Genomic DNA, 72,089 nt, shown 5'->3' with positions numbered 1-72,089 from the left:
ACTGAGGACAGGGCCAGATTTCGGTTTGATGAGGCCCTAAGCTACTGAAGGTAATGGGGCCTTTTATGTGTCCAGCTGTCCTTTGTCAACAACAAATTGTCACTGTTTTTGTGTGTTGAATATATGCTATCTGGCAATTTATGGGCCTAAATAGGTATCTAAAGTCATTTGCATGTGCAGAATATAGGCACCCTATATATAGAAATGAGCAAACCAGTGATATTTTGGGGAGCAGGCTAACAGGCAGGGCCCATTACTTACATCAGGCTTCCTCAACCTCGCCCCTGCAGGTACAGGGTTATGAAGGTACAGGGTTATAAAGACTAGGACTAGCCGCCTGAGAAACAGTTTCTACCCAAATGCAATTCTGGTTTTAAACACAGTATAAGGGGTCTCCATAGGAATATATTGTATGTTAAAATGGGGTTTCCGAGTTTTTAAGGTTTTTTTTGAATGTCTTATGTTCTATATGGGACAATAAATATATTGTATCGTATCATGGGGGGGGCAGATCTAGGCCTTCTGCCAACTGTATCATAGGATATAATCTCACCATCAGTTATGCAGCACAGATAAATGAGCTTGTTAGGTAACTGGGATCAGGGTTGCAACCAGAAATGGGTGAGTCCCTTTGGGTTCCTTAAATAGGCAGCTAGCAGACAAAATTGGAAGAGACCCTAGAGATAATTTAGCCGATGGAAGAACTAAAGATGTTCCTCTATTCATCTTCTACCAATCACCTCACCATATTCTGAATCTTACAGACAAAAGTGTATCACTGCTGTGAAAATGATACTCCCCCCTCCCCCCGATTTCAAGACTTCAGAAAATGACATATAAATGATAACCCTTGTAATGTCTGCTGTGCTTTCAGGGAGTCCAAGTTCTGTGATAATGGAAAGCTTGACACTCCAGCAATCGCCGTGTTAATGGATTATTACAAACAAACGATCTTTCTAACATCTTATCTTCCTGGTTTTCATCAGATCAGAGACTACAATTGAATTTATGAAAGGGTAAACAATTGTAGCAAGCGGCAAGGAGGGTAATTTTTCATCAGTGATGAAACTAACTAAAGCTGGTACATGAATTGTGTCCCACACAGTCAGTCCTCAGTAATACCAGTGAAGACTAAATGTGTTCAGTTTTAAAAACCAAAATAATCTTGTTGCCTCTTACTAAGAAAAAATAAAAAATAGATTCTGTGGCACCCTGGAGAGTGATGGAAGAGGGCCTCCTCTGCTGATCTTAACTATTGCTGCTACTGCTGCTACTGATAAATATGGACTGAGTCCCCGTCAGTCATTAACTGCAGGTCACTGTATCTAATTCTGGAGTTCATCTGTTATTAAATAAGCATTTCATATATTAATACATAGTTTCCATCGGTACCAAGGATTGGGGAGATGACTTGCAGATGACTTGTGTAACAGGAAAAGAAAACGGATATTGCCTTTGTGTGTTTGTAAGGTAGAGTGTTTTATTATTATTATTTTTGCTTCAAACTGAGTGAGCTCTGGATACAAATCTCTGTTGTTGTTGATGACCTCAGTATTTTTTCGAAGCAGTCTGAATTCAGGTCAGCATCTGTCCATTAACAGATTATAGGCTTGCTTACATCTTTTATCCAAGTTGCAGAGGAAATGTGTTTTCCAGATTTCACAGGCTGGTGAACATTCTCTGATTTAAAAGAGTTTGGTAGGATTTGCTTCTTCTAAGTGGTCAGTTGGATATCATGACGGGTGCTGATAGGGGTGCCAACAAACTTCTCTATTTTACATCCTGCCATTTCATGCGTCTCCACCCCCATCGTTCTACCCGGACACTGAGGTCCAGCACCGAGGGCCTTCTGGCAGTTCCCTCACTGCGAGAAGCCAAGTTACAGGGAACCAGGCAGAGGGCCTTCTCGGTAGTGGCGCCCGCCCTGTGGAACGCCCTCCCACCAGATGTCAAAGAGAACAACAACTACCAGGCTTTTAGAAGACATCTGAAGGCAGCCCTGTTTCGGGAAGCTTTTAATGTTTGATGTATTATAGTATTTTAATATTCTTTTGGAAGCCGCCCAGAGTGGCTGGGGAAGCCCAGCCAGATGGGCAGGGTATAAATAATATATTATTATTATTATTATTATTATTGTTGTTGTTGTTGTTGTTGTTGTTGTTATTATTATCATTTTTATGTGTCCAACTCTTCGTGACCCCATGGACCAGAGCACGCCAGGCACTCCTGTCTTCCACTGCCTCCCACAGTTTGGTCAAACTCATGCTGGTAGCTTCGAGAACACTGTCCAACCATCTCATCCTCTGTCATCCCCTTCTCCTTGGGCCCTCAGTCTTTCCCAACTTCAGGGTCTTTTCCAGGGAGTCTTCTCTTCTCACCTTTTTATCTAGCATCAACTAAAAGTATGATGGGCTTGGGGTGAATGAGGGAGGGGGAAACTTTGCAATTCTAGGCCAGTGTGCTTATTTGTACCACACCAGAGCACAATCAGAAGTGAGAGGCAATGGCATTGCTTTCTTCTTTGTCCCTTGTCAGTTGTCTGTAGTTTGCTTATGGTGACAACAGCAGCTCCTTTCTCCAAGCCTCACAGAATTTGCTCCTCAAGAGGGGTAGAACTGGAGATCTGAACTAGCTCCTGATAGGAACAATCTCAGATCTCCTGAGCTGACTCTGCTCACTTTTCCAGGGTTGCAGTTATCCAATCACAGATCAGCTTGTTTGGAGACTTAGTAAGGGCAGTAGGCCAGAGAGGGTGGTTGCTCATTGACTGCCTGTCTGTATTCACTGCTATTAAATACAGCTGATGAGGAAAAGAGTATCAAAGGATGTGACTGTGGCCAACACCAGTTGACTCCCAAGTTCATAGAATAATGTATGTACCAGAACCCACTCATGCTGGTTCTGATACACTTTTTGACACATGGCTTCTAGGCTAGTCCTGGGTCGACTTGTAGCACATAGCTGCAGGGGAGTATTTGGAGTGCTCTTGGTCACACTTGGACCAGATGGGGTAAATGCACAGCAGTAGGTCTCTTTACTACCCCATTTGAATCCCGTATGCCCTAGAACTGGACCCAGAATCCTCCGCAATGCACTCAGAGTTCTTGAGAAGTGCAGAGGTTTCTTTTTAAACAAATGTTTTTAATTAGTTTAATAACATTAAATAACAGTACAGAATATGACAATGAGATACAGAGTAGCCATGCCATTCATATCAATGCCAATTACACATTTCATTGGTTCAGTCAGGTCAGGTAGAAGCAGTGCTATTTTTTCCTTAAAAAATGTTTAGGGGTACTCTCTTTTTGACTCAAGAAAATCACCATTTTATAGTTCAAATCGAGAAAAAGAAATAAAGTAAATGGGCAAAAGTACAAAGAGTCACAAAATGTTTAGGGGTATGTGTACCCCTGTGACCCCCCAGAAAAAAGCACTGCCAATAATGATATAAAATAAATAAAGTAGGTATAGGCTCATGATATCATAAATATGGTTTACTATTTACCCAAGGAGATTCCTCCATGATGCTCTGTGCATCGAGGGTGAACTGCAATTTTGTTCTTGCTGGGGTAAGTAAGGAATAAAGCTAAGCCAATGTCTCAATGTCTAAACATTTCTGTCCCCTCCCCATCTCTCTAACCTGTTTTGTAATTTTTTTCCATTAGGGCTGTGGACCAAACCTGGCTATACCACTCATTACTCATGTCCAAGCTTGCAGTTTTCCAGCGTTTTGCATTTATGATTCTGGTTGCCATGAAAAATTAAGCCAATAGGTCCCATTCATGTGCACCAGAATCTTCTCTGTCAAATATTGACTGGAATGCTCTCAAAAGGTTAGATGTTATTAGGCTGACTTTGTGAAATATCCATGCACATAAATCCTGGACTACTGGGCAGGGCCACCACATATGATAGAAGGTACCTATCTCCTCACACCCTCTCCAGTGTAGGACTGGTAGTTTTTGTGACTCTGATAAGGATTTGGGGAGTCAGATACCACCTATGGATCAGCTTGAAATAGTCCTCCAGAGATACCTTATATGGAAAAGGTCTGTTGAAAGCGGAAACAAAGACCTTTCCTTAATTCTCCGTCCTTAAACACATGAACCTAATTTGTACACCAACAGATGAGTTAATAAAGTCTCTTGGATACTAATATTCACAATGAAAAGATCAGAGCTCCCAACTAGATATTCAAAGAGAGAAAGACTCAGAGATGTATATGGCATTCTTTTGAATTATGTTCCATATTGGAAGAATAAAGGATTAGAGTCCTGGTTTTGTTTTCCTTAGATTACAAGACAAAATGAGGCATCTCGCTGAAGTCTTTATTTCTTTAGAGCATGATTGATCTGCAATTCATAGAAAGAGACAGCTGTTTGCAGAAATAGTGTTGTATCCTTGGCAGCAGAGAGAGACTTCGCAAACCCAGCAAACAGCTGAACTTCTGAATTAATAGCTTCTTAATGTAATTGAATCCTCATATTCTGGAAAGACAGAAGGCCTTTTCATTAATGTAGGGGAAGCAATCTGCAGTTTGTGAGAAAGTGATAAGGTCAATTCTTGCTTTGAGACGAGAGGAAGTGTTTCTGTGTTATCCGCTCAGTCCCCAAACCTCAAAAGCATCTCCTGAGATTTCTGCACAAAGGGAGGTGGTGACGAAGAGGCTCCCACACTTCCTGAGGACAAAGTGTGTTTAAGCAACTCAGGCTCCCTCCTGTTCTCTGCAAAGAATGACTGCTTGGCTATTCAGGCAAGCTTTTCTTGAGGACATTTTAGCAACTCTGTCCAAGCAGTATTTTGGAACCCACTGTAGAAACACATTTCAGGAAGGTGTAATGTCGCAACAGCAATGGGATGTTCCCTGGTGCAACGCTCACTGAAATGTACGGGAGCTGTGTAAAAGCACTGCAGTCTTAAGGATGTGCTGGGTGTTATGGAAGGCATCTATCTGCTACTACACAATCCACCTATGACCATTTAAACGCAGTGTTTCTCAACCTGTGGGTCCCCAGATGTTGTTGGACTACAACTCCCATCATTCCTAGCCAGCATGACCAATGATCAGGGATGATAGGAGTTGTAGTCCAACAACATCTGGGGACCCACAGGTTGAGAACCACTGATTTTAAGGAATGGGCAGTATGCCAGAGCACTGCTGTGATATCGCCCAGCATCCACTCACCTCGGCTGAGTTTGTGCAAGAGAATTGCTCAATGGATTGTTCACCTTCTAGATGCTTCTTACAAGGACTTTTGGATAAGAAGTAGGGTGGTGGATGACAAACATAGCATCTTCCATATGGTGAAGTGTATCTCAGTGGTAGAGTATTTGCATCCACTGCCTATGACCCTGGAGAGCTGCTGCCACTAAATGTAGATAATACCATGCTACAGGGACCGATGATCTGACTCTGTATTAGGCCACTTCCAATGTTCCTATAGGGACACGGGTGGCGCTGTGGGTTAAACTACAGAGCCTAGGACTTGCCGATCAGAAGGTCAGAGGTTCAAATCCCCATGATGGGGTGAGCTCCCGTTACTCGGTCCCTGCTCCTGCCAACCTAGCAGTTCGAAAGCACGTCAAAGTGCAAGTAGATAAATAGGTACCACTCCGGCGGGAAGGTAAACGGCGTTTCCATGTGCTGCTCTGGTTCGCCAGAAGCGATTTAATCATGCTGGCCACATGACCCGGAAGCTGTACGCTGGCTCCCTCGGCCAGTAAAGCGAGATGAGCGCCGCAACCCCAGAGTCGGCCACGACTGGACCTAATGGTCAAGGGGTCCCTTTATCTTTACCTTAATGTTCCTATAAAGTACATTGATTGGTTTTCAAAGACATCTCTTTGAAGGCTGGTATATCAGGTGCATGAGCAATGTCCCACTAAGTTCGGCCAGCCCCCTGCTGCCTGTCTTCTCACTTACGACCAACCCAGAAGGTGGTATCTGCTGTCAGCTTCCTTCTCCTTAGTCTCAGTGTTGCCCCTTGTAGAACTCAGGAGGGAGAAGGAGGGGGGCAAAACTAGGATGAGTTGGCTCTTCCTGTTCTTGGCTCTGGGTTCACCTACTATTGGTCTCCCAAAGTCCGCCAGCCACCACTGTATCTTTCTGCTTGTGGAGTGCTCTTCCTGCAGAAGCTTGGCTGGTGCCATCATTACATAGCTTTTTTTTTAATAGTAAATTTTATTAGTATTTTCCACACAACAACAACAACAAAACGAAAAATAACAATACACAAAACACAAAAACAAGCACATAAAAAAACAAATCCAAATCTTACAAATTAATAATATAAAAGGAAAACAAACATTGACTTCCACCAATCCCACAGCACCTCCTTTACCTCTCATTGTGTCTTCCTGTTTTCCTGTACTCCTTATCATCTCTATCCTAGCATCTAGATATAAATCCCTCTTTCTTATCCTTTCACTTCACAAGGTTATTCCAGACTCAGCCAGATTGCTGTCCTTGAACCTTGGCTTTTAAGGTATTCATTTAGGCACTCCCATTCCTTTTTCACTTCACTTTTTGGTTTTTGTCTTATTATATCTGTCAATTTGGCTAATTCTAAATATTCTGAAAGCTTACATAACCATTCTCCCCTAGTGGGTAACTGATTCCCTTTCCAATACTTAGCTTTAGGTGCCAGACAAAAACATTTCTTTTGGGCCAGACCTTTGGTTCTCTCTCTTTTTTTTTTAAATATTTATTTGGTTTTTCAGATTAAGATTTTACAGTTTTATATCGAACACAAAACATAAAAACAAGATTCTGAGGAATATCTTGGACTTCCCTCCTCCCCTTTGTGGGTCCTATTATTAATCATTTCCTCCTTCATCTTTTATAATGATCCTAATCTTTTACATCTCCACTGTGTCCAAAATTCACCATTAGACTACAAGTGATATAACAATCCTACTAACGATTTTAGCTGTTTACAATGGTCTTTAAGATAATTTATAAATTTTCCCCATTCCTTATTAAAATTTTGGTCTTCCTGATTTCTGATTCTTCCTGTCATTTTAGCCATTTCGGCATAGTCCGTCAACTTCATCTGCCATTCTTTTCTGGTAGGGACTTTATCTTCTTTCCATCTCTAGGCCAGTTAACACCTGCGCAGCCGTGGTCACATACATAAATAGTCTTTTCTGCTCCCTTGGGATTTTGGTACCTAGAATACCTAAAAGGAAGGCTTCAGGGTTTTTTTAAGCAAAGGTTATTTTAAACATTTTTTCAACTTGTTACACAGGATCACACTTCAAAACGACCTTGACAGATTAGAGAACTGGGCCAAAACAAACAAGATGAACTTTAACAGGGAGAAATGTAAAGTATTGCACTTGGGCAAAAAAAATGAGAGGCACAAATACAAGATGGGTGACACCTGGCTTGAGAGCAGTACATGTGAAAAGGATCTAGGAGTCTTGGTTGACCACAAACTTGACATGAGCCAACAGTGTGACGTGGCAGCTAAAAAAGCCAATGCAATTCTGGGATGCATCAATAGGAGTATAGCATCTAGATCAAGGGAAGTAATAGTGCCACTGTATTCTGCTCTGGTCAGACCTCACCTGGAGTGCTGTGTCCAGTTCTGGACACCACAGTTCAAGAAGGACACTGACAAACTGGAACGTGTCCAGAGGAGGGCAACCAAAATAGTCAAAGGCCTGGAAACAATGCCTTATGAGGAACGGCTAAGGGAGCTGGGCATGTTTAGCCTGGAGAAGAGGAGGTTAAGGGGTGATATGATAGCCATGTTCAAATATATAAAAGGATGGGAGAGGAGGGAGAAAGGTTGTTTTCTGCTGCTCCAGAGAAGCGGACACGGAGCAATGGATCCAAACTACAAGAAAGAAGATTCCACCTAAACATTAGGAAGAACTTCCTGACAGTAAGAGCTGTTCGACAGTGGAATTTGCTGCCAAGGAGTGTGGTGGAGTCTCCTACTTTGGAGGTCTTTAAGCAGAGGCTTGACAACCATATATCAGGAGTGCTCTGATGGTGTTTCCTGCTTGGCAGGGGGTTGGACTCGATGGCCCTTGTGGTCTATTCCAACTCTATGATTCTATGATTCTATATATCATTTCCCAAAATCCTTTTATTACCTTACATTTCCACCTTTGGCTCTTAAGTGCGGACCTACTCACAGTGACCCCTTCACAGGGAACAAGGCCTAACCTTTGAAGGTGAACAAACTGGACAGGACAACATTCTGGAATTTAAAAATAGGCCACAACTTTATTGATTCCAGATTTTGGCTTAGGCATTGGGTGTATATCCCTCTCAGCTCCCCTGGTGCAGGGCCAACACATGACAAGGTCAAGCCTAGGGTTAAGGGTGCTGTTGGCATATATAGGCTGGGGGCAGACCACAGTGAAGCCTGCTCCACTTTGGTCTGCTCCCAAGCTCCACCCACCCAGCCTGGCTGGATTGGCCAGAATTCAAAATATCGGGAGGCGGGAAAGCCTGCCAATCCAAGTGGCTGGCCCGGGAATTTCCCAACTGCTGGCCAACTAGCCCCAATGTCGCTCCTCAAGGGATGGAGTCTGCTGCAACAGGTTGTAACAGCTGCCCACCCCTGGACTGGGTAAGTAGCCATTATCTGTGACCTCTTTGAGTGGGTGGGACATTTTAATCTAAAAGACAATTTTTAATGTTTTTCTTTTATGCCCGTTTTAATGTATGTGTTTGTTTATTTGTTTCCATATTGTAAGTCACTTTGAGTTATAATAAAAAGCGAACAATAAATATATTTACAAACAACAACCTTCCTCCCATGGTTCTTTATAGATCTCTCCAACTTGTACTTTACATTTGTCTTCTAAATTGGAAGCATATGTAGGGAAAAAACACACATTTCTCAGTGTAATTGTAAAAAATTCCCATGATTCTTGAATGTTTGTTTGTGTGTGTGTCTGTGTGTGTGTTTAAGGAGATTTCAGGGGAAAGATGTAGCTGATGAACATCACAGTTCCATCAGCTGCATGCTTATTTCTTACAAATGCTAAGCTAAACCCTTCCTTTGTAATGTACAGCTACCTGGTGCCTTCGCTTATTAAAACAGGCTCCCCGCAGGCCTAATTTGCTGCCTTCATTTATGAAACTGGACTCCTGTTGACCTACTTGATTGACTTCATAACACTATCTTACTAACGTTTCTATTTAAAACTCTTAATACCTTGCAGTTACAACCAACATTATGCTGCGATTGCAAAGAGATTGCCAAGATATATGAAGGAGTTTACCTTGAAGCCATAAAACTGCTTTTCTAAATTCCCTGGGTACTTTTTGGCTTACTAATTTAGGGCAGATATTACATAAAAGTTCCCAGCAGAGGGGTAGTTGGGGGGGGGGCTCCTTTGTTAAGCTGGGTTTTTTAAATTTGTCTCTGATGATTTTTTAAGCATGCAACAAGAAAACATCTGCCAAAGATAGTTCTGTTTGATTGAAATATGCAAATGCAGTATTAGTTTTATATCAGTTTAACTGTCATGCCTTCCTTCAAAGAATTTTGGGAATGGTAGCTGTGGTGAGAACTCTCTGTTAGAGGTTCCTAGAGTCCGTTGCAGAATTGGGTGAACTTGGGTGAACAGTGAATTGGGGAAACTTGGGAGACTATGATTATATGCAAAATCTGCTTCCTCAGCAGATGTGACAAGGAAGGAACACACACACACACACACACACACACACACACACTGGCATCAAAATTTCCATTTCTCTTGTGTGGGAGCCCGTCAAGCTTGCAACTACATTATGATCAAATAGTAAGTTGGCTTTGATACTTACACACCCAAAGTCTTTCAGTAGTTAGTAGCATTTGAGAGCCAGTGTGGTGTAGTGGTTAGGAGCGGTAGTCTCGTAATCTGGTGAACCGGGTTCGCTTCCCCGCTCCTCCACATGCAGCTGCTGGGTGACCTTGGGCCAGTCACACTTCTCTGAAGTCTCTCAGCCCCACTCACCTCACAGAGTGTTTGTTGTGGGGGAGGAAGGGAAAGGAGAATGTTAGCCACTTTGAGACTCCTTAAAGGGAATGAAAGGCGGGATATCAAATCCAAACTCCTCCTCTTCTTCTTCTTCATCTCCTTAGGTTGTTTTAGGGTCCTTCTCTAGATCATCATTATTTTAGTAGGATTCATTCACATGCTGGCATTTAAAGCTGGTTTGGCCTCTTGCAGGAAAGAAAACTGCTTCCCCACCCAGCCCCAAACCGGCCTTTTTTTGCAATAAGGACAGTGACAAGTAAATACACTGGAAAGTGTGGGATAATACTTGTGTCCCACTTGCACTGCACATTTAAAGCAGTATTGTGCCACTTTAAACAGTCATGGATTCCATCAAAGAATCCTATAGCATGATGCTGCTTCAAATATATAATGCAGACAGCAACATTGCCTAACTTTCCCACGAACAATGGAATGCTCAATAAACTACTAATATTGCCTAACCTCCCCTTAAACTTTGTTCAAACAAATCAGGATACGTGCTCAATAAACAGGTCATCTGGAAGCAATCTTCCTCTAGTTGTCCCAGAAACCTACTACTTACGTTACATCAAGGGCTGTAATCAATGTTTCATCTTCCCCTTAATTAGCAAGTACTGTATGTCGTACGTATTGTTATATGTGTTCTTTTTGTTGCCTGTATTTTTAAATGGTGTGTGTGTGTGTGTTTAAAATGAGCCACAGTTCCCAGGGTTGTGAGGGAATGACTCTTAAATGAATTAAGCCTGTAATGTGGATGCTTGAAGAAAATCGTCATTTTAGCCAGAGTACCAAAACTTTCACATTAGTACTCATTACCATACAGAATGAAAAAGAGCATGCCAGTTTAAATATTTAAATATGAGATATAAATATTTAAAATGTAAACACTCTGCTCCTCCACACGTGGTCCTGCCTAATGGCAGATAGGTCGCCAAATTTGTTTTCAAGCTTTCTCAATATGGCTTGAGCAATTCAATTTTGGTTTTCCAGATGGGGTCAGCAATATTGATGGCATGGTACACGTGGCAAAAGAAAACAGCCGAGTGAAACGCTTAGGTGGATATGTGTTTCAGCCAGCATGCGTCACCTTTAAATCAGGGTTAACTACTGCTTCAGTTGATACATTTCATGAGGGATGGGCTCTTGTGTTGTGGAAGATAGGCAGCTGACTTACAGCATGTCAGAGCATAGAGATTTCTAGCTGTTGTGAACTGGCTGCATAGGAGTGGTGGGAGGCACCTAGCTGGGGAACCCCCAAGGGAATCCCCATGGGAAGAAGGCTAAGAGTCCGGGGAGTGGTAGTGAGATGGCGATGAGTGATCAGAGGGAGAAGAGGGAGCAGACTGAGAGGGGTAAGTGTCGGAAGCCGAAGAAGTAACAGGGTTTAGTGAGCAGGAGGAGCCTGTGGCAGAGAGCAGTCCAGAATCAGAGGCAAAAGCAGAGGCTGGAGAGAAGGAGGACCAAGAGGCGGAGATGAGGCAGGCTGCTGAAGAAGCCAGGGAGGCCTCCCTCTCCTGCTATGACTAGCTCCCCTCTCCCAGAACCAGAAGAGGTATGAAGAGAGAGGAGCAAAGGCAGGCACGGCGATCAAGTCTCAGATTGCTTGGAAAGGACCCAGGGGAGGAGGAGACGTAGGGAACTGTGGGGACTTTCCGTCCCCACAGCTGCCTCACAGTGGCAAGTCATGCTGGGACGAGTTGCTGTGCTCACTAGGCCTGGCCTCCCGAGTTGACCTTGTTTCCTTGAATATAGAGTCAACTTCACTGACACAGTGTGATTTATTGCTGACCTGCTCCTGGCTTCTGCTCCTGACACTCACCCAGTATTGTCTACACTCACTGGCACTGTCTCTTTGGGATTTCAGCAGGGCATATTCTCAGCCCTACCTGGAGATGCCACTGAGCTTTCAGTGGTCTGCCTCTGAAAGGACTGCTGCCTACAGATATTTTTGGCTGTGGCATGGAGACAATCTCATGGGTGAGCACAATCTGCGTGGCGAGCTAGTACAAATGAAACTGTTGAGTGCATGGTTGCAATGGGTAGGCACTTTTGAGTTGCCTCGCTGTATTTGCTACACCCAGTGGTGGCTGCTGCCCATTGGGGCTAGTGGGGTGGAAGGCAAGGAGGCCAACAGCAGGTGGCGCCAGAGCCAATGACAGAAGGAGCCAACTCATTCTAAGTTTGTCCCCCTTCCTGGGAATTCTGCAAGGGCAACACTCATTTTGAAAAGGAGAAAGCTGGCAAGTGGTGCCGACCCCTGGACTTGGCATAAGCAAGAAAGCAAGCAGGTGGGGACTGGATGAGGGCAGATGGAGGTTGGCAGAGTGGTGCTCCATTAGCACTAATGGATCACCCCCCTCCCCGTTATAACATGTGAAGTGGCCCTATGCAAGAGAGCAGGAAGATATGGCGACTTCTGCCCTGCTTAATTTGTTCTTGAACATAGCACAAACAGGGCTTATAAATTCTTCATTGAAGACCCATGTATATTTCATCCGTGATCAAAACCGTTAGTGTTTCTCATACCCATTTTTGCATGTAAGTTCTTTACCCCTGTGTCCATGTCAACAAGGACCACAGCAAGGCAGCAGCTTAATTGCCGATGCTGCCAAATCCCCATAGAGAATATGCCTCTTTTGATTCCGGTCTTCCTTTTCCTTGTTAATGCAGAAAGATGATTAAAAAATGAATTTCCATAATGCTGCACTATAAACGGCTATTTATAAGCAGATAACTGGATTAGTTGCTATGGAAACAGAACATATCGTGCCGAAATCGAATCAGCATAATCTAGAAAGGATCACTTCTGTTCAGGCGCGGCACCCTCTTACTCCTCTATTCCTCTTCTTCTCCCAGCCATGGCTGTAGAAATCCCATCACAGCCCCCACATCCCCTTCTGCATTGGTGGTCGAAGTGGGGTGGGTGGGGGGTAGAACGAGAAAACCATACTGTGGAACTAGGAGGAAGTCTGCAAATTTTGCGCTCTCTCTCTCTCTCTCTCTCTCTCTCTCTCTCTCTCTTAGAATTGAGCTTAAGAATTTGGTTTTTTGTTCCGGTCCATGAATCTGTGGGGACTAATTCATTTCAAGCGAACCATACCATAATCACCACTTTGCGATTCTGAATGCCGATGTGCCGTCAATAAAGCTATCAAAAGAAGCTGAGCAATGTTGATATACAAAGATGGTAATGCTTGCCGTGTGCACATCAGGCTTCTGTGATGCTGGTATGTTTCTATGGCAACAGGCCTCTTGCCTCATCACTGTAGCAACAGGTGCCTGATCCCTTTGGCAGCCAGTCTGAAAATCTGCAACAGTATTGTAATTGTATCCTTTTTGCTGGCTCACAATTTTTTGCTCTCCAGTGCTGCTAATCAGGGCCAACGGAAAGAGCCCGATCTTGCAATCCGGCTTGGCCACCATTCGGTATAAGAGGAACTCAATAAGCATTTTCTTATCTGAACCCTCATTGCAAATTTTTATCAATGAATTGCTTAAAGGTGGTCCGAAAGTAATTTCATGTGGACCACCCAGGGCAGACTGATTGCTGGAATACTGGCAAAGAATGCTAAACTAGGTAGGTCTTCATAATAATAATAATGATAATGATAATAATAATAATAATAATAATAATAATAATTTATTTATACCCCGCCCATCTGGCTTTGTTTCCTCAGCCACTCTGGGTGGCTTCTAACAGAATATTTAAATACAATAACCTATTAAACATTAAAAGCTTCCCTAAACAGGGCTGCCATCAGATGTCTTCTAAAAGCCTGGTAGTTGTTTTTCTCTTTGACATCTGGTGGGAGGGAGTTCCACAGGGCGGGTGCCACTACTGAGAAGGCCCTCTGCCTGGTTCCCTGTAACTTGGTTTCTCGCAGTAAGGGAACTGCCAGAAGGCCCTCGGCACTGGACCTCAGCGTCTGGGCAGAACAATGGGGTGGAAACACTCCTTCAGGTATACTGGACCATTTAGGGTTTTAAAGGTCAGCACCAACACTTTGAATTGTGCTCAGAAACGTACTGGGAGCCAGTGTAGGTCTTAAAACAAATCCACCAGGGCACTTGAGCTTTTAAGCAAGAGTGATTACTTAAAATGATTTAACAGACATTAGTTTTGCCTGACCTGCTCAGAAATCCTGAGTATGTCCTTCGGCCGTATAATATGGGGATTCTAGTAAAAGAATTGGGCTACACAAAAGTATAGCCAGGCCATATCTGATGACACACCGTACATTTAAAGCACTATTATACCACTTTAACTGTCATGGCTACACCAAATCCTGGGAACCTGTAGTTTGCTAAGGGCGCTGAGAGCTGTTAGGGAGACCCCAATCCCCTCACAGAGCTCCAGTTCCCAGAGTTCTCTGGGAAGAGGAATTGATTGTTAAACCAGTCTGGAAATTATAGCTCTGTGAGGGGAATAGAGGCCTCCTAACAACGCGGGACGTGAGTGACGCTGTGGGTTAAACCACAGAGCCTAGGACTTGCTGATCAGAAGGTCGGCGGTTCAAATCCCTGCGACGGGGTGAGCTCCTATTGTTCAGTCCCAGCTCCTGCCCACCTAGTAGTTTGAAAGCACGTCAAAGTGCAAGTAGATAAATAGGTACTGCTCTGGCGGGAAGGTAAACGGCGTTTCCGTGCGCTGCTCTGGTTCAGGATGAAATTCTGTTGCTAAATCGTCCACACCAGACTAGTCTTCAAAAACTTCTTACTTTGTTACAACAGACAACCTAGAATTTCATAACTCTTACGTTATTATTGATGGGACGTGGGTGGCGCTGTGGGTTAAACCACTGAGCCTAGGACTTGCTGATCAGAAGGTCTGTGGTTTGAATCCCTGTGACGGGGTGAGCTCCCATTGCCCGGTCCCAGCTCCTGCCAACCTAGCAGTTCAAAAGCACATCAAGTGCAAGTAGATAAATAGGTACCGCTCCGGCAGGAAGGTAAATGGCATTTCCGTGCACTGCTCTGGTTTGTCAGAAGTGGCTTAGTCATGCTGGCCACATGACCTGGAAGCTGTACGCCGGCTCCCTCGGCCAGTAAAGTGAGATGAGTGCCGCAACCCCAGAGCCGGACACAACTGGACCTAATGGTCAGGGGTCTCTTTACGTTTACACGCTTAACTAACTATAGTTCCCAGGACTCTTTGAGGGAAGCCAAAATGTGATATAACAGCTCTTTAACTGTGTAGCACGGATGCAACCTATAACAGCAATTCTATCCATGCCCGCTGTGAACTCAGTATGGCTGAATTTGGTGAGGCCTTTTCCCAGATAAACAAACAAACTAATGCTAAAACTTTGAGAATATCAAATTCTGTCATTATATCCTTTAATCTTCTGGGTTCTTCTGCAGTCAACATTGTTAAGGGCTCTTTGTTTTTATTTAATACAAAGTATTCATTCTACGTTTTGGGAAGTCCTGTGAGAGGTCAGTCATTTTTTAATTTTACAGATGGTGTGGTCCACAGCCTGCCTGATCATGGATATACAATCTGATCTAACTGAATCAGTTGCACCATTTGTATTCCAAGCTATAAAAAGATTCGCAAGCAATTCTTACAGAACTGTTGAAGCAGTACTGGTTTTAATTTTGTTCTAAACTTGTTTAAGTTTTTCCTAATTAAATACTGAGTTTTATTTTTTAAAAAATGGAGCTTCTTTCCCCCTTGTTGCATGAAATGAACACCCCATGGCAACCCAGCAGATGCAGTGAATTGAAATCCATTTTCCCAGGTTATGAGAGGGGTGACAGCAATAGGAACCTCCTTTTTAAAGCACAACAAAACTGCACAACACCTCCTAGGTACATCAGGGATGTTGTAAGGAAGATTCTCCCATGGAAAGCTGGGCCATAGCATAGCTACTTATTTATCCAGTGTGATTTAGGAGAAATATTATAAATGAGTACGTTTAGGCATTTTGGTGAGTACAGTGGTACCTCGGGTTACAGACGCTTCAGGTTACAGACTCCGCTAACCTAGAAATAGTACCTCAAGTTAAGAACTTTGCTTCAGGATGAGAACAGAAATTGCGCGGCTGCGGCGCGGCAGCAGCGGGTGGCCCCATTAGCTAAAGTGGTACCTCAGGTTAAGAACAGTTTCAGGTTAAGAACGGACCTCCAGAACGAACTAAGTTCTTAACCCGAGGTACCACTGTATAGATCTCAATGACAGCAGTGCGACACTAGTAAGAGCTTTATAATATCACTTTCACAGAACGTGAAGTCAAGGCAACCTGCTCATTTGCATAACTCCAGCCTAGGTTTGATGTTTTCATCCCCCAAAAGTTTTTGATTTGAGTTTCTACTGAAATGAGGCTGCATTTTAATGTTGTATTTTAATCTTGTTTTTAAGTTGTATTTTAATCAATTGTTTTATACCTGGTGTTAGCTGCCCTGAGCCCGGTCTGTCTTGGCTGGGGAGGGCGGGGTATAAATAAAATTATTATTATTATTATTATTATTATTATTATTATTATTATTATTATTATTATTATTATTAGGTTCCATCATGCTAGTTTCTGACACAAATATGGACTCCCAAAACTTATTTCTGAACCATGTGTGGGCAATACCCAACTAACACATCCTGTTAACACAAGAATTTCCACTGCCACAATGGGGCTTTACCTCCTCCCCTCTGTGTGCCCCACACCTTTGCCAAATCTCTGTAGGGTTGTGAGAGCCCCTAAGAACAAATTCAGGGGGCAAACGGGGGGGGGGAGGGTCCTGTTTCTCAAGTGCAAATCCTTGCACTGATGGGATGTGTTACTCAGTGCTACTTTGGATACAACCCCTGGTATTTTCTGTGCCTATTTTAGATTTTGTGAGGCCAAGAACAACACATAGCAAAGGAGCATTAGGAAAGGGTCCTCTCTAGATACATGATCCGACACATGGCATTCGAACCCAGGAATGCTTTAAATTGACGGCAATTATTCTCAAATATCCAAGTACACAGAGGTGTTATGTTGAAGACCTTTAAGCACCACTCGTTGTAGAGAGTCTGCAATTCTCCCGTTTATATTTGTTTTTGTATCCAGAAAAATGTGGGGGCTTTGGAAACCGCTCTTTAATATCAATATTTGATTGAAAGAATTTCAATTCTACATTGCATTTTTGTATCTATATTTTTCTTACACACATTTTTGTCCCCCCCCACTTCCCCCTTTCCCTCCTCTGTATCCCATTATTTCTTTATATTTTCATGCTATGGGTTCATTTCTCCATATTGCTTTAAAAAAAATAATTCCCACATGCCAGTGTACCTGATTTAACTCAGGAAACTGATGAAGCAGACTGTGTCCCTTCAAAGCTTGTGCCATAATAAATTTGTGAGTCTTGAAAGACCTACGAGATCTTGGTTGCTTTTGCTGCAACACATGAACAGGGCTGTCCCCCCTGACCTTGTTCAGCACGTGAATCTTTGTTAATGCCTTGAAATGTTCTCAGCTCATGAATTGTGCATGAACAGCTCTGTATAGTTTTGTTGTTTAATCATTATAGCACAATCTGGCTTCTCACCATTGGGACCTTGGTCTACAGCTGGCCTTGAATCCTGAACAAATGGGAGTAGCATACACTTTGTTGATTAATGCCTGCAAATACTTCTTTATGCAGTTAATTTTCCTGTTCTGGGGGGATGACTAAGGAATGAAGCTCAGAGGCCTCCCTCCCAGATCTACAGGCAGAGTTAGCCAATGCTGGCCAAGGGAAGACCTCCACTGTGGATCACCTCCTCCATCCAAAGACAGCATGGTCCATAGCATTCTATAGCCCTTGAGATGCCCTCCCAGAGACCATAGAGTCACACCCTTAATCTTCAGAAATGTGCATGCATATTCTGTTACACAGAACCAACCAGAGGACAAATTGACAATTGTAACTCTTGCGGGACACAGACGAGATACCTCTGCTTCAATGAGGAATTTCTTATTTATTTTAATGATATTAGCACAATAAACTCACACAGTAGCATTGATTCTGTAATTATTTAACAAAATACATTTATAGCAATTTACAAATAGGTTTTTTTTGTTTTCATTTTAAAACAGTGCATAACATTTTATTAGAACACAATACTTTATATAGAATTCTCGTTTAAAAACATATCTTGTATTTTACCCAATTTATTTGTTTTTCTTAGTAAAGCACAGCCTAACAAAGAAATTGGTGCCCGTTTTAGCGAGTAAGAAAAAACTAGAAGATGCCACCTGTCAATTTATCTGATTTGTTTGAAATTAAGGTATCAGTGGAATGTAAACAAAGGTTAATTTTATAAAAGGCTCCATAAATGATATACATGCCGGAGTCAAGAGTTCCAATGTATATCTTATTGTTATTTTGTTCTTTAATGTGATTATGTTTCTGAGAAGCCAGTATTAAAAAGAGTAGCCTTTGGCACTTCCGAGTAAAAAAAGAGTATTTTCAATATTTTAAGTAAAGAATGCAATTACAATGATTCTGCAAGTGCTTTTAAAATTGTCTGCTATTAAGTAGGAAAAGTTTAGGTAGGAAAAATAGCACACTGCACTTGAAAGGATGCAGTGAATTTCAGAGACTTAAAAGCAACTTGTGATGCCTTTATCTATGGTAAACTAACTAAAACAAAGCAAACTATAAACCATTGCTCCCACTAAAGCTCACTCCACTCTACCTACTGTTGACAGAATAAGCTGCTTTCCCAGAAGGGCTATTTTCTAGTCCTTGTATTATTGCAGTTGCTTAAATTGTCATTTTCCCTTCTTAGATTATCAAGTTATTAACAACTCTGTGTTCTCTCACTATATTTCTAGGTCAGCCTTGATTGCATCCTATCTCTTCGTTTCAAGGTCTTCCCTACTTGGTGTATCTAAACTAAACTACAATCCCTCATCAAGCCAAGTGTTTGCAATATTTTTTGTAAAAAAAAGTGGGAGGGAAAGGTCAATACCAAGCAGATCTGCTTGGGTTGTGTTATAGTTTTTTAAAAATGCTTATAAATACTGTATATGGAAAACAGTCACCCCCAACCCAGCTAGGTAGACCTGTATGCAGATTTTCTAAAAACGTTGGGATCTTTGGGTGCAAGAAAGTGCTGGATATGAAAATCTGCTGGCCGGATGCCTGCATCCAGCGATCAGGGCGGCATACTTGGTTCCTGAGCTGGATTGGGAATTTGCATGGATGGCAACTGACACAGGGTCTGTTGAAATGGGATGTGGAGATACAACTGGAAATCCACCCCAGTTCTCAGCGCGGCGCACTCATTGGCGCAAAATGGTATGGTTAATGGTGCCTTTGAATCAAATCCAGATGAGAAATGCTAAACCCAACCTGCTCTCTGAAGTCACTGCATATGGGGCTTTTGTTTCTGCACAAAGTCATTGCCTGCTAAATACTGTTGCATGGGACCGACATGGGGTTTTCAAGCCGTTATCTGAAGATAGCGCAGGAGAGCGCGTTTCGCAGGTATGAAACCTCAGTTCTGTCACTGTCTGGGCAAGTGTGAAAGGCTCTCAGGTAGGAAAACTGGGAATGACCTCTGTTTTAGGACCCCAGAGACTAGCTTTCGATGGGGGCAAGGTGTGAATGCATAGCTCAGCTGTGAAACTGGGTGATCTTGGGCAAATCGATATCTCCGTCTAATTTACTTCACAGCTATGGTGAGGAGAAAACGCCACTGGGCTCCTTGTCAAGGGAAACGGCTGCAATCCTATACAGATACCTGGGAATAAATCCCACTGAACCCAGTGAGGTTTGTACTTCCAAGAACACATGTATGTGATTGAATAATCAGATTAACTTTGTATCTTTATACCCACTGTATTTTTGTCTGTTATTTTATAGTACTGAGTGGGTTTTACTCAGAAAGGTGGCCTACTAATATTTTAAACAAAAAAAAAAAAAAAATAAGGAGGAGGAAAATCATTAGCATCCAAAGGTATCCAGTGCTAGTTTTGCTTGGAATAGACTCACTGAAAATAATGGACACAACTTTTTTAGGTCCATTATTTTCAATCAATCCACTCTGAGTAGGACTTAGTTGGGTATTTTGAGTATTTTGAGGTCATTGGATTCTGGATAGGTCTGCAGGTTTTCCAAATGGTAGATGCTCCTGTGACTTTCAACATTTCTAGCTGACTACTGCAAGAGGCATTCACAGAATTTAATCTTTGTGAGTTTCTGATATGAATTGATCTTATCCATGTCTCCAGATTAATGTGGAGATTGGAATTTTGTTTCACTACAGATTTTACACTTCTTGAATATTCTGATGCAGTTCTTGGCAAAACTGAAAGTATCAAAACACTGTATGTTTAAAAATGTGTTTTAAAATACACTTTAACATTTGTATCTTTTCTTTTAAAAAATCATATTTTGAGAGAAATAGGTTTTAAAAGTCACATTTAAATGTGAATTTTCATATCAGATTTTTATAAAAGAAATAGCAAACTAATGCAGAAACATGGAAGGGACGGAGTGAAAAATAAAATGTCTCAGATAAAAAATAGTGTGATTTGTCTATCCCTAGATATCTCCATTAGCTACATTCTGTATGACTTAGGGCAAAACACTTCAGTTTACAATTGCCATCATCCCTGATCATCAGCCAAGCAGGCTGCGATTGTCATCCCAATTCCAAACCAGTCAATTTTCTCCTTAGAAAATAATCTCGGCAGCATCTCATCTCCTCAGGATGAGTTCACAGCAAGGAAAGGCTTTTCAAACCCCTAACTGAAAAGTATGATTAATGAGAATATCCACTGAATATAATCTGTGGTACAATACAGCACTTGTGTATTAATTTGGCTGTTGCGGGCCATTCCAAATCTCAAAATGACAACAACCCCAATGAACATTCTAGGAGTAGCTTAATGGGCATTATGTGCCAAGCCAAACAAGTGATGGAACAACGTCTTGGAGTGAGCTCAAATACGTGTTTCATCAGCAGTTTCCCACAAATGACAGGGTTAGCCCATCCATTGGACTGGGACTTCTGTCTATGGTATTATGCCCAGAGAGATTACCAGATGTCTCGTTCCCTGACACTACCCTCATCAGGTTTGCCTTATGGGATCTTAAATAACTCAGAGGAAGACTAAACTGCCACAGTGGTGCAGGGATACAGGATAAAATACTGTACCTGCTTAAGGTCGCCTTACTTTGAGTCTTTACGATGGCAAAAACCCATCTGGGATAGGACCTTGCAACTTAAACACCCAGTAATTTCACTGATGCTGTTTCAGGTCAACCCCATGACGGTTTTACTAGCTAAAAGGAGGTTAAGGTAAGCGCATTAGGATTGCTTGGCATTCTTAATTAAGTTCAGATCATCTCTGAAGGCAGAGAATGTGGCTCAGGTTCTGGAGGAGGGTACAAACAGGCCCAAATCTTGTCTAGGAGGCCCCGATACCTATGGCCAATCCAGCTAATTGATTCGGAAGCCTGAATTATAATCCCCCCATCTTTACAACATAGTAGCAATTATCAGAGTGAAACACTAGATAGTCAATAATGAATAAAAATTAGGAAAGATAAGCAATGAGACAAATCGAGAAACTGTTAAAAATGAAGTGTTAATCAGTGCTCTAAGAGATCCCTGTTTGTTTGTTTTTAAAAAATCCCATGCTATTTCAACTAGTCTCAGATTAGCTCACTGAGAAGTGACCTCTTTGTAGCACCTGAAACTAAACAAATTTCGGAAAGAAACAGAAAAATTAACCAGAAGAGAAAATGTTTCCATTTTCATGGAGTATCATTCACATTGTTGTTTTTTTTTTGTTCCAGTAAACATTTCAAAGAACTACACAAAACCTTTGCAATCTTTTAATGTGAAATACCCACTATAACAAAGCTGTCAATATTTTTCTACTCTAAATGAATGCAGCCAGCATCATATTTTCAGCAATATCACTTGGAAAGGAATTACACATCAAAACGTCATGTGTCTGTAGCAATGAACAGGTATGTAAGTTTACTAAAAAAGTAAAAGTAAAAGTAAAGTTAGAATCAGCACCGACTTGTATTAAATTTTGGTGCAAAACCCGCAAAGGTGAAGTACAACACTGATAGTACACCTTTTGCCCATTGTCCTTAGACATATATAAATCAAAAAGTTGGCACATTCAGGAAATAAGGTGTCTGTATTTAAGATTGCTGTTTTTGTTGACATTGTTCCCATTGGAAAAACATTTTGAGTCTGGGGGGAAAGAAAAACCTGTTAGGAAACATCCTGTTTGATAGGTTCTTGCATTTGTGCTTCCCCCTCCCCCTCCACTGCAACATGAAACCCACAAATTCATGCACAATCACTACACATCAGCAACATCCAAAAATGGTCAGGCTGATGGTCGATATTTTGGCACATCAAGAATATTTCGGCATCAGCTCAAAAGTAGAGAGAGCACAAAGCTAGTACCAAACGGTGTCGATTGTCAGTGGCATGGCTGAGCGGAAGCACCAAGCCTCATTCTTTGTAAGCTCTTGTGGGGGATGTTCCCTTGTAGAAGATGTTCCTTGTATTCTCCGGGCTGCTCCCTCTTTCAGGAATCAAAATGATATTACCTTTCCTCCGAAGCGTAGAATCGCGGCTGGAGGAAACAGACAGGGTTTCTGAGCCAATCTCGCTGCCTTCCACTGGCGTGACCCTGATCGTCGTCATCCCGTGATGGTGGTGCTCACTGTTGTCGATGTTACTTCTTTTTCTGTCCCCGGATCCGTAACTGTCTTTCAAAGATTCGCAGCTCTCCGAGTCTCTGTTGAGATCATTGAGCTCATACGTCTGGCGAAGGCTTCCTTTCTCGGGAGCTTTCCATTTCCACGAGCCACTTCCTTCGCCTTCCGACGGCATCTGAATGATGGGCCTGTTGTTTTCGGGGTGGGCTTCAACTCGCACGATGCTGCTCGGCTCGTGGTCCGTCAAGGTTTTGTATCGGATGGAGCCCGTGCAGGTGACCGTGCTGCCGTCGGAGCTCTTTGGGCTGCCCTGAAGTACGCCTTGTTGCTTTGACATGGCGATGACCTGCATGATCCTCGGCTGGCTGTTGCTTCTACACCCGACAGTCTTCTCGGCGGCTTTCAACCACTTAGCTCGGGCGGAGCTCGTTTTGGGAGACGTGTTCACATTCTCCTGCGTCTCTTCGGGGATGTGGACAAGCTGTGAAGAACCCGGCCGGGACTGAATAGAAACTCTTGGCCCACCAGAAAGGCCAACGCTATTGCAGCCTGGCATGCTGCCGGGCTGGATTTTCAGGTACTGACTGGGAGGCCCATGGTGATCGCCATTAACGCCAACCCTGGATGGCTCAGAGCTAGACCTCATCTCAATTGCTCGAGGTGGCGACTGCCCAGAATCCGTCTCTATCACCTGCAGGGACAACTTCCGGCTTTCATTCTTGTTCTTCCACTGGGACAGAAGCTGTTTGGAGCGGGCAGAATCCATAGATGCATGGATGGTTGCGTTCCGACGAGCTGACTCTTCCATCGCAGGCGTGTTGGCTCTCGGCAGTGTGTTGCTGAAAGTCACCATGTTCTCCTTCCCCATTGGACTTCGCGGCGTTATAATTTCTACGTCGGCATTTGCCCTTTTGAGGTTGGTCAGGGAGCCAGTGTCCCTGTGGTTCCTGTTTAACATACTCTCGGCATGGTGAGGGGGGATGACGTCATTGCCGCTTCCGTTTTTCCCTGGTAAAATTCGACTGGGATCTTGGCTCAGGTCAGTCAAAGACCTTAACGGTTCTCTGTGCGGGTTCTGGTTGAACATATTGTCTTCGCTCGGCAGGAAGTTCCCCACAGCATACAGGCCCTGGCGTTGGGAGAAGAAAACACAGGATCCCATTATGAAAAATAAATATTTGGATGTTATTGACATTCAGTGACTGTGTGTGCAGAAGCTAGAATGAGAATCCACTTTAGGAAGTCTTGGTTCTAATATGTCTCGAGAGACCAACACAGACAGGCCAGAAAATTGCAGGACATTTCTTGAAATGTCGCCTTGACATATTTCAATATCTTGGGCATGCCCAGTGGGATTCTGTTCCCCGCCCTGCTCCAAACAACAGGCTTCACCAATTGTTTTGAAACATCCCATAATTTAAATTTCAAAAGTTGCTTGCCAGATGGGCTACTTCTGGGCAAGAAACATCAGCCTTTCAAAGCCCTTGCTGGGTGCTTGGGTTAAGCCAAACCGTCCTCTGGATCTCGACCACTGTGGGAAGCATCCACTGATGTTTCAACAGAGCTTACCTCCAAATCAAAAACCATTTTGAGTGCATCATTTACTAAACAATGTGGCTTAAAATGAAGAAGAATGGAAATAAAAGCAATAACCTACTAGAAATGCTATCATTTACCATTTAAGTTTGTGATAAGGTGATGATTTCTCATCATAATTCACCAGTAAATGAGTTAGGACAAAAATCAATCCGAGGCAAGTTATCAACGTTGCTGAACATAAATTTCAAAGAATTCTCAAAAGATTATTTTTCTTAATGTAAATACTGCTATTTCATATTCATTTTCAGCTTTGGGATAACTCCTGTCCCTCACACTCAATTTTACAGTCACACCAGCCTGATTTACCGATCGTGGCCTCAACCTGATTAGTTTTCTGCTCAAAGGTTATGCCCTTTCTGTTGCTTAATAGCCATGTAATGCAATATCTTGGTGAGAGACAAATTCATCAGTTTCAAATCAATTTGTGCAGAACCTCAGCAGGAGCTGAGCTTCACTCTATTTACACATTCAGTGGTCCATTAAAAAGAAAATGCATTGCACTCTCTAAGGACAAAAACAAGTCTCAAGTTTGAAGAATGCCAAGTTCATCATATGTGTACTCCAAATGGGCTTTATAAATGATATAAGGCTGCTACAGCTGGCCTTATCCATTTTAATGGTATCAGTGTTCAGGTATGCTGTGCTCAATGCGTGCTGGGTGGTGATTTTAGGCTGACTTTCCCCAACTTGGTGCCTTCATACCGCCTCTCCTGGTATGCCTTAAGGTCCACAAATAACAACACTTTGGAGGTCCCGAGCCTCAAGGAGGTTAGATTGGTTTCAACTAAGAAGAAGAAGAAGAAGAAGAAGAAGAAGAGGAGGAGGAGGAGGAGTTTGGATTTGATATCCCACTTTATCACTACCCTAAGGAGTCTCAAAGCAGCTAGCAATCTCCTTTTCCCTTCCTCCCCCACAACAAACACTCTGTGAGGTGAGTGGGGCTGAGAGACTTCAGAGAAGTGTGACTGGCCCAAGGTCACTCAGCAGCTGCATGTGGAGGAGCGGGGAATCGAACCCGGTTCCCCAGATTACGAGTCTACCACTCTTAACCACTACACCACGCTAGCAAGGGTGACATAACTGGGCTTCTAAGGCTTAGAGCACAATGCCCCACAGCTGCAAAAAAGAATGCTGTTGGTCAAGGGAGCCATGGACTCAAAAAGGTTGAAAACCTCCCTTCTACAGTATCGCGCAGAACAGAATCTATTACAAATAAAAGTGAAACAAAATATTTCTTATTTGTAGGGCATTTAGCTACCAAAACGCAGGCATCTCTGCACAATTCCAGTCTACTTACCAAATACAGGGCAATTCCACCTCCAATTAAAAAGCCACAGTAAACATCAACTGGGTGGTTTTTGTACTGGGTGATGCGAGTCAGTCCACATATAATCCCACAGATGATAAATGCAAATACTAGGAGCGGTTTCAGAAGTTTAGAGGAGTCGGTTAATGTGGAATTGAAGTACATCTTTAAAACAAAACAAAACATTAAAAAAAGCAATTTAGTTAAATCTCCCAGGTGGGATGGTTTGATTTCTTGTTTCCTTAATGAGCTAGTAATATGCCTCTCCTTAAGCCTGAAAGGTCCATAGCTTCTCATCCTGAGCTTTCGCTTTGAACTCCATGGGCTTCAGAACATGGAAAGTTTGTAGAAATTAACACAAACTTCTCAACTCTTTTCAGTTTCATTCATTTGATGCCGAGGTTAGAGGCATCTGATCTGCATTAATGTGAATTGGTGGCATTTTAAGAAGTACTTGACTTATTCTGAAATTAAAAAAAAAACAATTTCATAAAATTTTACCCTCTAATTTCAGCCCTGATTTCCGCTTTTTTCTATTTCAGGCCTCCCTAAATAAATAAATGGGGGAGCAGAGAAAAAGTTTTTTTTCTGCTTCTTTTGTGGGGGGACGCTTGGCATCTGCAGTCTCAACCTTCCTGCTTTAAACAAGACATGAAATGACATTCAGACTTTACCCTTTTGTCCACGTTATTGCAAAGAGGCTTAATTACTCACCGAAACGTACACAGCTGCAAATGCTGCCAGGGTGGCGTGTTGCGAAGGGAATGACTTTCTGCAAAGGAAGGACACCCAAATTAAATTTCTCACTTAAAAATACATTCCGCAAGGGCTGATTTAAAAATAACCAAAGCACTGGGTGGTCCAGTATTGTAATCATATTTAACTTACAAGCTGTAATATCATCACACTATAGGGCTTTTTAAAAAAACCCCGTTCAGTGTACTGGAGAGAATGTGGAATTTAGGCACCATTAACAGAGTAAACTTCTGGTCTCAAATAATGTGGGTTTTGATTTACGTATTGCAATGGACAGATTCTACAATTACACAGAAGAATCTGTAATGCACAACAATCTAGGAAAAAAAGGTTGAGTAATTATCGCCATTGGGTTGCATCCAAATAAATTCCGCTCAGAATAGACTTCTTGAATTAATGGACTTAATTCAGGATTAATGGACTTAATTCAGGTAGGCATCTGGGTTGGTCTGACGCAGTCAAAATATATATAAAAATGTCCAGCAGCACCTTAAGAGACCAACTAAATTTGTTCTGGGTATAAGCTTTCATGTGCATGCATCTGAAGTATCTGAAGAAGTGTGCATGCACACAAAAGCTCATACCCAGAACAAACTTATTAGGTCCCTAAGGTGCTACTGGAAATATCTATCTATCTATCTATCTATCTATCTATCTATCTATCTATCTATCTATCTATCTATCTATCTAATGTATATATCTATCATCTATCTATCTAGATATATATAGTTATAGATATATAATGGAATTAAGTTAGGCATCCCCATTACTTCAAATGGACCTACTCTGAGTATGACTAATGTTGGGTGAAATCCATTAATTTCAACAGTGGAGAGATCTCTCTTCCCACTTAAGGCCAGGCTCATACATACATGTGTATCACTTGATTTCTCTATCCTTCATTGCTCCGTATGGGATGATTTGCAGCTAAATTGAGAAGCATGATGTGAATGAAAATGAATGTCTTGTCTGTCGGAGCTGTAATGGCCCTTTCACACATGCAAGGCATCACTTGATCTTTATCATGTGATCGGAATCGCATAATTAAATGTATTGATGCTTATCATTTGAACATAGATATAGGCGGATCTGCCGATTTCAGCTTCTTTCGCTATTTCAGTTTTCCAGTCTTAAGTTCAATTCTCCACATTTGCACATCTATTTGCATATATGTGTGTGTATGCAATTTTCCCAAAAGTCCCATTTTACAAAACATTTTTTCATCAAAGAGCACATTTTTATATATTTTCACAAATGCATACATTTTTATGTGCATTTTGCACTAAATGTTCAGAAGCACAGAACTGTTTTGGGTGATAAAACAACTGCAAAGTGAGGCAGGAAAATTTTAGGGAGCAAGTGGCTGGGAATGATGCTTAACATCACTTTTTTTTTTGAACTTTTGTGTCTTGAAGCCACGTTTTAACACCTGCTTCTTCTTAAAAGAATGCAAAAAAAAAAAAAAAAAAGGAAGGGGAAAAAAAGGCAATTGTTATAAAGATCCCCCGCCATGGGCAGGTTTTAAGAACTTCTGCCAAAAAAATGTACAACAACTCTGTAAAGAAAAATGGTACTACTATGATTGGCAGAAAAGCGGCAGAGTGGAAAAGCAGCAGAATTTGTACTGAATTTTTGCACTTGCGGAATATAAATAGATGGCAACACATGGTATGTGATGTGTCCAGGGGAGGCACTATAGGTGAAATATACCCAGAGTCGAGAGTGGATTTCATGCTCTTTATTCAGCTCATAGTGGTGAGGAGGAATGGAAGTTCCCTCAGAATGTCCGCTTTATATACATTATTTACCCAATGGGCCCCACGTGACTGGCTAATTCCAGGATTCTCTGGTGCTATACCAGCTGCACTGGCTTCCAGTGGAGTACAGGATCAGGTTTAAGGTTTTAACCTTTAAAGCCCTATATGGCCTAGGACCCTCGTACCTATGGGACCGCCTCTCCTGATATGTCCCACGGAGGACCTTACGGTCTTCAAATAAAAACATCTTGGAGATCCTGGGCCACAGGATGCTTAGGCAGGCCTCAACCAGAGCCAGGGCTTTTTTGGCCATGGCCCTAATCTGGTGGAACGCTCTGTCACAAAAGACTAGGGCCCTGTGGGACTTGACATCTTTCCGCAGGGCCTGCAAGACAGAGCTGTTCCACCAGGCCTTTGGCCAAGGCACAGTCTGACCCCCTCTCTCCTTCTGTAATCTTCATAGAACTCTAGCCTAATGGTTGCCATTAATTTGATTCTGAAGTGATTTTAGAATGTATTTCAATTAATTGACTGTGATTTTATGTAAACTGTGCTATTTTCACTGTTATTAGCCGCTCTGAGCCCGGCTTTGGCTGGGGAGGGTGGGATACAAATAAATTATTATTATTATTAGTCATTATGTTTTTATGGGGCCATCATCCCCCTTGAAGCCAGTTTCTAATAAACAATGCAGGAAGGTACCCACATCTCCTTTGCAAATCCCAGATGCACAACTCTCTCAAATAACTACAATGTGTGCAACCACTGGCAGCTCTAGATGTTAATCAGGGATCGCGAAGGAAATAACGAAGTAGCCATATCTCGTTTCTTGGTCAATGTGATGCTAGCTTTGGTTGGAGGAGCAGATCTTGCTCCTCCCCCCTGCCATCTTGCCATCTGTGCCATATGGCTTCATGAGAGCCAATGAAAACAGAGTCTGCTGTTATCTGCAAAGCTCCCCCCTTCATCTTGCTCTTCTCCCCTCGAATGCTGCTTCTTGGCTATATTAATGCATAATGGAGTTGGGTATGATATATCTAAATCATGAGAATGAAATTCATGTAAGCATGCCCAGGTCTTAGAAAAGCTTTCAGATATTATCAGAAAATTTTGGTCCACAGTTATGGATGAAAACAGATGGCAGCACATTTTTGACTGGGTTGTAGTAAGTGGCCTTAAACTGAGCCAGAACATTAATCCATCTAGCTCAGGATTGTTTACCTACACTGGCTCTCCAGAGTTTCAGGCATGGATCTCTTGCAGCCCTCCCTGGAGATGATGGGGATTGAATTTAGGACCTTCTGCATGCAAGACACATGTTCTACCACTGAGCTACAACCCCCCCCAAAAAAAACCCAAGACATAATAAACAATGAAAGATCATATTTTTCCCCTCCCCCATCTTTTTGTGTCTAACCTTCCATCGTTGATGATGATGGGATCGGTTCCTGAGCAAATATCCTCCACGATGTAAGAATTTTCTGAGCAGGATACGTTGAGTGATGTATAGTTAGGCTTGCATACAGTCAGGAAATATGGCGTTTGATACCCAGTTGACAGCTGTATGATGTCAGTGATGAGAGCTGTGGCACAAAGGCCAAAGACATGGACACCTAGAAGTGAAGCCGGAGAAGCCTTAACATCTTTGGCTAAATAGATACAGCACTTCATCCTAGGTCAAGGGATGGCAAACTGGTGGCCTGTGGCCCAAATCTGGCTCCATCGAACAATTTCATTTGGTTATCGTATTTTAATCAATTTGTGTTTTCACAGAGAGCAACGTGTCATGGCTTAAAGCTAAACCTCTCTTTATATTTAGTATATAACAGCTCAGCTATATCTTCACATGCACACTCCACAATTGTAAAATTCTCATAGTTAAATGATGCTTCATCATTAAGGCTTGCTTCCCAGTTGGAGTTTGCTTGTGTAATAAAACATGCTTCTAGCCTTGGGATCATAATCTGGATAATAGAGTGCTTTGCCTCCCTTGGATTCAATAGAACAATGCCCAATTAACAGTGAAAAATGGATAAGGTCATTGGTGCAGTTAGGTAATTCTGTAATCAGGATTTAATGGTTTTAAGGGAGCCTCCCTTCTTTAGAGAGTGGCCTGGTTCACACCATGGTTTGTTTAAGGCATGGTTTGTTTGACAAACCATGGGCTAGCCACAAGTTGTACCACAGATGATCCAACAAGCCGTGGCTTGTTTCTCCAAAGTCTGGTTTGTTTTCCCATGACTCTTGATTAACACCTTTGTAGTCAGGTGAGTGTCATACAAACCATGAGCAAGGAAAGTTGCTGGATTCACATGTAACACCAAGCCATAATGAAAACAAGATAATATCACCAAGACAACTATCTGTAAACAAACAATAAACATCCATAAAAATTTCAAAAGTAGTTTCCTTCCCAAATAGGTTTTATCTTAAACAACAGCAGACACAGTAAAGAAAGAGTTCACTTGTCATATATCAGTGGCTCAGTGCTCATTTCTTCTCTTTCCAAAATAGATTTTATTTCGAGCAATTGCGAACACAGTAATAAAGAGTCCACTTCTGATATAATAGTGGTTCAGTGCTTGGATATCATTCCAGTAATCAGACGTTTTGTTGCTAAAGAGCTTAGCCATTGGGAGGAGCATAGAAAAGGGAGGGTGACTTTCAATTTGTTAAACCTAAAGGAGGCTGATGACTAAACTCTTTAGCGACAAAACGTCCGAGAATGACGTCCGAGCGCTCAACCACTGGTATATCACAAGTGGACTCTTTATTTACAGCATTTGCAATTGTTTAATATAAAACCTATTTTGGAAAGAAACTACTTTTGCCATTTTTATGGACATTTATTGTTTGTTTACAGATAGTTGCCTTGGTGGTATTATCTTCTGTCGATTGCAGTAGTCATTGTATCACCACCCTGGTCACTGTTTTATTATAATGAAAACAAAGCAAGGTTCTTAAGTCAACAAAAAGCATGGCTTCAGACTGTGGTTTGTTGGTAGTAAGCAAACCACAGCGCAGCTGCTGAGTGGGGTTCACATATAAAGCTAAGCTACAGTTCAATAAACCATGGTTTAGTGCAGTATGCAAACCAGGCTGGCATGTGTAGTATTTCACTTACTTTGAAATGTGATAAGCAAGACCTGCTCCGTTTGGGGGGCTCTTCTGCTCAGTCTGGACTTCTCCCCAAAGTTCTGACCTTGTAGCTCAACTAATTCTAAACATGTAATTTAGTTGCAAGCCGCAATGATTTTAACAAGACTTGCTTCCACCAAGTATTAATTTTACTTTCTATTTGTTGTTTTTGAATGTATTCTATTTTTATTGGTAATAAAAGTCATATACCCAGGATAGCATGATTGATGTATCATAATTAGTTGGGGGTTTTTTTTTAATAAAAAAAGGATATTTACATCTCTTCAACCATCTTACAGCAGGATACACGGTGCTCCCCCCCACCTTTCTCCACAAGAACCCTGTGAGGAGGGTAAGGTTGAGAGATGATGTTTGTCATCAAATTAGCTTCTTGGCTGAGTGGGGATTTGAACCTGGAGCTCTACATGTCTAGTTCTATACTCTTGCTGTTACACCACTTAAGCAGCAATGGGATGAGCTGTGCTGAGAAAAGTGGGTGGGAACTTTGTAAATGGACTGTGCAACAGTTCAATATTATAATGAAAAGGAACACATTATGCACTGTGTAAAATGGATACTGAGCACTTTGTGGTGTGAAGCTAAGAAATTACTCAATGTGTGTGGCCCCTCCCCCAATGATTTTAGCTGTAGACTTTCATTCTTTATTTCAAACAGAGCCATGCCAAATTAATATCACTGGCAGCTGTGTATTTATTTCTCATTTTCTCTTGTAAAAGGGGTTCTATAATAAGTCTTCTTTTTTTTACAATCAAAATGTTTACTTTTCCTTATGATGTGTTGTATTTAGTGCCCATCAAGCAACCTCCTGATTTATTTATTTTTAGGCTAACATTTCCAGATGTCAGGGCCAATTCAGATATCCTTCCTAGACTGTACTATTTTATACTGCAGAAATATTTACATTTTTGAACATAAGCAAAGGCGGGGATTCCTACCTTTCCAGATTGGATGATACTGATGAGATTATATAACCTCAGAAATAATATCTTACTTTCCTCTTCCCTTCTCATCCCTTTCTCCCTTTTGTGTCATGCCTATTAGATTGTGAGCATGTTTGTGGTCCCTTTTCATCTCTGTATATCACTTATGAAAATGTCTGACCCAGCCCTCATGGTACATTCTTGTAGATCTGAAATCTGACATGTCCTTCAATTTATTTTTTTAAAGAGACTAAAAGCAGCAAGATTCTTATGAATCAAAAACCAGAAATTCTTCAACAAAGGCATGAGCCAAAACCCACCAACAAATCGGACAGCTCTCCTAAGGAAAGAGTTGAAGTTGCAGCCTCCCGCATTGATATTGGCCTCGGCTCCTATGCCATTCCGACGTTTTGAAAGGCAGCAGTAGAGAATTCCTTCGCCCACCATGATCTGTTATGACAAAGGAAGGGTTCAAGGCAACACTGGCAATTATGTAACCAGAGCATGATTTGTTTAGAAGGACTCACATATAGTCATAAGAGACCAAACTTCATTTGTGCCTGTTAACATTGTTCCAAGAACATGGCAAGGTTAGATGTAATGCATTTTCACTGTCTTGAAAACTCACTGTTTTGCAAGGGAGATATTTTGATCTGTTGGGATAGGGACAGTGGTTGATCTTGGGTATGTTCCATCTCTCTAACAATGGCATGCTTTAGGGCTTCTTGGATTGATTATATGACTATATTAATAAACACAATTAGAACATCTGCACCCACACTGTCCTCTTCAAAAGAGCCCCGATATCTGTATTTTTGTTTCACATCAACACTCCCAGGTAGTTAGCTTAAGATACTAAGATACAATGTGATGTCCAAGGACACTAAATTAAACTCATCGCTGGATGGAGAATTCACATTTTGAAATGCCTTGTTTTGACACTGCCATCAGGGCTGAGCTGTAATAACTTGCCCTGCTCAGTGACCAAACATGGAAGGAAGGAGACAAAAACACAAGGCTGGGTGAATTGGGCCACAGTTATTTTAACACAACCAACCTGCAGAGGGGAACAATGGTGAGACATACTCCCTACTCATAACAAATTGCGGGTGAGCCAACCTGCCAAAGGTGAGGGGTACCACTTCATCTAACCTGTCCCTTAAGCCCCACCCTTCAGGTGAGGTCCCTAGGATTATAGGTTGATGTTGCACGTTGGCCCCAAAGGTGTCCCTTACCATGCCAGTGAGTCCCACAGCTCTGAAGGCGAGTCTCAGAACTACAACCTTAACTGTCTGATAACCTCTGGAAACCTACCTGCCAATGTTTAACCAATTTAACCACCAGTTTAACCTATTTATTGATTAATCTTTGTTCATTACACCTGCCAGCAAATCAGTACAGAATAGTGAAAAATAAAACCACCAAGGCCAATCAACTGTTGACTCCCCTCCCAATTTGGCCCTAAATGGTGACCAGCAATGCCTGTACTGAATAAAGGATGGGAGGATGGGTAGAATGAACATGCTGAAGCCAGGCCAGGCCTAAATAGCCCTGCATTGGCCCTATCCCCAACACTTGGGCTGTGTGTGGGACACCATTTTGCCTATATAAGCAACAGCACTCACATAAACACTGGCAATAGAAGGCATGGTTTTGGGGCCATTCTAGATTTAACATCCTTTAAGCCAGGCATGGCCAAACATGGCCCTCCAGCTGTTTTGGGACTACAATTCCCATCATCCCTGACCACTGGTCCTGTTAGCTAGGGATGATGGGAGTTGTAGCCCCAAAACAGCTGGAGGGCCGAGTTTGGCCATCCCTGCTTTAAGCTGACTGAATGGCTTGTGAGTATAAAAATCAACAACACTCCACAGTTTTCCCTGTTAAGCAAAAATCGCAACAAGCTGTTTATGCACTGAGGAAAGAATTCAGTAGTGCTCTTTTAGATTATATCCTACCCAAAGCCTGAAACGACCACAAGATCAATGCACAGGAACCTATGTTTGTTCTTAATCTCTCTTGCACCTACTGGAATGTAATAGTTCTCTTCAGTTCTTCATGGACTGTTAAAAACAACAACAACCAACCACAAACCCACAACCTTAGGGTTGGTACACATTTGTCTGTTCAACTCTTGATGAAACTAAATTCATCCAAGGTGTAAATTGAGCTATCGGAGATTTAGCAGCGCAGACACACAATGGCATTCAAAATGCAAAACCTTTCCACACGTTTACTTGCCTGTCATCAAGGAATGTACATGCATGAATATACATTTAATGCTCACTCTTTTGTTGTTGTGGGAGGAGATATAACCATAAAGAAATGGATTCTAATTACCAATAATCAGGGTGAACCCCATGTATTTTAAGTATGAAGCAACGCGGGCGAGGTGTTATTTATTTACTTCATGTTGAAGCTTTAATTAAAAGCTGTGGAAACCCATGACTGCTGATGCAGCAGACTTCCTGCTGCGTGGTGAGCGGAGAGTTCAGTGGTCTGACGTTGTTGCTAGCCCAATAACCTTCTCCCTGCTGCACTGTGTATCTTAATGGGCTTTTCTTATTTCCCCTACAGCAAAATAAGGGCAGCGGAGGTTGTATAATTCCTCAAGAATGTAGATGGCGAAAGGGACCTAGGGGATTCTATAAACTGAGAGCTACTGTCAAAAACAGCCTCCGAAAACATGATCTGTCTCCACACAGCCATTATGAAGGTGTCACTTCGACCAAGAGCAACTGATGGGGATTCTTAAATTTGCATTTTGTTTAACACTGCTCTTTAAAGCTCCATCAGAGCAAATGGCAATCTGTGGGAAACCCACTCTGATGTTTGCTTCGATTCCGGTTTAAAGAGTGGGTTTTCACAGGGAAAGTTGGGGGCAACAAATAGACAAACCACCACACTCAGACGCAGAACCTTAAAGTGAAGGCCTCTGACTGGAAAGAGTGAGGCAAAAAGCAAGTGTGGATAAGCCCCGGGTGAGCAGTTTCTGAATTATTTAGCCATTATTGATTGCATTTATATCCTCCCTTTTTCTTCATGGGGCTCAAGGTGGCTTGCATGGTCCTCCTCGTTTAATTCCCACAACAACTCTGTGAGGTAGGTGAAGCTGAGAGTGAGTGACTGGCTCAAGATCACCCAGTGGGGATTCGAACCCTGGTCTCCCAGGTCCTAGTTTGACACTATAACTACTGCACCACGCTGCTCCTCTAATTAGGTGGATCACCTAATCTGGATGGGGTTGCACTCTTCCTGAAGAAAGAGGGGAGCAGTTTCATCTATCTATCTATCTATCTATCTATCTATCTATCTATCATCTAATTATTTATTTATTATTATTATTATTATTATTATTATTATTATTATTATTATTATTATTATTATTATACCACCCTTCACCCATAGATCTCAGAGCTAGTCACAGCATAAAAATACAAGACAAAAACACAAAATACATAATAAATACAAAAACAAAACAACCACTCTCCTTGCCCACCACTACATCACTCTTGTATGCAGATGTAACTGTGCGATTCAAACATTTGCTGATTTATTCAAGCATTCGCTGATGAAAACGTGAACTCTGCTCTTCTGCCGATGCGCCGACAGCAGTTTGAAAGGCTGTTCAGAGGGGTAAGTGGGATGTTCTGCAACTCACCGTAATGGCAGGTGCCGCAAAAGCCAAGCTGAGCAGCATCAGGAAAGGAACAGCCTCTTGTGAAGGTTCGATGTATGGCATACTGAGACTCCTGTCATAGCAACTGAATCCAGAGTGAACCGGCTTGAAGACATCCGTCAGCTCAAGGAAATAGAGGCTAACCACAGAGGAGGCCAGTATGGGCAACTGGGAAGGAAGGAGGAGGAAGACTTGTTAAAAGCAATGCATACATTTTTGGGGTCTCATCTGCAACACGAGCAAACTTAAGACACAGAGTTGTGATGGCTTTGCAGCCGAAACAGGGCTAATCAGAGAGAGTTGCGTGCCAAGGCCCCGGGCCCCGCAGTTCCCTTAGATAATAAACACAAAGACATGGATATTTTAGGTTCATGGGATAAATTAGGCCACAACTTTATTGGTTACAGATGTGAGCAGTTTGGCTAAGCATTGGGTGAAACCAGGCTATATTCTGACTCCTGCTCGTCTGCAAGGAGTCTCACTAAGGGTAAACCACCAGTAGGGGGAGCCCTATGACATACGTCAAATCGGGGCACCCCGCGGAATCCCCGTTGGGGTCATGGCATGGCCCTAGCCCACGTCCAGGCTTCAGACATGATTCACACCCCCAGATCCCTTTAACAGGATACCCTTACTGCCCCCCAGCTGCATCACAATTGAGCCAGTGTGGTGTAGTGGTTAAGAGCGGTGGACTCGTAATCTGATGAACCGGGTTCGCTTCCCCGCTCCTCCACCTGCAGCTGCTGGGTGACCTTGGGCTAGTCACACTTCTTTGAAGTCTCTCAGCCCCACTCACCTCACAGAGTGTTTGTTGTGGGGGAGAAAGGGAAAGGAGATCGTTAGCCGCTTTGAGACTCCTTAAGGGGAGTGAAAGGCGGGATATCAAGTCCAAACTCTTCTTCATCTTCTTCTTCTTAAACGGCCAGCGGCCACACCCCCAGCTGCACTGATTGGCTAGCTGGGGGCGTGACATGGCCGGGCACCAGCATGACATGCGCAGCATCCCTCTACCCTCTGGCTGGATCACTAAGGATCCCGGATGCCTGGCCACAACACTGCCCATCGGTGAAGGTGAGTGGACTTAGCAGCATACAGTGATACCTTGGGTTAAGTACTTAATTCGTTCTGGAGGCCTGTTCTTAACCTGAAACTGTTCTTAACCTGAAGCACCACTTTAGCCAAGGGGACCTTCCCTCTGCCAGACGTGCCGCCGGAGAACGATTTCTGTTCTCATCCTGAAGCAAAGTTCTTAACCCGAGGTAATATTTCTGGGTTAGCGGAGTCTGTAACCTGAAGCGTATGTAACCTGAAGCGTATGTAACCCAAGGTACCACTGTACTTGGTGAAAGCCCAAGATCAGCATAAGCAGAAACATAATATTTAGCAGCAAAAGCATCCAAGGAGCAAACAACTCCCTCAGAGTTTGCTTCCACGATATTTGTGTACTTCTGAAACATAAAAGCACTGTCCCTCAGAGACTGAGTTTACGATTAGTATAAACGATAGTTGAAGAAGCTTTAAAAAAATTTAAAGCACAGAAACCTGATCATATATCAGTTTACATCTCTGAAATGTGTCTGATTGTATCTACACTCACAGCAGCCAAGCAGAGACCTAGCTGCTGCTACTGCAGCCCCAGGGGCACATCACGTGCTTTTTCCTGAGGAGAGGCTGCAGTATGGGGAGGAGAAGGAAGTGGGAAAGTTCACACTGGGTTAGCAGACTTTCTCTTGCACAAATCTGCAATGTAGCACCCTGATTGCTTTTTCCACACTTTCCTCTTGGTACCTATCTAGAGCAGCTAACCCCTAGACTGCGGGCCAGATCAACCCTCCAAGCTCTCCAGTAAACACAGCATTGAGGTGGTCAGAGAGGTTTCACCTTCACCTCTCAGCTCAGAGCCCTGGATGCAATTTGCTCCCTCTCTGCTCATCAGGCTGGCCATTTGATGCCTGGGAAGAGGCTGATAACTTAAGGCTGGTAAGTCTCTGCATCCAGTCAATACAATTCTCAGATCCCAAACCAAATCGGGCCGATATGGGCCACTCTGAGATTTGTCCAGGGTGGGTCGAAGAAGCACTAGATCACTCTGAGGCAGTTCAGGTCTGCAGTGATCTGGGGCTGTCAAAAGGGTGGTGGTGGTCAGGTAGTGAGGAGGAGACAATACAGGCAGAGATGTTGCCTGCACCATGTCTTTCTTCCTTTCTCTCCTCGCCACCAACCACATCTTAAATTAGAGTTTAAAGCACTGATTCAATGTGGTCAGAAGGGGGAGAGAGCAGATGATGCCTGTATAGTCTCCCACCGATGTCACAGGGCACATTTAATCGGGGTTTAAAACCTTGATTTTTAAATAGGGCCTATATATGTCCGTGAGGGGCGCGGGTGGCGCTGTGGGTTAAACCACAGAGCCTAGGGCTTGCTGATCCGAAGGCTGGCGGTTCAAATCCCCATGACGGGGTGAGCTCCCGTTGCTCGGTCCCTGCTCCTGCCAACCTAGCAGTTCAAAAGCACATGCAAGTAGATAAATAGGTACCACTCCAGCAGGAAGGTAAATGGCGTTTCCGTGCGCTGCTCTGGTTCACCAGAAGCGGCTTAGTCATGCTGGCCACGTGACCCAGAAGCTGTACGCTGGCTCCCTCGGCCAATAAAGCGAGATGAGCGCCACAACCCCAGAGTCGGCCATGACTGGACCTAATGGTCAGGGGTCCCTTTACCTTTTATCTATATATGTCCCTCCCATTTGGTCTGGGTCCTGAGTTGTGTCCTGGTTTGTCCAGGTTGGACTGTGGCCTGATCTGGATCATCAAACTGGACCCCAAACAGAATTGGGGGTACCTTCCACAGCCCAGGTGATAACCCCCCCTCCAGGTCTTCAGCACAGATCAGCTGTAGAAGGTAGGGGCTGCATGCCTATTCTTATTTTGATTATTTATTAAATTTTTATACCGTCCTATGCCCACACACCTCAGGGAGGTTCGCAACATAAAATCCCAATATAGAAACACAAGATACATAAAACAAAAACAAGGACAACCTAATTATTCCCCTCCTCCCCAACACGGTTTAAAAGGGCATCGGATGACAATCAGCCAAAGGCCTGGTCAGAAAGGAATGTTTTTGTCTGGAGCTTAAAGGTGCATAATGCCTATGTGCCACACTCACTGCTGCCATGTGGTCTCAGAGGCTTGACCCGAGTGCGAATTCAGCCCTCAGGCCAAAAGAGTTTTGCCACCACTTGTATGTAATAAGACTTTTAAAAAAGAAAAAAGCCAAGGGAAAACCATGTATGTTTTTAAAGGAGAAGTTGCAGGTGGCTATTTGAACTTATGAATATTTATTGAGTGTGCTGCTTTGAACAGCAGGAGCATTGCAATTACAGGTATTAACTTCAAACACCATGAGCATGTCCGATGTAATTAGATGGCATAATGCTCATTGCCTTAACTTCTGGACTCAAATTGGAATTTTAAAGGCAAACAGATACAAAAGAGAGAAGGGGCCTAATATCAGCAACTTTAGCTGGTTGGTGGAGAGTTAGCTTCCACAATTAACCCTTGCTTGAAATTTACAGTGGGGGAAAAATAAGTGAAGCTTTAGTACAGTGGGTTTATGGGAGATACTTCTAAGTATTCAGTGACAAAACTGTAAGTTTGGGACCCTAATTTTCTGGAAATGCATTGTGCAGGAAACAGTAGCCCTTGATTTCAGGAGAATAGGCGGTGAAGATGATCAGTATAATTAATAAGCTTGTTTAACCTCAAAATTGCTTGAGTTCTTTTTAGTATCGCACAAGTGCCGTAATAATAAAAAGGACAAACATCGCCATGTTAATCCTTAGGAAAGCATAGTGAAAAGACAACCACCAAATCAAAAGTATTCAACATGAGGAATTATTCTACGACCTCTTCAGATGCTGCTGCCAGGTATTAATCACTCTCCCAACACAATGAAATTGATTGGCAATGGATTGAGGACTGAAAAGAGGATATACCGTATTTTTCGCCCCATAGGACACACTTTTCCCCCTCCAAAAATGAAGGGGAAATGTGTGTGCATCCTATGGGGCGAATGCAGGCTTTCGCCGAAGCCTGGAGAGCGAGAGGGGTCGGTGTGCACCGACCCCTCTCGCTCTCTAGGCTTTGTGCAGATCTCCGCAAGCAGCGGGAGCCCGGCACTGGGCTCCCGCTGCTTACGGAGAGTTGCCTGCATGCTGAAGCCTGCGCACGCTGAGCTCAGCGCGTCCAGGCTTTGCGGACCTCTCCGCAAGCAGCAGGAGCCAGTGCTGGGCTCCCACGGCTTGCAGAGAGCTGCCTGTTCTGGGGGCTGGGGGAAAAATAATTTCCCCCCCTTTATTCCCCCCCCAAAAAACCCTAGGTGCGCCTTATGGGACGGTGTGTCCTATAGGGCGAAAAATACGGTACTTCACAAAATGCATACTTTTGTCTGTGGAATTTAAGATGACCACTCACATAGATGTAGCTTTCTAAATGGTTTAAAGAAATCCAAGGACAGGTCAATGAACAGCAGTGAGTTCTGAAAGTAGGATTGACGGCTCCATGTTTTAAAGCAGTACACATCTGATTATTCCATACCTGGGGTCACCAGGGGGGTTGTGACTGCGTGCTTCTGACTTTCATTGGCCAATCTGTCTGTCTGCTGTTGGAAACAAGAGTTCAAGGCTCCATGGATGTGCGGTGAACCTGTCAATTTATGTGGTTCGGCCAGAAGCAGAATGTGATCAAGAGCACACAATTTTTACTTGCTTCCATGGTTTATCTACAGGGGTCAGCAAACTTTTTCAGCAGGGAGCCAGTCCACTGTCCCTCAGACCTTGTGGGAGGTCGGACTATATTTTTTTGGGGGAAATGAACAAATTCCCATGCCCCATAAATAATCCAGAGATGCATTTTAAAGAAAAGGACACATCTACTCATGTAAAAGCACGCTGATTCCTGGACCATCCACAGGCCAGATTTAGAAGGCGATTGGGCCAGATCCGGCCCCCAAGCTTTTGTTTGCCTACCCATGGCTTATCACGACAGGAACAAGGGAAGCCTCACATGAAGGTCCTAAATCTACCCCATCCTCTTCCGGCCCAGGAAGTTCAGAAACATTTGCTCCTGCTTTTTAATTGATTGCAGCTTGTTCCATTGTTCAAATCCAACAAACTGTGGTTAAGCGTTGTTGTTGTTTAGTTGTTTAGTCATGTCCGACTCTTCGTGGCCCCCTGGACCAGAGCATGCCAGGCACTCCTGTCTTCCATTGCTTCCCGCAGTTTGGTCAAACTCATGCTGGTAGCTTCGAGAACACTATCCAACCATCTCATCCCCTTCTCCTTGTGCCCTCAGTCTTTCCCAACATCAGGGTCTTTTCCAGGGAGTCTTCTCTTCTCATGAGGTGGCCAAAGTATTGGAGCCTCAGCTTCACAATCTGTCCTTCCAGTGAGCACTCAGGGCTGATTTCCTTCAGAATGGATAGGTTTGATCTTCTTGCAGTCCATGGGACTCTCAAGAATCTCCTCCAGCACCATAATTCAAAAGCATCAATTCTTCGGTGATCAGCCTTCTTTATGGTCCAGCTCTATGAGTTATTCAAGCCCCTTCGCCATGACAAGGCAGTGATCCATGAAGGAGTAGTTAAGCATAACTATGGTTTATTTTAAACTAGCCAGCTTCCAACTATGATTTATGATGCTGCCTTATTTCAACAAATCATAATTTAGGTTAGTGTTTGGGGACAACACTAAAATGTGCTTACTTGATCTCCTAGCAGCCATGCTGCAGGAGAAGCAGAAATGAGCATTAAGATATCGAAACAGGCACAGAGCCCAACCTTTTAGAAATTCTCTGAGGAAAAAAAAAAGTAAGCAAGAATTAATATCCTGATGTTACAGGAGGGGAAGGACTTGTTGGAAGCGAATACACACACCTTTTGCGGAAATGCCCTGAAAAATACTCTGGAATTGTTCATGGTTCTGTTCAACCTGCCCTGTCTTACTCAGCTACCGCTGCAGTTCTTAATCGTGAGTGCAGTGAACTAATTAATAGAGTTTGTTGCTACACATACACAAGCCACCCACCATTTCTCCTCCTAATTTGATTGACAAAAATACATGCAAAATGATTAAGTAAAATATATTTATTTCAGAAACACTTGTGCTGCATTGCTTTAAAAAATAATAATATTGATATACATACAAAATACAGTAAAAGTAATAAGTGTAACCAATACAACCCTTTTAAATATGAGATAGTTGAATGCTATATTGTATTCTCAGTTGCTTTCAGGTTTTCCTCCCTACTGCATCATTGTTTTATTTTTTCAGTCTCTGCATGCGTTTCTATTGCATTGCTTGCTTGTGCTCTCTCCCGGTCTCTCTCTTTCTCTCTCTCAGAAGGCCATAAAGGAAATGCAAAAGGAACAAACAAAAGCTCTCCCATGTAGGAAACACTACCTGTTGCTTCTCTGGTTATCAGAACATGCTGAAAGCTACAAGGAAATCTGGCCTTCAAAAAAAGAGCTCTGAGCATGCTCAAAACAGATCTATCATTCTGATAGGTTATCACATGGTGCAGGAATGCATTAAACAACTTCCCTGTACAAGGCTGCCTTCAGATGTCTTCTATAGGTTGTATAGTTACTTATCTCCTTGACTCAGAGGTCACAGAACTCTATACCCTCCAACATTTCCAATGAAAACAGGGACCTCCTAAGGGAAAGCAGGACATTCCAAGATCAAATCAGAAACTGGGGCGGCTTGTGTAAATCCGGAACTGTCTCTGGTAAATAGGGACACTTGGAGGGTTTGCTAACCTGATCTGAGGCTGCTGGATTGTCCTAAACAACAGAGAGGGGTTGGAACCTGCCCAGGGAGGGAGGGGAGAAAATTGAAGGTCTAACCAGTGCCAGTGTGGTGTAGTGGTTAAGAGCAGTAGTCACGTAATCTGGGGAACTGGGTTCACGTCTCCGCTCCTCCACATGCAGCTGCTGGGTGACCTTGGGCTAGTCGCACTTCTTTGAAGTCTCTCAGCCCCACTCACCTCACAGAGTGTTTGTTGTGGGGGAGGAAGGGAAAGGAGATTGTTAGCCGTTTTGAGACTCCTGAAGGGGAGTGAAAGGCGGGATATCAAATCCAAACTCTTCTTCTTCTTCTCTTCTTAACAGCAAAGAGTGTAAGTGCTGTGTGTGTTCTGGATCTAACTGAAGCCTCAACGAACTAAAATTCCTGGTGGCTGCTTCTCCCACATTGGACATACTTAGAAGAAGAGAGTATAACTGCCAAACATGTAGCCAATTTAGGCCCAGATCTTGTACAGCAGCCATCAGATGCTGTTCTGATAAAGGGAATTTTTTTGAACAAAGGGCAGGGCTAGTGCCTTTCCTTCACTAAGTGACACTCCAGAACACACATCTTCTCTAAATGAAATGAAATGAGTCAAATCCACATATAACCTAACAGTTGACAGGAAGCTCCCATCCAATTCATTCAGTAGCAGCTCTGTAAGCTGTAGTTACAGAGATACCTCCTTCTCTTGTTGCCTGTTCCCTGTCTGTTCCCTGCCTCCTCCACCAGCAACTCCAGATGCAAAGTGTCTCTGAGCAAGTACGTTCCATAGATGGGTAAGAACTCATCTTTGGGCTTCTATGCTACATCCTTATTTATTACTTATATAGTGACATGGTGCTTTACACAGTACAAGAGAGCAGACGCCAGCCCCTAAAGTTTACCATCTGACACAGGAGAAAGAGAGGAAGATAGGGAGAGGAAAGTGGAGGTAGGAATGAATAAAAAATAAGGCACAATTCCACCATCATACCAATTGCACACACTGAAGTTTAACTTATGTGTTTTATATTATGGATAGCATGCTATAGAAAAGCCAGTTTGGGGAATAAGGCACTCTTTGCATGTTCAGAGACACTTGAAACAGCATGTCTGTCAGTAAGTCTTACTCACTGGTCAAGCATTTGGGGGACTGCCGCATACAGCTTTTAAAAGAGGAAGATGTTGCTTAGATAGGCTTTTAAATGTCCACTGCTTTAGAAGCTTTGAAACGCCGCAATTTAAAAATCACAAGTAGAGTTGATGCAGGTATAGTAGCAACCACAACCTTCAGATTTGCTTCTGGAATTCCTCCGTGTCCCATGGTGTTGAGCGTAGAGGAACGCAACGCTGCTCACCTGTGATATTGGCACTGCAAGAGTTAATTATATAATTTATCTCCTTGCTTTCCACCTCCCCCTTTGTATCTCATCAAATAATCTGTGTCCTTGTAACTTTCCCTGCAACATGTGAGGACTAAATCCCACTCCATCTGGAGGATAAAAAAACCAGACTTCTGCATAATTCCTCCCCCCCCCTTTTCTAATATGACATAATGCAATAACAAAGGAACAACTTGCTATTTGCAGGATAACGAATGATCAAAACAGGGTTTGTTCCCTTAACGCTGTATCCACGCTGGCATTTTAAAACAAAGGAATCACGTTCTTTTTCTTTTTGATGCACACACACACACACACACACACACACCAAAGCACAGTCGCCACAGCTTTGCATATATGTGCATGCGCAGCCCACATTCATTAATGGGGTGCGCATGCATCGATGAGCCAAATATTTCAGCGGGAAGCAATGGAGCAGACGAATAGCACTGCCTATAGAAGAGTTTACAAATGGTGTCCATGGGACTCTGATAATTAATAGGCTTGGGGCACTTTCCTATAACTTCAATGGGTTTCCTGACATTCAATGGGTTTCCACATCTGATCCTGTGCACAGGAAGTAAAAGAAAGAAAAAAGGAAACTCATATGTCAGGGAACTGCCATCAGAGGGAAGAGGAGAGGAAAGTCGCTCCTGTGATGCAGGGGAGGGAACTAGCAAGGAGAGAGAGAGGGTTCCCACGGGGGAAGGAAATCCAGGGGACACCAGGGAGAAAGGGGAGGCTGAGAGACTCTTCCAGTGAAATCAGCGGAGAGAGCACAGGACCTCCGCTTGGCACGCCCACGCTGCGCAGAAGGCTTCCACGCAGGGAATCTAGGAGGAGACTTGGAGTCAAACAACTCCTATGTTGGCGCAAATTTAGGTCCCGCCCACTGACGGATACTGCCAGTGACTAAGACAGTCGCATTTCAAGGGCTGTCAACCGGGGGAAAGTTTTAGCTACATGGCTAGCTTGGAGCAATTTGCAGTTTACGCACAAGCAACCCCAATTCCCATTACATCATACTTATCAGTGGCATATATTCAAGTGTTTGCCTTGTTTATATGATTGGATAGGTTTCAGTATTTGCCATTTTTCTCTAGACCTGTCAGTATAAAGTGTTATGGTGGTACTCTCAGGGGCATAACTATGTCAGAGACTAATGAAGACAGCCTCTCAGTCAGATGACTTTCAATGGGGGGTGGTTGACAAATGCAAGGTGTGTAAGGCTATCATGGGCTAGTACTAGTCCAGGTTCAAAGATCAAAGAATCATAGAATGGTAGAGTTGGAAGGATTATCTAGTCCAAACCACTGCAATGCAGGAATATGCAGCTGTCCCAAATGGGAATATGCAGCTGTCCCATATGGGGATCAAACCTGCAACCTTGGCATTACCAGCACAATGCTCTAACCAACTGAGCTATCCTATCAGGGATAGAATAACTCTGAATCCCAATTCCTGTGGAACCACAGCAGGAGAGGACAGTTGCTATCATGCCCTGCTTGTGGCCTTCCCAAGAGACATCCCATTGTGGGAATCAAGATGTTGTGCTAGATTAGCCTTTGGTCTGATCCAGTAGGCATCTTCTTTATGGTTGAATAGCATTTCCCTTTTCTCAAGGAACCCTTCGAACCATCGTTCCCTGAAGGGTCCCGGGGGTCTGGTACAGAATCATTTGCCTTGTGAGTAACCTAGGATCCCCAAAATTCTTGTTATATCCATTAAACTGGCCAATATAGATCTATAGTGTGGGGGTGTCCTAAGACAGTACAGTGGTACCTCGGGTCACATATGCTTCAGGTTACAGACTCTGCTAACCCAGAAATAGTGCTTCAGCTTAAGTACTTTGCTTCAGGATGAGAACAGAAATTGTGCTCTGGCAGTGCGGCAGCAGCAGGAGGCCCCATTAGCTAAAGTGGTGCTTCACGTTAAGAAGAGTTTCAGGTTAAGTACAGACCTCCGGAATGAATTAAGTACTTAACCCGAGGTACCACTGTATCACAGTGCCAAGAGGCACTGCATGACCCTTTAGTGAGAGTTTCCGGGCCAAGGGTATAAAATCATTGGCCACAATCCTGCACAAGGCTAGGTGTACTTCACTCCCCATTGATTTCATTGGAAGCTTCTCAGTAAATTTAATGAAGCTGGCTTGGATGCTCAATTTGCAAGACAGAGAGTAACGCGGCAGGGCATGGCCTGAGTTGGGCATAAGTCCAGACACATTTATTTTCGCTGCCATGACTCAGCCTTGGAATTCGTGAAGTGAGACATTAATCTATTTTCATGAGGTTGAGGGTTTCCCAAATCCTGCTACTACTTTTTCCAGACGATGCAGCTTTTATTCTCCAGGAATATATTGCAGAACGTGCTAGTGCAGCTTCTTAAACAATACACGGTTGGACAGGCCAGTTTGTTTTAAATACTATTGTTCTGACAACCACAATTTGGCTTAGCTTGTTCTTGGACGAGTGACATGTTTTTCCACTTTATGATCATTACCTTAAACCCACTTAGCCCAACTGCTTCTCACTATGGATCCTAAGGATGTCCACTTTGCTTGGTTACATCATTCCTCCTTCCCAACTCTAAGCAATGCAGAGAGCAAGGCCTGCTCCAGACAGGTAGGGATGCTTATGAAGCAGGTGTGCAGCTCTGGGGGTTCCTGACTTAATGCAATTTTGCCTTTGCATGTGGATACATGGACCTAAACCACATGGACCTTAAACCACAGAGCCTAGGGCTTGCCGATCAGAAGGTCGGCAGTTCGAATCCCTGTGACGGGGTGAGCTCCCGTTGCTCGGTCCCTGCTCCTGCCAACCTAGCAGTTTGAAAGCACGTCAAAGTGCAAGTAGATAAATAGGTACGGCTCCGGCGGGAAGGTAAACGGCATTTCCGTGCGCTGCTCTGGTTTGCCAGAAGCGGCTTAGTCATGCTGGCCACATGACCCGGAAGCTGTATGCCGGCTCCCTCGGCCAATAAAGCGAGATGAGCGCCGCAACCCCAGAGTCGGCCACGACTGGACCTAATGGTCAGGGGTCCCTTTACCCTTTACCTTTACATGGACCTGAACCCTCGCTTAAGTGGCAGGCCCACTGTAATCCATTGCTACACACACAAAGCTATCGTCTTCCTTCTGCAAAATGTACACAACAAAGTTACTTCATGTCCTTCAGAGAGCACATTTCCTTGGTCCACACTGGTGTGCAGGAGAAGCAGAACTGTGTGTCATCAGCATACTGCTGACAACGTACTCAAAACTCCGGATGACCCCACTCAGCGGCAGTGTTAGAAACTGAGATATGAAAGCTAGGAGCTGAGTGGCACGTTAAACTGAGGTTATAGGCGCCACAATGGAGTGTTTAGGTGAGCTCTTTTATAACAAGAATGCAAAGCTGAAAATGAATGAACTGCAGCTAAAATCTTATGTTCGTTTTTCACATGGCTTAGTCCTCATCTGAAGACTGCAAAAAACAAAGCCATACTTCCCCTGCCTGCCCCCCTAATATTCTTATGAGGGTCCCTTCTCCAGTCTTCAGAGAGTGGATGGAAGTGAGGAGGCAGAAAAAGGTCTTCCTTTTCTTCCAGCAGTAGCAGTTTTAAACTGAAATCTTGGGCTCAGTACTGTGCCCACAGCTCAGAAACTGCTTGCATTAATGAAACTCCCCATCGCAAAACGCACCTAGAACAATGGGAGTTTTGAACGCTGCTCAGCGGTTTCATGTAGATGTTAAATAGCATAGGGGATAAAACTGAACTCTGAAGAACTCCACTCCTATGGGACCGCCTCTCCTGGTATGCCCCGCAGAGGACCTTAAGGTCCACAAATGACAACACTTTGGAGGTCCCAAGTCGCCAGGGGGTTAGATTGGTCTCAACTAGGGCCAGGGCCTTTTCAGTACTGGCCCCAACTTGGTGGAATGCTCTGTCACAAGAGACTAGGGTCCTGCAGGACTTGACATCTTTCTGCAGGGCCTGCAAGACAGAGCTGTTCTGCCTACCCTTTGGTTTGGACTCAGACCCTTATGTGGTTTTGATCTATGAGCTACTTTTAAAATGAGGCTGCATTTTAAATTGCATTCTAACCTGTATTTTAAATTGTCCCCCCCATTGTGTTCTTACTGTAATTTTACTGGTGTTAGCCGCCCTGAGCCTGGCTCTGGCTGGGGAGGGTGGGGGAATAAATAAATTTATTATTATTATTATTATTATTATTATTATTATTATTATTATTATTAGCTCCATGGGGCTGAAAAGCACTCCCCATCCAAGGAGGACCAGAGCATCCACAAAGCAGTGCCACCTACCCCCAACTCAGACAGCCTCTCCAGAAGGATATCAAAAATATAAAAAAATGGTATCAAACGTTACTAAGAGGTTGAGGAGAATTAACAAGGTTATGTTTCCCATGTCTCTCTCTTATATAGGGTGACCCAAGCAGTTTCTGTGCCAAAACCGGGCCTAAACCCCATTGAAATGGATACAGAAAATCAGATCTCTCCCACAGTTCACTTTACATCTGTGGGTGTCGCAGTGGATGTGTTAAGACTGTTGTCTTGCCTCGGTAACAGACTCAATGGGAGCCAATAAACTGAAGCTCAATCCAGATAAGATTGAGGCATTGTTAGTGGGTGGTTCCCTAGACTGGATAGATGTGAGGTTGCCTGCTCTTATAACAATAATAAATATTTTTTATTTATTTATACCCTGCCCTTCCCAGTTCAAAAACCGGGCTCAGGGCAGCTAACATCAAATTTAAAACACTTAATTATAAGAGCAGCATAAAATACAGTGTAAAAACATGAATAACAATAAAATTAAAAAATCAATTTAGTGGAAATAAGCATTAGATAATCCCCAGGGCTAGCTGGCTGAATTGGTCCTACTTGGGCCAGCGAAGAGGCCAGGGGAGAATTAGCTGTGGGGTCTCTGAGCGGGTGATCTTCATAAAAGGGTAGGGGGAAGGAAGAGAAGGGAAATAAAAGATCAGGCTGAATTCAAATTAAAGGCCAGGCAGAATAGCTCTGTCTTACAGGCCCGGTGGAAGGAGGTTAAATCCTGAAGGGCCCTAGTCTCATGGGACAGAGCATTCCACCCTCCCTCTGAAGTGGTGGTTATGTAGCTTGGGAGTACTCCTGGATCCTTTGTGGTTGCTTGAGGCTCAGGTGGCCTCGGTGGTGCAGTTGCCTTCCATCAGTTTTGGCTGGTGGCCCAGCTGTGCCCTAATTTGGGAAAGGAATAGCCTAACTTCTATTAACCTCTGGATATACAAATTTAATGACTAATTATAACAGGCCCAGTGCTCTGAAACAGGCAGCTTTCACTTGCCTAGAAAGCACGGGTCTGAGTGGTTTTCCGCTTTCCCCATTGCTTTGACTGGGAAAATCCGCTCTTTAGTGTTGAATTGGCGCAAACATCAATCCACAGAAAACCTGATAGAAGTTTGCTCCAATTCAGCTGTAAATATTGGGTTATCCCAGTGGAAAGAGGCAGGACAAGATGAAGTCTAGATGAGCCTAGACTGCAATCAAAAGCAAGTTCAGCACCATGGACAAGGACTATAGTGCTGGTTCAGCACCATAGGCAGAAGTGCAGCTGTGGAGACAGAAAGAGCAAATGATCTCAACATAGGGATGGATCAAGTGGGAGAGAGCTTGATAGTAAAAATCCAAAATTTAGAAATAATTACTACGATTTGAAAAACAAAACACAGTACAAACTACAATAATGGGGGAAGAGTGTGACCAGGTGACCTCAGTTGCTAAACGCTGATGGACAAATTCAAGGTCCCTGCTAGCCCTTTTTAGGATTATCTGTCCTTAGATTAGACTTGGACATGTCAAATAAAGGCTGGCTCTCTGTAATATAGGTCACCAGTTTGTCTGTATGCAGGGCAAAGCCCTCCCAAGGCAACTTTGCAAACAAGACATAAAAGCTGAAGCATCTCATTACAGTAAAGCTAAACAATTAAAACAGCAGCATTTAAAAAAAAGGATTAGACCAATTCATGGAGGAGAGGGCTATCAAATGTTGTGCTTAGTATGAAATAAGAGCCAGTGGTCTGATCCAGTAGGCTATTCTTATGCTCTTATTTCATCCTAAGCACAACATTTGTCTATTTATTACTTAATATCCATCTCTTAAATCTGAAGGCTCCCAGGGTGGTTGGTATATGGCAATTCATAAAAATACATCATTACAAACCTCGTAACACAAGCAATATAAATAGAACAAAAATCAATATAATAAAATGACTAACATCAGAGAGAATCCAGTAGCAACTTATGTTTCACACGAGCCATTTATACTTGTTAGGGCCATGAATGAAGGATCTGCAGATGAAAACTTCTCATTGCCCTGAGAAGAGAGATCCACCCCCGGTCTACCAGGGGGGTCTGAAAAGAACTCTTAGCAACTTGAAATCCTGTTCCCTAGAAGTCAATGGCTGCAGAAAATTGCACTGAGCCTTTGACTGACCAATTGCAGCATTTGATCTTGACCACCTAGCCCAGATTACAAAGCTCTGCAAGTAGATCCAGGACAATTTTCTCCATCTACTTCAGCTGCTCAACTTCCAGCTATGATCCTGCACCTACACTAAAGTCCTTGTACATGGTCCTGAACTTGCTTTTGTTTCTAGCCCATATCTGAGGATATATGGGCCACCATCTCTTCTCAGTGGTGGACATCAGAATGCACCAGGACAACTCTCATATAAAATCAATGTAAGCAATTAAGGAAAAAAACAACATTCCTTTAAAACCAGCAACAATGTAAATGGTTTGAAATGGCCAGCGCAACACCTCGGCTCAAGGCTGCTTGAAGTAAATGAGTTTTCAAATCTTGTTTGAAAGTGAATTGGGGCCAAATGTATATGTTCCACATATTTGAGTCCCTGTCTCTAGTGGCTGCCAATATGCTAGCTGCCTCTGGGAACAAGGACACACTAGAGCTATGAAACTGCCGGCAGAAGGCCAGAGGCATTTCTCCCAAGCAACCTGGCAAGTGGTTGTGTGCTTCCCCCGCCCAAGGTTCGTGGGAATACCATGAAAAAAGCCACTGACTCATGGGTATAATAAAGCAATAGAAGGTATATTCGTAAATCTAGGCACCAGTTTCCCCAGAACTGGCAAACTGATTCCAGCACCACATTTTCAGCCAGTCACATGTTCTTGGGCTTTAAAATAAAATAAAATGAGGTAGTCCTTGGGTTGGTTGCATTTTTGACAGACTTATAAAAGTGAGCTCCCAACAGGCTTCCAAACGTAGCAGCTTCAGAATATTATAACATGAGTGAAAGCTGGTGGGCTGAATCCATCCATAGTTAAATTCATGTCACGAACATGTCTGCCTTTGTATTAATTCTGAAACCATCTCAACTGTAAGAGCCGCACAGAGGCAAAGGGTTGCGTCTTCCAGACAATTTATGCTATTCTTTGTCCATGATTATAAACCCAACACTTCTCTCCCCTTATTTTTGCCTTCCCTTTGAATTTACTCTGAGCCTTGTTGTCAAGACCATGTGGGTGGTGACACTGGATAATCACACTGGCAAGTCCCCTAAATTTCTATTTCCCTTTTCCCAGGACAACCTCAGTGTTTAAGCCTTAAATGGGGTCAGGATTCAACTTAACTGTTGTATACCTTGTAGGATCTACAAATACAGTGGTACCTCGGGTTACAGATGCTTCAGGTTACAGACTCGGCTAACTCAGAAATAGTACCTCAGGTTAAGAACTTTGCTTCAGGATGAGAACAGAAATCGCACAGCAGCAGTGGGAGGCCCCATTAGCTAAAGTGGTACCTCAGGTTAAGAACAGTTTCAGGTTAAGAACGGACCTCCAGAATGAATTAACTTCTTAACCTGAGGTACCACTGTAACATTAGCAGAGGGTAAGTATCTTAAAGTATCGGTCCAGGTAGATCTTTGGGTTTCCCCAGCTCTGCTTTGAATAAGAACTTCAGAACAAGTTCAGATCCTATTTGGATCTTTCACCAAGCAACTCACATCTCTGCCAGAGCACCTAATTTTCTGACCCTGGGGGCCAGAAGGCCCGGCTTTTCTGTTTGAGGTTAAGGATTCTCTGCATCTGATTTTGGGACACAAGCCTAACTCCATTTAAGGTTTAAACACTGAGGTTGTCAACAGGAAGAAAGTTCCAATGTATAGGTGCTGCCACACTAAAAGATGGATTTCTTACAAACGTGGTATTATTTGGCACCCAGAACAGCACCAGTTCTACACTGTGTTTGTGTGAAAGAGTGTACACCTGCTGCTTTGCACAGCTCACGTATGGTGTACACAGGGTCACAGATAATACGATCATTGACTGTCACATGTGAACACCTCTAGTGCTTGCCTGGCTGTGACGCTGGCTGTTAACAACCTCTGGCAGGCTGGACGATTGGCTTGCTTTTGCTTTCTAGGAATAATCAATGACCTTTAAGAAAAGAAGTCTAATTTCCCTGCTTACCATACAGAACTTTGGCCTTGCTCTCCTCAAGCTGGTAGCCACCTCAGGGACTCATATTACTGTATGTATGCCTTCTTTGTACAAAAAGATTCCCAGCAGATAAGCAGAAAATGCCACTCTCCTTTTCCCACACTTGAAACGATGCTATGCTTTGCTAAATTAATCTTACCTCCATCTAACAGTTCTTTGTTTGCCCTGACAAATCCACAAAGCCTTGCCTGATGTTTAAATGTGTTATGTTTGATGTAATATTCATGTATGAGTTTTGAAAGTTGCCTTTTCTTTCTTTTTTTAAAAGGGCTCCACATATAACTCAGGTTTGCTAAATCCTTTCTGTCTGTAGGTCCTCAGGAAACCCCATCCACCAGTATGTTCAGAAACAGAATGTGAAGATGGGTGGTAGCAACAGACTTAGGCTCAAGTGTGTGTCTGATCCAAAAAGAGGACACCAATTTTCGTAAGATTCTCATGCGGTAATATTTACTATAACTGAAACAGAAATGCGACACATCTAACCGTAGTGGAGAAGACACCAGAGGTGATTTGTCTGCCTGCTTAGTTTGCAGATCAAGTGATAAAAACTTGTTGATGGGCATTTTCAAAGCTTTTGCTCTCTCTTTCTATGGTCATTTTAAAACCAGTCTTAGGCCATATTTACAGAGGCTCAAGAATTCTTTGGGTGGAAGCCATGATTGTTGAAAGTGGTATCATAGTGCTTTAAATGTATGCAACCCTAAATGTGAATGCAACCCTGGACTGGATGACCCTCAAATAGAGGACACTATCAAACAGAGGACTGTCCTTTGTAAAGTTGGGTATATGACCATGGAAATCCAATCATGAGAATCCTCATTGAACACACCACATTCCAAAATGAGTAACATTCCCCTCCTAAAAGGCCCCCCCGAGAAAATGTTCTCTCTTCTGCATGCAAGTATATTTCTATTACATGCTCTTCACTGTTGCCCTCATGGTCTGTGGCTACCTAAAACCATGCAAGTTTACATTTTATTCTTTACCTCCCACTCTCCACACCCTCGGGCTGCCATGCCCTCTCCTGCTGGCTTTGGAGAAATAACAGCCAGCAGTGTGTTTTATTTCTTTCATTGTTCAGTGCAGTGAAGTCTTAATGGTTGGTTTCCCTGTACTGTATACAATTCTGAGAGCTATTCCCTGGGCGACAAAATGAAGTGATGACTTTTAAAAGCCATTTTTAGACTGATTCTGTGTGGGTTCTTCTGGAGCGATGGCGGCCTCCACATACTCTCTGATTTAAGAGGGAGAGAGCCAGCCCACATATCCTCCTCCCTCCTCTGGACAGAGAAACAAAATGCATTAACATGACACCATCATGCTTCCCATTCCCCTGCTGCCACGTGTGGGGGGCTTGAAGTGCAATGACATCATTTGCTACCAGTCGGCTGCTGAGCCAAGTTCAAAGGTGCTTGGGTTGACATTTAAAGCCCTCCATGGCTTAGGGCCCACATACTCATTGGATCGCTTACTCCCCTATACACCAGCCCAGACTTTAAGACATTGCAGAGACACCCCCTTAACAATGTGACACATGCCAATGAATGGTATGTAGAAACCTGTTAGAGGATGCTCTCAATCGCGCCACCTTGATTATGGAATGTCCTCCATTCACAGACTCAGCTGGCACCAATGCTGACAGCCTGTGGGCACCTTCGAAAGCAGCGGTGGTGGACCTTTAACCTTCCAGATGTTGCTGAACTACAACTCCACAACAAGCAGGAACAATGGCCAATGATGATGGAAGTTTTAGTTCAAGCAACACCTGGAGGGTCAAAGGTCCACCAAATCTGCTTTAAAGAGACATTTATTCACACAAGCATTTGGCTAAATTGGTCAGTAGAGTTGATTCTGATTTGTTGTAATGGCTTTTGATGTGTTTTAAGATTTTTTAAATTGTTGAGCATGTAATATGAATTTTCCCTGTTGTAACCTGCTTTGGGATTGATTTTGAAAAGGCCAGGCTCGAAGTGGCTCCAATGAAATAAATAATGTTCCATTCCCTACATGTTCATTAGATTCTTCTAATCAATGTTGCTCAGCTCTCTGCAGCCTGTTTCGGAGGGTGTTGTGTTTGAAATCAGGAAGCAGCTACACTTACCTAAGCAAAACTAATATGAAACCTCTGAGTACTTTCCTTTGGCAAAGCAGCCAACCAGTCTTGGATTCCCTTGACTTTGTCATTATGGACTGAACCAAGACCATGGATGATGCTTAGGTGGCTGAGTGAAAGAAGGCCCAAGTGGAAGCAGTGATCTAGTAATTCAAAAATTAAGCATCTTGTCCTTTGCGCGCCTATCAACAATGGAGCATTTTCAAAGAAATATAGGAAGTAGACTCATACCAAGTCGGACTATTGGTCCATCTAGATTGGTCCAGCTACCTCAGCATTGTCTACACTGACTGGCACATGCTCTCGAGGGTTTCAGATTGGGGACATACCCAGCCCTACTTGAAGATGCTAGGAATTGAACCTGGGAACTTTTGAATGCAAAGCAGATGTTTTACCACTAAGCTTCAGCCCTTACTCTACCCTACGGTGTCAGAAGGACCATACCTTCCAAAGTCATAGCTGCTCTCTCCCAATATAGGTCAAACTTTGCAAGAGTCAGAAAGGGCCTACGAAGAACACTCCATCCATTATCCTATCTCCTCCCACTCTTCTATGTGCCCAGGAGGGAGCAAGGACCCCAAGCTTCTGATTTCTTCATTTAATATCATCTGAGCACTCTGGCACAGATGCTAATGACTCCATTTTTATTTCTTGTTTATGGAGACTAAGGAGGTGGAGGGCATTTAGGGAAAGACTTAAAACTTTTCTTACATGGAATATTCCCTCCTTCCCCTTTCAGAACTTGAGGAAGACTCTTCCCTGAAGATACTTATGCTTCAGTATATAGGGCATTTCCCGTAACAAAATAATAAATGCTTTTCTGAGTGATCAATAAAACAATGCACCCAAGGAACATTTTAAAAACACTCATTTGCCTGCATCAGTTTTCAGTGTCTCTGCATCCTTACACCTTTAGTGTAATAATTTCTACAGTCCTTGAATTCCAGATATCTAAAACTTAACCACTCTATATGACTAAGGTGGAACATCTGTGGACCTTCAGATTTGTTAGACTACAAGTCCCATCATTCCTGACCACGGGCCATATTGGCTGGAGCTGATGGGATTTGGAGTCCAACAATATATTTGGCGAGCCAACCTTGCTATATGCCATCTGATTATTGCAAATGAGACACAACAGCTAGGCTTTGTGAAGCAGCTATTGGCTATCCTGGACCAGAGACTTCCTATTATGTCAACACAGAGCCCATCACTGGGAGTCTAGATGGGATGGGCTGAGCTTCTTTTCTCCAGGTGATGGTGGGAGGCGACTGACTTCTACAACTTTTTCTGAGTCTTCTTGTCAATCATCTCTAAAGCAAACACAGACGTACTCAGTCCAACACTTCTTTCCTCAGCATAGCCTCAGGTCTTCCGAGGATATGCTTGCTCATTTCCTGAGCTATCAACGAAACGTACAGATACGAAATTCCTTTTTGTGCCCCAGTTGCAAAAGAAGCAGTTCACAAGTGCCTATACATCACGCTGTCAGAAAAGAACCAAAATGAGTGCTGGTGGAACACTAACAAGGTACAACACAGAACAGCCATAACAGTTCTGAAGCCATCAGTGGGGGAAGGGTGGCAGGCAAATGCATTCACACAACCGCTTTGCTTCTGCGAACACACACATCACACCTCGGACCACGTATGGAAACAGGAACCATCCAAGCACCTCCCATGTACCTGAACGTTCACCATGTAAGTGCATGCCAACAATAATGCAACACCAATTGTTTAGCAATCTAAAAACGTTTGTTCCCAACCTTAATTTTAATTTTCTCAAATAATGCATGCCCGCTCCATGTCCGCGTAGAACAACCCTCTTCCTCCCCCCAACCTTGCTCTCCTATTGGAATGATCCTGAGCACGTGAAGTGATCTCCCCTTCATTTGCAACCCTCCTTCAATCTTTAAAGGAATGATTTCTCCCAAACAGCGGAAGTCTCTGTGTATATGCGTTTCGCCCCTTCCCCCAATTTCAAGCCAGGTTTACACTCCTACAGACTGATACTTCTTGATGCATCATCCTGATCTCTCTCTCTCTCTCTCTCTCTCTCTCTCTGCTTTTCAGGAAACAGCTCTTTAAGGTGATCCAAAGGGAAATACGTTGCCTCTCTTCCCTCCCACCAGTCCTTGATTAAAGATGAGATCAGGAGGAGACCCAGTTTCTGGGCAGGAATGCCAAGCAGGCTCTCCCCACCCATGTAAAGCATACATGCTAAATGTTGACACCTCAACCTTACACACACACACACACACACGCACGCACACATGCCACTAATGCACAACTGCTCTTTGCTTTTGGGGAGCCGACCCTGGCGCGTGCCAGGTGGGGCAGGCGACAGATCCTGCCCCCTTACATCATCTCTCCCCATCACCACCACCCCCACCCAAAAAAGAGAGGATGGCGCCCCCCCCATCGTCTGCCCCACTCACCTCGACGAAATAAAAACAAGGCAACAGCGTGACGCTCTCCTTGACCACTTTGCTTTTCTGCCTCTCTTTCGCAGACATGCTGGACGGCGCGGGCAGGAGACGCGCAGCCGGAGCGGGCGGCAGCGAGTGCGCGACCGCGGCGGCGCTGCCGGGCAGCCGTCCCCCTCTCCTGCCCCACTGCCTGGCGGCGGCGCTGATGTCACATCCCCCCGGGACCACCTCCCGGTGCGGGAGCAGCGCGCAGCCCACAACCTCCTCCTCTCGGGGCGGCAGCAGCAGCAAGAAGCCCGCTTGGCCGTCGGCGCCACCGCCACCGGCAAAGCCACCCCCGGCGCTGGCCGGCCGGGCTGCCGCTCGTCCTCCGGCTCCCCTGTCGGCCAGCAGGCGCCGGGCGGCCTCCTTCTCCAAAGCGGCGGCGGCGATCAGCGCCTCCTCGTGCCCGGCGCACTCCCCTCCGGCGAAGGGCCCGCCTTGCCTACATCGAGCGCTGCCGCCAGCCGTTGCTCTCGCCAGCCGGCTTCTTCGTGCAATATTCATAGGTCTGACGTCAAGGAAGCTGCTCCATGCGAAAAGGGGAAGGGGCCCCGCTTGCCTACATGGTGGTGGAGCGGGAAGAGGAGGAGGAGGGACGCGGCCGCCTTAACCTCTTCGCCGCCGAGCCCCGACGCAGCATCATCATCATCATCCTCCTCCTCCTCGGCGACGGCAGGGTGGGGTGGCGTCGGGGGTTGAAGGCAGCTGCGCGAGAATGTAGGTCGCCCGGGGAGGGTGGGTGGGTGGACGCGCGAGCGAGCGAGCGAAGGAAGGCCCCCTTCACACGTTCGCGGCGTGGGCGGGCGGGCGCCTCCTATGGGACGCCTCGGACGGAACACGTGGCCGCTCCGGCGCGCGCGCACAGGCGCCCACACGCGTCCGGGAGACGCGGAACGCGCCATCCGGGAGGATGCGGGGAAGTGCCATGCTAGATCGGGGTCCAGGAGTACACAAGGGTGTCCAGTTGGAGAGGCCAGACGGCAGCTCACCTGGCTCAGGTGCTGCTGGACACCTGGCCTAAGGGAATTTGGATTGCAGGATGGGTTGTTAAAGGGGGCAGGCTCTTGTTGGGGCAGAACCTCAGATTTGTATTGATCTTTATTGATTGGGGGGCAGCTGCCCCTCCCCCTACATCCATGTAATAATACTAATAATAAAAATATAAATAAATAAATAAATAAATAAATAAATATAGCTGTTTCGGCACAGATTTAGAAATGGGGCCAAGAATAATGGAGTAGCCCTTAAACATCTTTTTGCTGTAGCAGAGCAATGATGCCTGTATTTCTGTATGTTTTATATTTTTGCTGTATAATGTGAGAATTAGTTTTGCTTTTTGTGCATTGAGGCCCCTCCTAACAGCTCGGTCGGAAGAGCCTGAGACTCTTAGTATCAGGGTTGTTGTGGGTGTGAGCAGGTGTGAGCCCCACATTGGGCAAAAGGCATTGCGGGGGTTTGGACTAGATGATCCTCGTGGTCTCTTCCGACTCTACAATTCCATCATAATATGAGGCTGAAACTGTAACCTGCCTAGCTTGTGCTCCAGCACTGCTAGTTCTCACAGTGACAGACCAGATGGCTGTGGGAAGCTTGCAAGCAGGAGCCAAGGGCAGGAGCAGCGCTTTCCCTAGTTGTGATTCCCCAACAACTGTTATTCAGAAAAAATATTGCCTCCTGTAGTAGAGGGAGAACATAACCATTGAGGCTGCTAGCCACTGCTAGCCTTATCCTTCCTGAATTTGTATAATCCTCTTAAAGAGTAAGTTCCGTGCTCAGGGGTAGGGGGAAACTATCAGGATTGTAGGCCATATTTCAAAAAGGACACCCTGAAAGTTGTTGAGCTGATTTTAGAAAGACCCCGATATTGTTGAGCTTCTTTTGCAAAAATGCCCCAAAATTTATCAATTGACTTGCCGAAGATCCAGGTCACCTTTTGGAAATTCCCCCCGGATACCAATTCCACCTTTGAAATCCTGGTAATGTCCTTAGGATTGGGACGCAAGCCTGGGCAGGGCTTATGGTGATCCTGGGCTGCCCAGACAACAAGACCCCCTTCTCAGCCTCAATGATGTGGTCCAAAGGAAACCAGAGCAATATGTTTGGCACCAACTTGGCTGCAAGAGTTGACAGAAGGAGACATGCAAGGCGCCATCCAACCATCTTAGAGACTCCACTCTGGATTTGTGTAGGGTTTCCTCCTTAGCCTTCTCTCCCCGCAAAGACGTCCCACAAGACAGCTGTGATTTAGGATCAGAGGTTTCCTTCTAGATGGGCTACCTTCCTAGGTTGACGAGCCCCGTCTGCTCCTCACTTCCCTCTACAACATCATTTTTAACTGTTGGACCTACTATTGGTCTCCTCCACTCAATCTGCCGGAGCCTGCCTTTGCCTGCAGGGGAAGTCCCTAACTCGTAGAGGACTTGAGACCCATCAGCTACCCTCACCTGGTTTAGCCGGCCAATGAAAGCCATTTGGTGGGATGTCCCTGCTGTCTCATGCTGACAGTTTCTAGGAGCTGCAGATGAGGGCTGAGTGCAGAGTGGGGACCAAAGGTGGACAAACCACCCCAGAAGGAGCATGACTTGTCCACCACCAGAGGTACAATCCCTCCCCTAATCCCACACACCTCACTTCTATATGCATAAATGTATAATCATCATCATCATCATCATCATCATTTTTTATTTGTATGCCGCCTTTCCACAGTTAAAAAACAATGCCCAAGGCGGCTTACAGCACAACAAGATTTCCATAATTACAAAAGTCATAAACAATAAAGAAACCACATCAAAAAAAATACACAACCAAATGGGAAACAATTTCCACATAAATCAAAATCTAAAACTAAGAATACAGTGGTGCCTCGCAAGATGAAAAGAATCCGTTCTGTGATTGTCTAGCGGTTTTTTCGTCTTGCGAAGCAAGCCCATTGACGGATTAGCGGATTAGCGCTTTTAGCGGCTTTTAGCGGCTTATCTGCTGATCGGATCAGCTGATAAGCGGCTTAGCGGCTTAGAAAAGGGGGGGAAAAAAACCAGCAGGAACTCGCAAGACATTGTCGTCTTGCGAAGCAAGCCCATAGGAAATTCGTTTTGCGAAGCACCTCCAAAACGGAAAACTCTTTCGTCTAGTGAGTTTTCCGTCTTGCGAGGCATTCGTCTTGCGGGGCACCACTGTACAGCATTAATATCAGTTTAAAATGACATAGGTAAAAAATAACAGCAATTTAAACAAAAACAAAACAAAACGGAGACCTCTCTGCTCAGCAGCAGCAGCAGCAGTCTTTTATAGAGCCCATCAGGCCCCGCCCTGGGCCAGGTGTTGAGTGGCAGGACTGGGGCCCTCAGGCGCTGAGCTGGGGAGTCCTCCTGGGTGGTAGCCGCAGCAGCAGTTCTTATAGGCCTGTCATATCTGAAATATCGCAATCAGTGAAACAGCAGTTTCATAGCAGACAATGTATGACTCAGCATGGCATCCACCCCTGGCAATGCTAGAGCAACCGTCTTCACCTCTTACAAGACTGACTCCCCGTAAAAGCCTGGAGAACAGAAATATGTTTAATTATTCTGTGAACCGCCCTGGGACTTCCGGGCATAGGGCGGTATATAAATTCAATAAATAAATAAAGTCAGAACATAGCCGGTGTTGGTATCTATCAGATTTACAGGAGGGGAGCTTCATAGCCAGGCACCGCTACAGAGAAGGCTCTTTCCCAGGTCACATATGGGTATAAACCCAGAAGGGCATCTCCTGAAGATATTTATAGAAAGCCCCCTTTTTAATGTATCTGGGTCCAATGTCATTCAAGGCTTCATATGTTAGAAGTCAACACCTTAATTTGGGCCCAATAACATATCAGAAACCAAGGCAGCAAAGGGGGTCCAGGAATGTATGAACCAGGGCTTTCTTTTGAGTATGCACTTGGTGGTGAAACTTGCTTGGCTTCTGTGCGATATGTGAAATAGCCCAAAAGCTACATCTTCCTGCATTGTAGGGGGTTGGGCAACTCTACAATTCTATGACTATGTTTTACTATTCCTAGAATAATGGTTAGAAGGGAGAGGCTGCGCTCAGGAGACATGCAACACTCTAATCCCAGATGAGTGAAATCTAAGGTTACTGAAGAAATGGGATTCTGTGCATGCTCAGAAGCAGCATTTAAATGCTATGGCAATCCTCAAGAAAGCAGATGTGTAAAATAAGAATGGCATGTATTGATGAATATTGTACTGGTTGAAAATCAAGCTGCCAACTTAGATTTCAGTAGGGATGGGGCAAAGAGGTATCACTGAGAAGGCAGGGGGGATGGAAAGGCTTTTTCTTGGATGTAATTCAAGATTAAACTGAGAAGAGGAGAAGGGCAAGGAGGAGGGAAGATAACGACCAATGTTCAGTCTTAAGAACCAAACCATCTAAAAAGCCCATGGGGGTGGGATGAATATTTAAATCACTAACTTATATCATGTTTACAACTTTGAAATTCACATATTTCTTGAATCAGCATACTTAAATGGTTGCTGTAAGAATTATCATATTTGTTTGCATCTAAACAGAGCCTAAAATATGCAATTTAGAAGCATAATCCAAAACTTTTAGCTATGCCATCCTTATGTGCCCTTTCCTCTGGATAATGATACCTGCTTAGAGATAAGAGGCAGATTTTTATTTGGCACTTGGTACACATGCAAGGATACTAAGCAAGATCATTTCCTTGAAGACTAGGAAGTTTCCAAGTTTCCAACAAGGAGATGGAAAGTGAATGTGCATTGTGTTTCATTTGTAGAGTCATAAGCATTATTAATTTGAGAACTGAAAACATTATAGGACTTGGGTAACTGAAGGACCTCAAAGAACAACCACAGTGACTCAGTGGATGACCACGGTGAGAAAAAAAGAAGCATTTCTGGGATTCCTACATCTGTAATGATCTCTTGGTCCTGTATGAAGCCTACAACTAGGGGCATATTGCAAAATTTCCTGTGAAATTTTAAATGCTTAAGCTCAAATATCAGATACTTTCCACAGGGGCATGAGATACTTTCTCATGAAGCAACCTTCAACTCAGTCTTTGTAATTGTGTGTGGGACTGAACAAGTTTGTATTAAATTCAGATTTTCTTTAAGCCAGGCTTCCCTCTCTCTCTCTTTAAAACTATAATTGAAAAATGTAAAACATTTACACTCCAATTAAAAAACAACTCCTGATTTAAACATTTTTTATTTATTTTCTCTTTAAAACAATTTTTGTGTTTCCTGTACTGTTTACACATGTGCCCTTCATATCTGATGAAACCACCCTACTCAGGCAGAGGTGGGAAACCTTTTTCAGGCCCAAGAGGGATCTATTGCAGCCTTCCAGGGGCTTCATATCATTGGTGGGTGTAGGAAAAGTGGGTGTAGCCAGAAAAATGTCATTCTCCATCTAGGCAAGCAAGACGTGTGGTTACCATCCAAGGACACATTCCAGCCAGGTAAACTCACTAGAGGAGGATGCAAAGCAGGGCCAGTGAGGGGATGTGGCCCAGGCAGCGTCTTGAGGGCCATCTGCAGAGGCCTCGAGGGCCACATTAGCCTTAGAGGGCTGAGATCCCCTCCCCCTGCTTGTACTAGGATACTGGCACCCAAGTAGCAACGTCATGCAAGAGGCAGCCCATAGATGCAGCTGTAGTGAAGGAAGAAAGTGAGTGGGAAGGCAGGCCATATAAGGAAAGATTTTTGCAAAACTCAGTTGAAAGAAGCGAGAATGAGAACGCACAGAACCACAGATAATTTCTGCTAACAGTTGCAAATACACCTCCAGAGATGACAGCAGCAATAATGTGATGAATTTGTTTGCATAAAGGTAAAGGTACCCCTGACCATTAGGTACAGTAGCGGACGACTCTGGGGTTGCGCACTCATCTCGCTTTACTGGCTGAGGGAGCTGACGTTTGTCCACAGACAGTTTTTCCAGGTCATGTGGCCAGCATAACTAAGCTGCTTCTGGCAAACCAGAGCAGTGCACGGAAATGCTGTTTACCTTCCCACAGGAGCAGTACCTATTTATCTACTTGCACTTTGACATGCTTTCGAACTGCTAGGTTGGCAGGAGCAGGGACCGAGTAACGGGAGCTCACCCCGTCGCAGGGATTCAAACTGCTGACCTTCTGATCGGCAAGCCCTAGGTTCTGTGGTTTAGACCACAGCACCACCTGCGCCCCTTTTTATTTGCATATCATTATATTTTCCAGTAATCTCTATATGTCCAGATAAATAACTTCAGCTTACAAACATATATACATGTATCTTAATGGTCCCATATATTGTCCCTGAATTATTTTGCTTTTGTCATTGTTGTTTATGCATTTAAAACTCCCTTGCCTCCATTCCACCACCCCAACACACAACGTGTGTGTGTGTGTGTGTGTGTGTGAGAGAGAGAGAGAGAGAGAGAGAGAGAGAGAGAAAGAGAGAGAGGAGAGAGAGATTCATCTGATGAGGTGGATTCCACAAAAGCTTACATCATATGGGCATAGCAATCCAATGCCTTCCCCTTAAGTGGAGCTGGGGGAAGTTTGGATTAGGCAACTACGTCCCTCCCTTCAGCTGTCTCTCTCAAGGAGTCAGCTGCTGGTTGCTGAATGTGTGAATGGTCAGGAAGCCAGACTCCTGGGCCAGTGGAAAGCCCTGAAACATGGCGTTCCAAGAGTGAGAAGGAAGTGGGGCTGAGGCAGCCCAAGATCCAATGCATTGAGACTGATGGGGAGCCAACTGCTACACCAGCCTGCCTCCCCACCTTCCATGGCGGCTGCTATGAGCATCAGGGCTGCTTGTCTGGTTGTGGCCCCACTGCTTCACAGCCCTGCAGGAGGAGGGGGGAATTGGGATTGTGGCCTAAGGTGCATATAAAAGTAATGCTCATTGAATTCTATAGGGCTTATTTTTAATGCATGGGACTGGACTACAATAGTGTTGATTCCCTGATTTACCTCTGATCATTCTGACCAAACATTTTGCCAACAAAATGAACAAACAGGCAAAACCTCCAGAAAAGATCAAATTTCTTTCCCCACATATCAACTTATCAAAACAGGAACCTCTGAATTGCATTAGGTAAAAAGTTAGTGACAATTGACACTCTTTATAACTTTTCCCAGTCTTATCAAAATAACTTTTGCTTCCTTCATGACTTCTGCATTCTTAGAATTCTCTGTTGGGTTAAAATGGGTGCAAAAGCTGTTGCATCTCTGTTGAAAAACTCACTGCCGATGAGTTTTTACCTGCCCAGCTCATTTCTATCTTTTTAGAAAGAGGTAAAGACTTTTTTTGTGTGTGTGTAGTTTTTTAATGATTTGGGAGGCTTTACCAAAAGTAAAATTTCTTCTTTCATAATTCATGGTTGATTTTAGTTTCACCTAAACAACACGGTCCGACACATGCCTATCCAGAACTAAATTCTGTAAAGTGGTGTTCACCCATAAGCAGGTGTGTACAGGATTTCAGCCTAAATGTATTTGATGGATTTTCTCTGTATATTCATGACGCTTGGAGAACCACGAAAAGCAGGGTGATGATGCATGAAAGAAACAGATGAATGGATGGAAGGGAAAATGATGAATGAAATAGTTTGAATCAGTGTGAATCTGTAGATTAAAACTTGGCAGCCCAAGTTGCATCTTGGCAGGTACCTTTGCATTGGACCTGCCAGTCTTTGACTTTTAATGTGTTGTCCAGAACCGGCATGAGGCGTCTGCTAGCTTGGCTTGCCCATTGTAAGATCTCTAGGTTGCAGCCTAAGCATAATTTCAGTTGAGAAAATGACTCACACATTGAGTTGTGCACTCACAAAGGCATACTGTATCATTCCTGGCAGGATCCTGAAGGAAGCTGACTTCACCATGAGCAATTGTTTCCATGGTGAGCTGTGTTATTTTGGGGGAGAATAATATAATAGGCTGAAACCGGAAGCCTCCTTTAAGCTGCCATTGAAGTTAATGAAAATGTTGCCGTAAATGCAGTGCATCTGTGTGTACTTATCTGTTATGTATATATTTGCATTTGTAGCTGTCATGAGAGACTACCTTCTCCTTTTTTGGCAATTCACAGAAGCAGCCTGCAAAGAAAGAACAGTGCCATTTTCATATGATAATATTCCTTAGCATTTTTATAGTCTACATAAAAGGTGTTTCACATAGGCTGCAGTCCTAAATTCCAGGAAGAAGGGAGAAAGCTAAAGGTGGACAAACTGCCCTGTCAAGCTCTGGTGATATTTTCGTGTGTGGAAGCTATGGGTGAGACATAAACTATGGAGCTCAAAGACTGGCATAGTCACCTTCCTAGTTTGAGAACTGGAAAAGTGTTGGCTCCTTCAGATCCAAGTCTTCTCCTAAGGTAAAGGTAAAGGGACTCCTGACCATTAGGTCCAGTTGTGGCCGACTCTGGGGTTGCGGCGCTCATCTCGCTTTATTGGCCGAGGGAGCCGATGTACAGCTTCCAGGTCATGTGGCCAGCATGACTAAGCTACTTATGGCAAACCAGAGCAGCGCATGGAAATGCTGTTTACCATCCTGCCAGAGCAGTACCTATTTATCTACTTGCACTTTGACCTGCTTTTGAACTGCTAGGTTGGCAGGAGCTGGGACAGAGAAACAGGAGCTCACCCCATCATGGGAATTCGAACCGCCGACCTACTGATCAGCAAGTCCTAGGCTCTGTGGTTTAACCCACAGCGCCACCCGCATCCTAGCCTTCTCCTAGTGTGCCCCAATTTGCCCCTTTTCAGGCCCACAGAGGTTGGAGGTTCACATAGAGGTTGGAGGTTCACACAGTCCACATCCCTGCTCTTTGCCCCGTTTTCCTCCTTCTTGGAATCCTTATAACACTATATTCTCCTTAAGGGTTTCATGCCCCAGAGACAGTTCTTATTTATTTATGTACTTAGAACATTGGTTTACATTGGAAAAAAACAGCATCCAAGAGAAGAAGGTTGTCTCATTATATTTGGACCTCTCCTGCTTAATTGGAGTAATTGAAATCTCAGGTGGGCTGAGTAAGCCAAGACCGCTGCGGAGATGATGTCAGGGTATTGAGGGCAATGGGTGCTGTTTATAGAAAACATAGCATAACCACTTGGGCATTGGCAAAATTTAGATCAACTTTCAACCTACCCATGCAGCTAGAAAGATCCTGCCAGCTTGCCAATAAAATTCTATGTGGCTCACGAAGCTCTTAGACAGCAACAGAAATAATGAGGGCAGAAAGGATGGCCAAAATGGTCTTTGAAATGAAGGAAGTAGAAACAATTGGAAATGTGCTGGTTGTCAATTTGCTACTTAGCCAAGTTTAAGGTTCTTCTGTCAGTGTATGTGGCGATCACACAGGGTCCCCGGACATTTGAGTCTATTAGTCCCTGTGCCACCACTGTGCTCGCTTCCCCGCTGCCACCAACCCATTACCCTTGGGCACACACTGAGTCCAGACAGTTTTTAAAATTGAACCAAATAAACAAGTTTATTTTATATGCGTTAACAAGTTTATGGTTTCTCAGATAATAGTCTTGTCAGTTTCTTAACTTTAGTTTCCTTACCGGCCTATACCTTCCTAATACCTTCTGACTGATTATCTCAACTGTTTAACTGACTCCTCTTAACAGATTCTCTCACATCAGACTAGCCCAACCCACAGACTTATACTCACTCTCTCTTCTCTAACTCCCGACTGACTTCTTAACAACTCTAACTCTAACTCCTCCCCTTGGGTTCCTATTGGTTAATCATTTTACACTTAGTTAACCCTTTCCTTTTGAACCCAGTATGATGTCACACACCTAGGAGGGCAAACGCCACAGTGTATAAAGCAGGAAAAAAAGGGGGGTCCTAGTCACATGAAGCCAGTGGCGTAGCGTGGGGGGTGCAGGGGGGCCCGGCCGCACCGGGCGCAACATCTGGGGGTTAGGGTGAAGGGGCGCAAATCTACGGGTTGGGGGCACAAATTACTTGCCTTGCCCCGGGTGCTGACAACCCACACTACGCCACTGCCTGAAGCAACTCCTTTCTATATGAACCTGCCTATTCACTAAGATTTTGGGAGGAGGCCTGCCTGCATGTGCCACAACTTGCAAGATTCCAGCTTGTGGAAACCTGTAGCAGGGCCTTTTCCATGGTGGCACCTACTTTGAGCTTTCCCCATCTGCTAAAAAAGTATGTATTCATCGAGGAATTTTCTGGTAGCTCATGCTCAGTGATAGCAATTTCTCTGCCTGCTGTATTTGCCTACTGCTTTCTGTTTCATAGTAGCTTTACTGAATTGCTTTGTATCGATCTTACACACTGCTTTGGAATTTTCTGCTGAAAAGAATATATTCTTTTGAATGCAGACATGTTTTTAAGTAAAACAAATAGTTCCACTTTTCGACAAAGTATGTTCTTAGGAATATTGACAGCCGCTGCACGATCTGAGTTTATCACATTAATATGATAATCCTCCCAGGAGACAGCTGCATTATGGGAGTCAAAGTCTGCTGTGTAAGAACAGCCTTTGGGCTGAATTTGGCGGTTTTAGCTCATCTCCAGAATGCGCATATTACTCTTGCAAAGTGAATTGGATCCCAGCTGGACACAGGACAATCACTTCTATCGCATATCTGCACCAAAGTGCTTATCCATGCAGGAACAGCTTACATCCATAATATATAAACTTACGGAAATATATATATTTTAAAAATAGCTTTTGAAAAACTTTTTAGTTCAATCTTGATGCTGTTTTGATTTCAAATTGTGTGTGTGGAAGTACTTTTGGTTGTTCCCACAAACAGCTTGTTCAAAAAAATAAAATGCAAATCTGGGAAATATTAGCAAGCGTGGGGAGCAAGGGAAAACAACTGTGAACGATATGTGAAAATGGAATTTTTGAATAGAATTGAGGGAAGACAGTTGTTAATTATTAACATTTACATTAGCTTTTAGCAGCTTCACTTCCCCCCACTTTCTAAAGTTTTCTTTCTATCGGAGAAACATTCTCTGCTTTGGTCCACACTGTAGACCTCAAGAGAACAGGATAGAATTGTACAAAATAGAAGGAGTTTCACAGTGGGGCAGGTTCAGTGTGTGAATGTGTGTGTGTGCGCACACATATACAACAGACTTCTCCGGAGAGTACAAGAAAGTTGAAAAGTGCCTTCAAGTTGCAACAGCTCAAAGCAATTGTCTCTATTCTATTCATTAATTTCTCATTTCGTATACCAAGTGGTGTCCTCTCATGTCCTCTCCTTGTAGACCCTGCAGTATGTAGGTCAATGTCTTAAAGCAACTATTGCATGTGGTGTTTGCTCCCAAAGAGAAACTCTCAGCCTCCACCAGTTTCAGGAATGTGGGGTTAGTGGGGGAATGCAGGCACTCTGCATTCCCCATGCTGAAAATCTCTCTCATCCACTGGTCACGCTGACTGAGAAAGATGGCGACTCAAACCTCTTCAGCTATAATTCAACCAAAAAGCTGGTAGACATCGGAGTTTAACAGCCAATGGCTGGGCACAAGAAAAACACCCAGAGAACAGCTGTGATAGAATAATCTGACTGACAGTGTCTTGCAGGTAAAGGGACCCATGACCATTAGGTCTAGTCGTGGCCGACTCTGGGGTTGCGGCGCTCATCTCGCTTTATTGGCCAAGGGAGCTGGCGTACCGTTTCCAGGTCATGTGGCCAGCATGACAAAGCTGCTTCTGGCGAACCAGAGCAGCGCACGGAAACGCCGTTTACCTTTCCGCCTATTTATCTACTTGCACTTTGATGTGCTTTCGAACTGCTAAGTTGGCAGGAGCTGCAACCGAGCAACGGGAGCTCACCCCGTTGCGGGGATTCGAACCGCCGACCTTCTGATTGGCAATTCCTAGGCTCTGTGATTTAACCCACAGCACCACCCGCGTCCCTCCCAGTGCCAGATTTACGTATAAGCTAAACAAGCTATAGCTTAGGGCCCCATTCTCTTGGGGGCCCCCAAAAAATTTAAATGAAAAAACAAACTGGATGTACATTTCCAATATATAAGATAAAAAACAAATAAAATAAAACCTACATACAGCAACAGTGTATTGTGTTGTGTATGGACCTATTAGGTCCATAAATTACCATATAGCATATATTCAACATGAAAAGCAGCAACAATTTGTTGTTCACAAAGGACAGCTTCAGTAGTTTAGGGCCTCATCAAACCTAAATCTGTCCTTGGGTAGTCAAAACAATATTTGCATCAGAAGTGAACCTGCTAGAGGCTTCCAGAATCTTCCAGCACTTTCCAGTTTCTGCCCTCAAAGACCTTAGTCATGACATAATCATAGGCACTTTTCCAGAGATGATGCAGTCATGGAACAGATCCTATATGAATATCATAGGAAAGTCAACATTCAGCTTCGAATGTGGCAAAGTTGTGATGCTCCAGTCGTTGTTGGTCTACATCTGCCTTCACCCCTTGCCACTGGCCATACTGAAGTTATGGGGTTCTCATCACTTATCTACATGACACATAAAGACTGGGAGACTGAATTCCATTGCAACTACCTGTGCTTTCAGAACTGCGGCTTTAGATTATACCATCCCATGCTTGTTAACGTTAGCTTTCTTAATGTTTCCTAATATGTGATTCATACTAGCAATCTCTTCCTTAATTTATACATTATAAGGTCAAGTGTCTGGGCTCAAGCCAGGCTGGGAATTGTATGCCAGCATGCAAGCTCTCTCTCTAAAGGCAGAATATTGGGAATTTGATTTACACTACATGGAAGTCGGTCCTATTGGACTCAATGAGGCTTACTTTTGAGTAAGCAAGCACTCCTTTGCATGTATCATCCTTTTAAGATGCTTGTCCTAAATCATAGCACAAAATGATTTGGGGCACCCCTGTAGTCCTTTAAAAAGGAAACGAGAAAGTGCAAGACAATCTCTTCTCCTTGCCACCATCCAGTTTCAAATTCCCCTAAATTTGAGGATTTATACCCATTTATTCATTTTATAAAAATTATACCCCACTTGATTGAAAAACCCCTCTAAACACTTTACGAAAAAGATAAAACAATAAAATTATCAGTAAGAAAAGGTGATGACAATAATGTAAGAGTTTCCAAAAATTAAAATAACAATAGACTAAAAACAGATTTAAACCCATTCCTTTTCTTCCTACTGATCATCTATCCAGGAACAAGTCTATGCATCCACAATTTGTTTGGGGTTTTTCTTTTTTCATTCATATATATATATATATATATATATATATATATATATATATATATGCTTTCGTAGATTTTCACGGGTACAGGAATGCAGGTTTTGGTGTCTTCGGGTGTCTTCCCGTGTAAGAGTCGGGGTGTCTGTGCGACGTTTCGACGAGGTCTCACTCGTCATCTTCAGGCTGGTGCTTTCGGCTTCTTGTTACTGGAACAGAGCAGAGTCTGGTGTTTGAGTTCCTATAAGTACTGTTGAGGGGTGTGGTGTATAGCCTCCAACGTTCTGGGCAGAGAGGAAGTTCCTAGATTAGTGTGCCTTTTCTTCTTTTGTTCCTTAATTACTTGAGGGATATCTTGGGTGATTTCATGAGTGATATTCTGAATACCACTGGGTGGGTCATTAAGTGTAGATTAGTTGCTAAAGCTTTCGTGTCTTGACCTCTTGAGCTTGTGAAGAGTTTTTCTGAGAAGATGGCTGTGCTGCATTTAGTTGTGCTCTGGCTTGGCTTCGTGTATAGGGGCGAGCTGTGGTTTTGTGCCTTGTGCCAGCCAGATCTGTGTAGGGATTGCAGGGGGGTGCAGCATCCGGAGGTGCCACTATAGTTTGGCTACTGGATGGAGTCTGTAATATGTCTGTGGAGAGGGTCTGGGTTTGGGTCTGGTGTGGTTGATTGGTGACGGCGTTCTGTGTGCCTCTGGTTCTGGTGTCGGTTTTTGTGGGGAGGGCTAATTTCCAGATGTCTGGCAGGCGGGACGTGTCGTCACGCTTGTTCATGTTGTGAGGGTGTTTCTCTATCTCGATGGCTTCCATGATTATTCTCTTGTGGTGATGTTCCATGTTAAAGAGCAATTTGGAATCTGCAAAATTAATTTCGTGTCCTGTTTCTTTCATATGTTGGAAAAGAGAGGAAGTTTTTTCTTCTTTTTTGACGGCATTCTTGTGTTCTGCGATACGTGCATTTATTCGTCTGTTTGTTTGTCCAATGTACGTGGCTGGGCAGACTTTGCAGGGTATTTCATAGACCCCTTGGTTTTCCAGCTGGATTTTGTCTTTTGGGTTTCTGAGGATATTGGCTATTTTTTGGTTGGTGCAGAAGGCTGTTTTGATATTGTGTTTATGGAGGATTTTGCTGATTTTGTCTGTAGTGCCCTTGATATAAGGAAGGAGGGCCATGCCATTGTTTTCTTCTGTGTCTTGGTTTTTGGGGGGTGTTTCTTTTTGGATTAGCTTCGTAACCCTGTTTTTCTGGTATCCATTGGCGATTAACACATTTGAGAGATTCTGTAACTCAGTTGTCAAGTGGTCTTTGTCAGCCAGGCGTTTGGTTCTGGAGATGAGAGTCTTGGCTACGGAGTTTATTTGTGCAGGGTGGTGGTGTGATTGTGCATGTAAGTAGCGGTTGGTGTGTGTTTTTTTCCGGTAGATAGTGTGTCCTAGGGAGCCATCAGGTTTTTTGTAGATTAGGACGTCAAGAAAGGGGAGTTGGTTGTTGTCTTCTATTTCCATAGTGAATTGTATTTTGGGGTGTAGGCTGTTGAGATGTGTGAGGAAGCTATCTAGTTTTTCTTTCCCGTGTGGCCAAATTACAAAGGTGTCGTCAACATATCTGAGCCAAAGTTTGGGTTTGTGTTCTGACTTGTCTAAAGCATTGGTTTCAAAGTGTTCCATGTACAAATTTGCGATGACCGGTGAGAGGGGTGATCCCATAGGTGCTCCTTCTATCTGTTTGTATCTTTGTCCATTGTGGATGAAGTACGTGTTGGTTAGGCAGTGG

At 43.7% G+C, this 72,089-nt stretch overlaps 1 protein-coding gene across 1 annotated transcript; it reads right to left on the bottom strand.

Annotated features, from left to right (window-relative positions):
- Positions 1 to 19,865: 19,865 nt before the first annotated feature.
- PLPPR4 (phospholipid phosphatase related 4) lies at positions 19,866 to 57,864 on the bottom strand. Its single transcript, XM_082227828.1, has 7 exons — positions 57,089 to 57,864; positions 35,806 to 35,991; positions 32,465 to 32,594; positions 29,483 to 29,678; positions 26,267 to 26,324; positions 25,544 to 25,717; positions 19,866 to 23,776 (listed from the first exon to the last, which is right to left on the bottom strand). The coding sequence occupies exons 1-7, from the start codon at positions 57,623 to 57,625 to the stop codon at positions 22,439 to 22,441; spliced, it is 2,619 nt and encodes an 872-aa protein (XP_082083954.1). The 5' UTR covers positions 57,626 to 57,864; the 3' UTR covers positions 19,866 to 22,438.
- Positions 57,865 to 72,089: the final 14,225 nt, after the last annotated feature.

Source organism: Podarcis vaucheri, assembly GCF_965113315.1.
Source record: "Podarcis vaucheri genome assembly, chromosome: 6".
NCBI classification, from domain to species: domain Eukaryota; kingdom Metazoa; phylum Chordata; class Lepidosauria; order Squamata; family Lacertidae; genus Podarcis; species Podarcis vaucheri.
This window is presented reverse-complemented; position numbering and strand designations above follow the sequence as displayed.

Bases quoted from the DNA above. Each gene is read 5' to 3' on its own strand.
- PLPPR4 (XM_082227828.1), bottom strand. From the start codon at position 57,625: ATGAATATTGCACGAAGAAGCCGGCTGGCGAGAGCAACGGCTGGCGGC. The intron at 35,992-57,088 runs GTGAGTGGGGCA...CTTCCTTCCCAG, and splicing joins CTTGTTTTTATTTCGTCGAG to TTGCCCATACTGGCCTCCTC. The intron at 23,777-25,543 runs GTAAGTAGACTG...TCCCAACGCCAG, and splicing joins GTGGAATTGCCCTGTATTTG to GGCCTGTATGCTGTGGGGAA.